General features: G+C 45.2%; 1 pseudogene; it reads left to right on the plus strand.

Moving 5' to 3' along the window:
• The first annotated feature begins 22906 nt into the window (after positions 1 to 22906).
• Positions 22907 to 50149, plus strand: LOC105525379 (annotated as a pseudogene).
• Positions 50150 to 72089: the final 21940 nt, after the last annotated feature.

The raw sequence follows: 72089 nt of genomic DNA on the forward strand, positions 1-72089 counted from the left end.
AACCAGCATTGTTAACAAGTCCATCTACGGGTATGTTCTGGTTTCATTTGTAGTAAGATGATGCATGAGGCTTTTCTTGTGCAACTAAGACGCATAGTTGACAACAATATGTGTTAAGTGTTCTCATATTCTTAAAGAGAGTGTTAGAAATTAATGTTGGACACCTTCCATAGGCCTTATAAACACCAGCCACCATCCTGCCACTGCCATCCCCACAAAGTCGGGTGGCTGGCGTTCTTGGGTGCATGGAGTCTGTGGTGGTGAGGGAGTCCAACAGTAGAGGGTGCTGTCTCTTTCTGTAAAGTCAAGGGCAGGGCTCCAGGGGAATTATTAGGGTCCGTGAAAGTGTCTGCAGCACGAGGATCCTGGCAGCTTTCTCCCTCTGGACACTTGCTGAGCTCCGGAAGTCCCGGGGCCCGTCTTGGTGCTGCTGTCAAAATGGAATCTGGGGGAGTCTTTAGGAGAGCTTCACACAGGTTCCCTGGAGTCAGAGGATGTGCTGTGCCATAGAGGCTGTTGTCTATTTTGGGTCCAGAGATTTCTGAAGGCAGGAGGCAAGCTGAGACCACAGTGTTATATGCCTGGGAGAAAGATGCGGGTCACCCTCACCCCATTTCAGTTTTCTGAGTCCATTAGAAGGTGTAGAAGAAGCCTCAGGTTCTTGTGGCTCCATGTGGGAGAGGATGGAGGTTGCTGGAGGCATGGGATCCTTGAGACTATGGTTACAGGGTGCCCAGAGGAAGCATGGCTTTCCTTGCTCAGGAGGCCAAGGTGTAGCTGAACGCCATATGCAGGAGACCACACAAACCAACCACTGGGAGGGCACCTCTTTTTTTTTTTCTTTTTTGTGAGACAGAGTTTTTCTCTTTTTGCTCAGCCTGGAGTACAATGGTGCGTTCTCGGTTCACTGAAACCTCCGCCTCCCGGGTTCAAGTGATTCTCCTGCCTCAGCCTCCCAAGTAGCTGGGATTACAGGCGCCTGCCACCATGCCTGGCTAATTTTTTTGTGTTTTTAACAGAGACAGGGTTTCACCATGTTGCCCAGGATGGTCTCAATCTCTTGACCTCATGATCCACCCGCCTCAGCCTCCCAAAGTGCTGGGATTACAGGTGTGGGCCACCGCGGGGAGGGCACCTCTTTAGCAGAGGCGCAGGCACCAGATGGTTCCCTTGGAGATGATTCCCTTGATGGCCCCTTTCCCATGGCCAGACCCTCCTCCTCATCCCCTTTCAGACCTAGGTAGCAGCATCCTGCTGCTAGTTCCTGGGTCTTTAAGTCACCCTGTTGGTTCCCTTAACCTGCTCGCCCCTCTGGAAACAGTCTATTCAATAAGTGCTTCAATAGCCCTTGGATGTGCCATCTTGGTCCGCCAGGACCCTGACAGATGCACCAGCCTCCTCACTCAGCCTTCCTCCCCCTGACCCAGCCTTCCAGACCTGGCCATGGGCTAGCAGCATCAGCACTACCTGAGTTTGTTGGCAGTGCAAAACCTCTGGCCTACCCTGTTCCAAGGGAGTCAGAATCTGCATTTTCAGAAGACCCACGTGACATGTGTGCAAATTTGAAAAGTGCCTATGGGAGATGGGGAGGAGGGGTATGAAGATGAAATCACCCCCCACCCTACATTCCACAATCTGTTCAGATACTGGCCAGGCAGACTCCCCAGACACCTGCTGCCCACGTTCTTCTTTCCTGTCTCCCATGGGCAGACACGCAGCACATCTGATCTGGACTTACGCTGCCTGGGTTTGAATCTTACCTCTCCTGCTTGCTAGCTGTGCGATTCTGGGAGAGTTCTTTAACCCTGCCTGTGTCCTTGTTTGTCCCGTGGGGATACTAATTGTGGAGATGATTAAACAGCATGACACGGAAGAGGCGAGGGAACTAGCCATGTGGCTGTGTGTGGGAAGAACAATCCCAGCAAGGAAGGCCAGCAAGGGAGCCCCGTGAGTGGAGGGCAGTGCCTGCCACAGCATCCCTCAATGTCTGCTGAGGAATATTGGTAGTGATGGTGTCATTTTGGGTAGGAGGTAATATACAGGCTGGAAAATCCAATTTTCTGTTTCTATTCATAAATAGAAGACAATCACCTGAAATGATAATCACGGCAGCATTTGTATTTACTTTAGAGTCAGCGAGGCCCTTTCAGAGGCACAATACAGACACTTAGAGGATAAGAAGTAAAGCCATGGGAAGATCACTCCAGCCTGCCCTCAGTCAGATGGAGTGCTTCCAGAGTCAAGTTTACTGTAAATGAATCCCTGCTTCCAAATGTAATTCTGCGGATGCACTTTGATTTCACAGCCATTGATCAATAATTCATTTGGCTTGTGACTACCGATGACATGATTTAATATGTCCAGCTAAATTATGTTCCCATAGGAACACTCATGCATACCAAAGGAAAAAATTACAGTTATCATCGTGCTGGCCTCTAATTGAAGCAAGCCTGCATGCAGGCCTAGACTTGTTGTTTGAAGGGAAAAAAAAGTCATGTGATCAAATCAATAGGGGACCTAAGTGCAGAGAACTCTTTATGAATCCAGGACTATGGAGGGGCCTTCTATTAATGTCACTCCCTAATCAGGAGCATCTGGATTGGCCACTGATATGGTTAGGCTTTCTGTCCCCACCCAGACCTCATCTTGAATTTTAAGTCCCATCATCTCCAAGTGTCAAGGGAGAGACCAGGTGGAGGTAATTGAATCAGGGGGCTGGAATTTCCCCCGTGCTGTTCTCGTGATAGTGAATGAGTTCTCACGAGATCTGATGGTTTTATAAAGGGCTCTTCCCTACTTTGCCAGGCACTTCTTCCTGCTGCCGTGTGAAGGTGCTTTGCTTTCCTTTCCGCCACGACTGTAATTTTCCTGAGGCCTCCCCAGCCATGCAGAACTGTGAGTCAATTAAACCTGTTTCCTTTATAAATTACCCAGTCTCAGGCAGTTCTTTATAGCAGTATGAAAATGAACTAATACAGGCACCGTTTATAAATACCTACCACCGAGATTAGGACTGGAAGGGCAAAGGTGACAAGCATCCAGGAGAATTACAATTGTTTGGAGTAATCCCAAGTACTCACTCCAACTTCCTAAGAAGCACCATCCTCATTTTTACCTTTGATTGTGATCTCTGTTTAGTTCCCTGCAATATTCTCTTGGCCTCTCCTTGTCTAGAGGTTGTGAGAGATGTGGAGTGAAAGGGCAGATGTAACCAGGCACGGGTTTGAGGACAACTTAATGGTGGGAATGTTACTTGATCTAAAGATATTCCAAGGCTTGGTTTCTATTAAAAAAGGGAGTCTGGTATCCAGGGGATTTTGTGTGAGACTAAATTAAACACTGGAAAGAGCCAGAATAACACACTTCCTCTGTTTTCACTGTGGTTAAACACTTTGTGTCATGTCTGACATTTTTTTCCTTACATTGGGATTTCTCTTTCTCTGCTGCCACTGTCCTTGAAAGTAACAGCAACCCCAGTATAAAGTAGTAGTTAAAAGCATTGGAATTGGCATCAGACTGTCTGGATTCAAATTGTCACTCCATTGCTCACTGGCTGTGTGATCTTGGGAAGTTACTTAACTTCTCTGTTTCAGTTTTAATATCTGTAAAACAGGCATAATTATATCATCTTGCCCCTATGGTTGTTGTGAAGAGTAAATGAGTTTTAATGGAATTCGATTCTTAGTGCAGTGCTTGGTATATATTATACTTATGAAATAATAAATATTAATAATATAAAAATATACATTTATTATTATTATTTTTACCAGTGGTTTCCTAACTGGTCCCTCCCTCTACCTCCAGTCTTTCTATCCCAATCCACCACTGTTCACATCACTGCCAAAGTGAAATTCATTCAGCCACATGGTGATGTGACTCTACCAACCTCCGAACCCCCATGTCCTGTGCATTCAGCTGTCAGAGGGAAGCAGGGGGTGGCAGGGTGAATTGCAGGGGCCTGGGTCAGCAGGGGTAGAGATCAGTCTTCTATCTGGTCTATGGACCAAAGAGTCACATGGTTCTAGTTAACTTCAAGGGAGACTCGAAGTGTAGCCTCTCTATGGCACCAGGAAGAAAACAGATGAGGTTTGTGACAGGTTCTGGTCTCTGTCCCAGGCCTTGAGGCAGGAAGAGCTGGACTGTTTGACGAACAGAAGGAAGGCCACTTTGCTTGGAGTTTGGCAAGCAAGGGGGTGAATGAAAACAAACGAGGACAGAGGTTAGGCTGGAATAAGCTCCTGCAGGCCACGTTAAGGAATTCTGACTTTATTCCAATATAAATTGGAAGTCTTTATAAAAAGTTTTATGCCAGGGGGTGATATGAACATATGTATGTCTTAAAGAGACCTGCTGGTGTGAAGAACTAATCAGGGAGTGGATTAGTTTCCCATTGCTGCTGTAATAAATTACCACCAGCTTGGTGGCTTCAAACAGCCCATATTTCTTCTGTTACTGTCTGGAGGTCAGAAGTAGAAATCGAAGTGTTGGCAGAGCTGTGTTTCTCCTAGAGGCTTCAGGAGACAGTCTGTCTCCTCGATTTTTCTGTTTCCTCGAGGCCTCCTGTGTTCCTTGGCTCATGGTCCCTTCCTCGGTCTTCAGAGCGCATCACTCCAGCCTCGCGTTCTGTTGTCCCACCACCCTCACTCCCTCTGACTGTAACCAACTGCCTCGCTCTTATATGAATCCTGTGATTACACGAGGCACACCCAGATTATTCAGAAAAATCCCCCTACCTCAGCAGCCTTTATTTAATCACAGTGGTGAAGTCCCTTTTGCCAGTAAGGTAAAAAATTCAAAGGGGTTCCCGGGGTCTGAAGGTGATGCCATTCAGCTGGCCCAGGAACAATGATGGTGGCAAGACAACTGGTTAAAATATCGTCATCATTGTCCTAAACCATGAGGGGGTAAAGAGAAGGGCATGGCCCTGAAAGCGATTTAGGAGGCAGGATCCACAGGTATTGGTCCTTGACTGGTCCTGGGAGATAATAAAGAAGGAGTAACAAAGAAAAAGCCCAGGCCTCTTGCTTGCATGTAATTCATGAAATAATGAATGGAATCATTCGAAGAGTCTATTCGGCAGCTAATGATGAGTAAAAATTCTGAAATTGTCTGTAATTTATAAGGTTTATGACAGGGAAGGAACTCATAATTATAAACTGGTTATCACTGGATATTATACACTGATTTTGCCTGAATCATTAATTAGCAAATGAATCAACAGCTGCTGATATCTCATAAACAAGCTATTCTAAATTATTCTTTAAAAAGTACCATGCAGTAAAAGGAAGACCTATCGAGGTGAAGATTGAGAAGTATTCCTTAGAGTTATTTTTATGTTTCAGGACATATTTTAAAAACCATGTTTCTGGATTATCAACTTTCACTCAAAAAGCCAAAGTAAAGGTTGAGTTACAACAAATTCAACACTTTAATTTAAAAATTGATGTGGATTAAAGTGTTGAATTTGTTGTAACTCAAATTGATGTGGAGGCCGGGCGCGGTGGCTCAAGCCTGTAATCCCAGCACTTTGGGAGGCCGAGACGGGCGGATCACGAGGTCAGGAGATCGAGACCATCCTGGCTAACACTGTGAAACCCCGTCTCTACTAAAAAATACAAAAATCTAGCCGGGCGAGGTGGCGGGCGCCTGTAGTCCCAGCTACTGGGGAGGATGAGGCAGGAGAATGGCGTAAACCCGGGAGGCGGAGCTTGCAGTGAGCTGAGATCCGGCCACTGCACTCCAGCCTGGGAGACAGAGGGAGACTCCGTCTCAAAAAAAAAAAAAAAAAAAAAAAAAAGAAATTGATGTGGAATAAACAGTTGTCTGTTTTCCAATGTCTCAAGGCCATTTTGTGATTTTTGTTACCCTCCAGTGGTTATGGGCCTTAGCTTTGATTTCACTTTTCCTCCTCTTCTTTTTTCAGTTCTGTTCCAGTGATCTATTGCTGCATAGTAAACTACCCCGCATGGATTAGTCTGTTCTCATTCTGCTATGAAGACATACTCTAGACTGGGTAATTTATAAGGGAAAGAGATTTAACGGGCTCACAGTTCCACATGGCTGGGGAGGCCTCACAATCATGGCAGAAGGTGAAGGAGGAGCAAAGGCACATCTTACATGGTGGCAGGCAAGACAGCATGTGCAGGAGAACTGCCCTTTATAAAACCACCAGATCTCAGAGACTTGTTCACTCTCACAAGAGCAGCATGGGAACATCCTGCCCCCATGATTCAATTAACTCCCACGGGTTCTTCCGACGACACGCAGGGATTATGGGAACTGCAGTTCCAGATGAGATTTGGGTGGGGACACAGCCAAACCATATCACCACAATGTAGTGACTAAATACAATAACCATTCTTTAATTTTTTTGAGACGGAGTCTCACTCTGTTGCCAGGCTGGAGTGCAGTGGCATGATCTCAGCTGACCAAACCTCCACCTCCAGGTTTCAAACCATTCTCCTGCCTCAGTCTCTTCAGTAGCCGGGACTACAGGCACATCCCACCACACCCAGCTACAATTTATATTTTTAGTAGAGACAAGGTTTCACCGTGTTGGCCAGGATGGTCTCGATCTCTTGACCTCATGATCCACCCGTTTCAGCCTCCCAAAGTGCTGGGATTAGTCCTGAGCCACCGCGCCTGACCAATAACCATTTTATCACGCTTTATGATGTTGTGGATAGGGGTTTCAGGAAGGGACTAACTGATGATCCTTCTGTTTCACTTGGTGTGGACCAGGACTGCTCAGTGGAGTTCACTGGGGGCTGGTCTGAATCATCCCAGATAGCTTCATTCCAATACTTAGAGTCTTGGCAGAGTGGGCTGCAGGGTTGGGCTCAATGGGACCCTCCCTACCTCCATGTCCCCTCAAGTCTTCTTCACACAGTCTCTCCAGCAGGGCAATAGAGACTCCTTACATGAGAGCTCAGGGCTCCAAGGGGCCAAGGTGAAAGCTTCACGTTCTCCTAAAGGCAAGTTTTGGAACTGGCCTAGAGTAGGGTTGCCAGCTTTAGCAAATATAAGACAATGCCCAGTTCAGTTTGAATTCCAGATAAATAACACTGATTATTAGTATAAGAGTGTCTCAAATATTGCATGGAACATACTCATGCAGAAATGGTAATTTATCTGAAATTCAAATGGGGCTGGGTGTTCTGTATTTTTTCTGACAGCCGTAGCCTGGAGTCACTTTCACGATCCTCTGTTTGTCAAAGCGGCCCCTGGTCAGCCCAGATCCAAGTGGAGGGAAAATAGAACTCATCTCTCCATGAGAGAAGTGTCAAAGAATGTGTGGCTTTCTTTAATTTGCCACCCCCACGGAAGTTCTCCTGAGATTTACTCACTGTTTGGGACTTAGAAACCGTAAGTGCTGATGCTTTCTGTGCCTTCATATGTGGTCTTGGGTGCTTCGTGACTCAAGGTCACTATTTGTCTCAAGTCACAATAACCTTAACACAGCAGGCAGCATGGCACCCGTGGAAAGTTCCAGATAGATCTGCATGGGACTCCTGCATTACCTGAGGCAAGTACCTTAATCTCTTGAAGCCTCAGTTTTCCCCACTTGTTTCATGGTTATCAAAATGACCACACAGGTTACAGCAAGGATTTGTATCTTTAAAAAGGATCTTTACTTTTAAAAAGAGGTTAAAAAAAGGAATAAAAAACAAAGTACCCAATAACAAAATATTTTTTCCATCAAAGGGGCTCCTATTCCTATTACTTCTTAGCAAGTAGAAGAGATATGAAATAGGGAGAGGTGGATACTAATAAATAGCATCATTAGAATACTAGTGATAATAACATTTATGAGTTGAGCAAACTATTTGAACCCCACAGACTTCTGGCTCCCTTGTAGTGTTGAAAATGCCAAATTGTTGAGTGGGTTTAGCATAAAAGTGAATGCAACTCTTCCAGCCTCTCACCACGGAGTCTCTTCAGGAACAATATTTTAAATGTTTGAATATTTTTAAACCAGTGTCGATGACTGTGGAAAGGAAGGATTAGATGGGGCAGTCACCTCTCAGAGGACATTGATTTTCTGTAACCCCAACACAAGCCTTTCTATAAATATCCTAACTTGCTATAAATATTAAATTATTTATCTTTTTAACATTTTAGATGATTTTATCTTGTCCATCATACTGCTGTTTATAGCCTGCAAATTAAAAATGGTAAAAGGCCATTTGTGTGCACAAAAGTGCATTTCCACACGGTTGCTTTGGTTGTGATTGCAAAGCTCATGGATGTACCGTGGACCTGACTGACACCTGCCTGTTCTGTTCTTACATGGTCGAGCTCTGTATACAGTGAGTGCTCTTCAGATCCTTGGGAGGAGAACTGGGGAAGGACAGCCGGATTTATTTGGAGTCTAAACTTTCATTCATTAGAGGCCAAATATTTGACAAAATGCATTTTGAAAAATAAAAATGAGTTTTAGGACCTGTCATAGCCAATAAAATTCACTTAGATGAAAGACCCGATGTGTAATAAAAATGTCTCATTTAAGAAATTAAATGATCCTGTCATTTGTAAAAAGGATTAATAGAATTTTAAAATGGAATGAGCTCAAATGAAGCTCGGTGAGTCACAATGGCCTTTCACATTTGCAATATTCCTAAGATAATTATTAATTAACACACCAGAAACGATTTTAGTATAACATTATGGTGCAGATTTAAACACCCAAATGGAAAATGCTTCTTATTAAGGTTTCTCATCCTTTCTTAGAATTAAAATGCTAAACTAATTAAAACCAAAGGTACTTTAAAAACAGTTTGCTTCCAAACAGATTTTTAATATATGCCAAGCCGAGTATCAGCCTAGAGCTATTTTTTTTTGCTAGAATCAGAAATCTATTAAAAATGAAATTTCTAATAGATATCCTAATAACCTCTACTCTATCTCCATGTAATCTGTGTGGCATTTACGCCATTAAAGAAGAACTTGGGGCTAGAATTTGGAGTGTTGTATTTAAGAGTATTAGTCAAAACTTTCTGAAGGATAAATCACACTTTCTGACTACTTTGCTTGAAATATCTCCATGAACTTCTATTGCCCCAGCATCAATTTCAATATCTTCAATATGACCTAGAAATCTCTATAGGATCTGGCTTCTATCTGTTTTTTCTCCTTCATCTCATTTTGGATGTTTTTATTATTGTATTTCAGACATTTTAGACTTACAGTTTTGTTTTGTTTTTCCATGTGCCTAGCTTATTCCTGTCCCAAAGCATTCTTGCATTTTCAATTCCTCCTGGAATATTCTTCCAAAACTTGTCATGCAGCCTGTTACCTTCTCCCCATTCTGGTTCTAGGCTGTACTATGTAGTATAATTCCAGTCTAACTCATTACCTCTGTTGTTTTCTGCCCCTTAAAACTAGAATGCAAGTTCCATGCAGGCAAGGCGCTTTTCCAGCTGCTCAAACTCAGGTCCTAGGTACCTACAAAAAAGTTCGATAAACATTTGTTGAATGAACAAAGGCACCTATGCCCTCCGGAAATTGTCACAAGAAATGATTACACAAGAGCTGGCTAAGAAAAAGACATCAGTTCTTATAGAAGTTGCTGGTGTCTCATTGTGAGACCTTGAAGAAATTTAGATAAAAGTGTGTGGTCAGGAAGTGGGAAACATACATATAATATGCTGGGCTAATCTCTGAATCAGAGAAAGAACAAAAAAAAAGGATGACATTGAAATGCACAGCTCAGAGCAACGCCAGGCTTGAGTGATTGGCGATAGGAACTGTTTGGTTGACTCGTCTCTTTCTGCTGCTTCTTTTTTTTAAAGGCCCAATTTATTTTATTTCTAGGTTTGAAAGTGTTGAAAAAATGTTTGTTAAATGGTTATTTGGGAGTCCTAATTTTCTGTTTTTTTTTTTTTTTAATTGCTCATGGTTAATGTTGGTTCACATTAGCTCACGGTTGTGAATAAAGGACTTATTTATAAGTTGACAAGATTGCTGTATTTCACCCTGTCCCCCTCTCTTTCATGAAAGAGTCACTCTAGCCTCACCCCATCACCTCTCCTCAATCCAGCTTTCTGATCGGCAGCGTCTGGCACCCAGTGTGTCGATGAACCTTGTGCTTCTGTGGAAGCTGGCTGGAGTTCTGGAGGAACATTCTACAGAAAAACATGTCTTAGAAATTTTGGTGAAATTATAATTTTCTATATTCTAGGATGATGGTTGCCCTTTTTCATCCTCTGTCTGAATTGTTCATTCATATATATCCTTAAATTATGCTTCTTTACTAATTTATAAGAAAGGTCTAAACCAGTAACATGTAGTACATGTCATCATAAATAAGTTAAAATGGGACTGACATGTTTAAAAAAGGGCTCCATACCTCCATATAAAGTACCTGTTAATAATAATAAATGCAAATAAAATGCCTAAAGGAAAAAGAAAATTTCATTATGGCTCTATAATTTTTCCATTGGCCTTACCAGAAAACAGCAATTATTATAGTTTTCCTTTAGTGTTATTCCAATATAATATGAAAAAAATAAATTTTAATCAAAGAGAATCTATTTATCTATATATGTATATATTCTGCATATAATACGTATACTTAATAGGCAATTCAACAAATGTATATTGAGCATCTCTGTGAGCCAGGACCATACCAGATGGGGACACACGAATGAGTAACAATTCCAGCCCCTGGGAAGGTCAACCCTGTCCAAGAATATACATTAATAGAAATTAGCTCTACCACTTCTGAAATCTTAGAAATGTAATTTCTGATTCTCAAAACATTGAGTGACCACTCTCTGTTCACCCTTAATCAAATTTTTTGTCAAGAAGGCAAACCACCAAAGAAAGAATTTATAAGAGTAGCCTGCTGTGAACATTCTCATATTATTCATTTCTGAACAACAGGGGCAGGGATCTGGGGACCTGAAATAAAGAAATGATCTATTCTAGGAAAACAGCTTGGTCTGTGGAGACAGCAAGGATTTTGGAAATATGAATGACCCCACTGGAGTCCCTCTCCAGCCCTAGGAGCTGTTTGATGCTAGTTAAGTGAATCTCATCGACTCTCCTTTACAGTTTCTGATAAACAGAAGTAGTATGGATCCTTGCGGTGTTAGGAGAATCATTCAAGGTGATGCATGTAAAATGCCAAGCACAGTGCCACTCCCTGTGCTGGAACTGCTCAGCTCTCAGAAGTGATCACCATTACTTTTGACAGGGTACTGATTTATTCGCAGGCGTGTGTCTAGACCCTTCACCTGGCGCCTGTGGCTGGTCTGTACTCTATGGCTTGTTCCGGGTTTCCTCTGCACCTCCTGGTGACTGCCATACAGCTTCATTCTGTACACATTTTACCTGCGGGAAGCTTGGTTGAACATTGAACATTTTGCTCTCAATTCCTAGTGACTTAATGGGTAGGCTGTTTTAATTATTTATGCAATGAACATTGATAGCCCTCATAAACAAAAGCTCTTTGGAATTCTCAATTGTTAGGAGTGCAAAGGAATCCGGAGACCAAAAAGTTTGAGAACTGCTCATCTGTTGGATCAGGTTTAAGCTGAACTGGATCTGTAGAATGAGGATTCTTTCCTCTCATTCATTTATTAAGTTATTTCACCAACTCTGAGTGTCTACTTCATGCAAATTATTTGACTATGTTTCGGGGAGGGATAACATCGAGCAATGGATAACCCATTCTTCCTGCCTTTGAGAAACTGACTACGTGTCGATCTGGATGGTTGGACATGTATGTTGTGCTCTGTATGTTAGAAAAATGGTTGCTGGACCACTTTGCAGGACAGCGTGCTGTGCACAGCGCTGGTGGACAAGCTCTTGGTGTTTCTGGGCAGGTGTGTCTGCACAGCAGTTGAGGTGGTGATGCTGGCGACACGCAGGACAGCAGCTGCTGTTTCTGCTTTTCTCATCATGGGCAGGCCAGGTGTTCCTGGGGCTCCTTCCTGGCGGTGGCCTTAGGGTTAGCAGTCCCGTGTGCAGAGCCGTGAGCGTGCAGCCCTGGACGCTGACAGCTGACCACACTCCCAGCAGATAACTGCCTCAAGCCTGGCTGCCGGCAGCTCTGCTGTGGCCAGGGCTCTGGACAGAGTTTGGGTTTGGCAGCCTTAGACAGTTAACTGCTTTTCTAAGTTCTGCTCCTCTTTGAAACAGTGTTCCCATTCTTGACTCTAAAATATAATTGTCCCTTAGACTGAGTTTTGTGCACTTCTTACCACTTAGTGTCGGAGGCCACATACGCTGCCAGAAAACTTCCCTTTTCACCCTCGGCTTGTTTTGCAGCCTGGTTCATTCTTCTGTTGAATGCATGACCCACTTTTCTTTCCTTTAAATTGGTAGCAAAGGAGAATAGGAACAAAAGAGCATTTTAAATAATTTTATGAGGAAATTCAGGACCAAGTGAAACTTCCCATTGGATTAGCCCATGGGAAATCTCATCTTTTGTTAGTTTACACTGGATTTTCCAAATAATTTTCGGGGCTTTAACTTTTGTTTGACCATTCGATGAATGAAAACATTTTCTCCGAAGTCGTTATGTAAAAGAAATGAGCGCAGAGACAGATATGTTCTTTGGGTTCGTTTTTACTTTTCTTAATCTCCTTTCTCAGGTAGGAGTCTTGTCTGATAAACGTATCATTTATATTGTTATAATTTACCCTCCTCTCCAATCCCCATGAAAATAATGATAATAATACTAATAGTTGCATTTAGGGTTTCTGCAGTTTGCACTTATGGTCTTAGAAACATTTTATTTTATTTTATTTTAAAACTGGTATTGAAAAGATAGCAAACCACAGAGCACTCTGCTGTGGCAGTCCTGCTAAGGCACTTTTTAAAAAATACATTTAAATTTTTAAGTGCATTTTTAAAGTGTATCCTAAATTTAAGTGTATCTTAAATTTTTAAGTGTATCCTACGCATGTGCAGGATGTGCCGGTTTGTTACACAGGTAAATGTGTGCCGTGGTGGTTTGCTGCACCTGTCAACCCATCACCTAGGTATTAAGCCCAGCATGCATTAGCTATTTTTTCTAATGCTCTCCCTCCCACCACCCCACCTGCCGACAGGCCCCCAGCGTGTGACGTTCCCCTCCCTGTGTCCATGTGTTCTCATTGTTCAACTTCCACTTATGAGTGAGAACATGCGGTGTTTGGTTTTCTGCTCCTGTGTTAGTCTGCTGAAGGTAATGGCTTCCAGCTCCATCCATGTCCCTGTAAAGGACATGATCTCATTCCTTTTTATGGCTGCAAAGTATTCCATGGTGTAGATGTACCACATTTTGTTTATCCAGCCTATCGTTGATGGGCACTTTACCAACAATAATTCATTTAATGCTCACGGCAACCCTGTGAGATAGAGATCAGTCTCCCCCATTTTACAAATGAGAAGACCCAGGCCTCAGGGGTTAAAGGACTTGGGTAGGGTCGGGCGGCTGCTGCAGTGGCAGAGCAAGATTCCATTCTACTGTGTTCCTCTGAAGCTGACAGTTGTAACTAGAAAGTGCCCTGGAGGATCACCTGACAGATCAGAGCACCTGGAGGACCACCTGGCGGATCAGAGCACCTGGAGGACCACAGATCACCCAGTGAACCAAGATCACCAGCAGATCCCGGTCACCTGCTGGGTCACCAAGTGCCAGTGTAGCCGTCCTGCAGGGTTAAACATTCACTGGGTGTCCAAGGCCAGGATATTTACTTGTTTTCAGGATCGTTCTCTCTCACATATAGTGGAGTCCTTCCCTGCTCATTTCTGAGATTAAAATTGCTGAAAAAATTAGAGTTCCATCAAGACAGACTGGGTGGAGACAAGAAGATGGAAGGTTCCCAAGGAACAAGAATTTTGGACAGGGTGATTCCCAACTTCTCCCACCAGTCCCTCTGCACACGGTCACAGGCTCCACAGTCACTGGCTCTGTAAGAACACTTGCTCCAGAGCCTCGCCTGGGGCCCTGTGTGCCAGGCCTGAGTTGGGTACCGGGGACTTGCTAGGGTCACTAGATGGGGGCCGTTCCTACAGGGCTCCGTGTTGGGAGTCAGAGGTAAGATTTTCCTTTCCATCCGCCCACCTAATAGTAGAGAAAAGAGCATGTACTGCCATTGGGAACCCTTGTGCCTATTTTCTTTAAAACATTTTATATAATCTAAAGGTTGCAATAAATGTCATTTGCTGTGTAAACCAGAGCTGGGGACCATGGGGTGGACTTGCTAGAGGGTGCACCATAGGACAGTTAGGGTGAGTGGTCACCTGCAGGCGTGGGGTGGGGTGTGTGGGGGTGTAGGGGTGAGGGTGTGTAGGGGCGAGGAGTCTGAGGGTGCAGGGGCAGGCCTGCACAGCTGGGGCTGCCTTTGCTCGGAGCCTCTCTGTCTGCACAGATGTTCCTGTGGCCTACATCGCCGTGGTTTGTGGCCAGCTCTGCTCTTGATGCATCATTTATGGGCTACCCAGATTCCAGGGCCACATGGCAGCCCGCCTGTCTCCCAGCCAGAGCCCCAGCTGTCTGGGGGCATTTCTGACAACCGTATTGCCACAAGCAAGCCAGCTTTGCACTGTTGCTTAGAGTGCTTGTGACGGCTCCTCTAGCACCCACCCCACACTTTTTGTTTATTTCAGCACTCACTCACTTATTTCTTTTGAATCTGTGAACCTTGGTCAAGTGGCATCTAGCAATGTCTGAATGTTCTCTACCCCGATGCTGGGGCCAGGATGCCATCCAACTCATAGTATTTATTGAATACCTGTTACCTGCCAGGTGTGGTGTTATGTGCTTGACATAATTATTTCATTCCATCCTCACAACAACCCTCTGAGGAATGCAGAACTCTCCTCACTTTTAGAGATGAGGAAATCAAGGTCAGCAGAGGCTGTACCTTAGGTCTGGCCACACAACTGGTAGTATAGTGGCAGAGTGAGGCTTCTCAGAAGCCCAGAGCAGCTGGCTCTATAGGAATCAGATAAACAGATGAACAAATAAACATGTTCACAGTCTCATGGCTGCTGGTGGTGGCACTGGTCACTGCCTGGAGATGGTCCCTGCCTGGGTCCTTTGGTGGGTGCTCCCAAGGCCACCCCATGGTTGGGGAGAAAGCAAGGTGCATTATAGAACTGAAGTCAAACTCTAACATGTGCATAAGTTCATTTGTCCAACTAGTAGCTCTTTTTTTTTTTTTTTTCCTCAGCCGTGTAAACATCACCTAGTTTGATTCAAGCCACTGGGAACCAGGTGCTCAAAGGCCTCCTGGGAGAGCTTGAAAAATCCTGGGCCTGGCCTTGCTCAGTGGAGTGGAGGCCTCAGAGCCTCCCAGTTGTTGAATCTCCCATGTCACAGGGCCCCCACGGCCTGCAGGAAGTGACCAGGAGAACTCAATGATCACGTTCATGAAAAGCAAAACTGGCCTTTCTCCTGGTCCCAGTGAAAGTGCTCTTACAGCACAGAGGTGGCTGGGCGGAGGGGGGCCCTTGGAGAGCAGGGCTTGGAGGTGGGGGCAGTGGGGAAGATGCTGCCCCACTGCTCCCTGACCCGTGGGCTCACTGTGCTGCTTCCCGGCACCACACTCCCCTGCCTCCTTGCACTATGCTATGTCCAAGTGTTTATTTTCAGAAAAAGGATCCCTGTAAGATGCACCTGAGTCTGTGAAGTAGGCAGACAGGGGAAGCGAAGGGAGAACTGGAAACTGGAGTACAGGAACATGCCTGGAGCTCACTGGTGGTTCCCAAAAGGGAGAACTGATGATGTCTGGTTGGTCTTCAACAAACAGGTGTCTAATTCCCGTTTGGTGCTGGAGAGGGTGACCCCCATGGGTAGCTTCGAGCGTTTTTGAGATGCCAATAAGAGCTATGGACACTCTTGTAGAAAAAGGAGTACACATACCCAGTTTCAGGGGTGCTAAAGACCCCCTGGCTCCATCTGGCTTTAGAAACTTTGCATTTGAAAGAAGAAAAGGGGTTGTCACCTGTCATACAAAATGAACCACATCAAGGGCATCCAACACTGTCAACTTGTTGTCTTTTAAATATTTGTCTCGTTTAATGAAATTATGACATTTACCATTAAAAATAACTCCAAGAATGCCAGTACTTTCTATGTGTCTATCAATTCTTTATCTGTTTGACAGAAGAAAAGGTGCTTGGAAAAATAATTCTATACCCCTCAAACGTAAAGAACGTGAAAAGCCAGGAAAAGGTCTCTTTTGTGTGTAGGTGGGATTACTGCGGAGTGAGACAAACTTCTTTTAACATCATGAAAGAGGTTTTCACCTTCATTAAATTTTTTAAAATTGTTCCAGAAACCTCCCCGGTATTGCTGGTAAAATTATCATAAAGAATTACTACTACTTACTGCTGTGCCGAGAATCATGCATGGTTGAGATTCTTCTAAGCTCCCATAAGTAACTTGAGGCTCAGGGGTTGACTCGCCCAAGCCAGGATTTGAACATGGAACTTCCTGAAATCCCCCATGAAGCCTGTCCTATCCTAGTCCTGCCTTTGGTATTTTTTTTAATCAACATGTAATAATTGTATGTATTTAAGGGGTACAGAGTGATATTTTGATACATGGATCCAATGGGTAATGGTCAATTCGGGGTCATTAACATATCCATCACCTCCAACATCTGTCATTTCCGCGTGCTGGGAACACTCAAAATCCTCTCTTCTAGCTGTTTGAAAATATACACTCAATTATTGTTAAGTTGCCTTTGGTATTTTTTAATCTAATGAAGTTGCTTGTGAGGCTTTCAGGCAGCAGGAGGCAGCCAGGAAGCAGAGCCTGTGGCCTGGCCTCAGGTCTAGGAGCTGGGTCTTGGATTGAAGGGGAGCCAGGGCTGCTGGGGGCGGGGGACCTTGCAGAGAGAGCAGGGACTGACTCTTGCAGGGGCGTTGGCTTGGCAGCAGCCTCCCTCCCACAACTGCCTCCTCTTTTGGGAGGCTCCTGCGGTCAGCCGTGGCCCGAGATCAGGGCAGTGGGCGGGCCTGTGGGAATGCCGGCTGTGTGAGTGCACCTGTGCCGTCCTCCCAGCTGTGTGCTTCACAACAGGGCTGCTGTCAGCAATGGCCAAGTGTTGCACACCACCCACCCACTCTCCATGGCTCTGTCACATCTGCTGGCACCCCCATCTGGGTTGAACTGCTTTATTTATTTTTATTTAAAAAGGGACACCAGAATTCTTTATGTCTGGGAATGAGCCAAACTGGCCCAGTGTTGAGTGCAGAAATATTCCATCTTCCTTCTGTGCCCAGAATTATTTTTGTTTTCTTCGATACCCAACCTAGATACGGCTACAGCAAGGAAATCGTTTGATTTTCAAAACCAAAACTCCTTTCCTGTTTATCTGTGTTGAAAAAAAAAAAAAATCCACCATCGTTGATCATGAGGCCAGTTTATCTCTGTGGGTGGTGTTCAATCCGTTTGCTTTTTCATCTGGTGCCTGCTCCTAATATTGTACCAGAGGAAGCGGCCATTGTATTTTGGAGCCAAGAGGGGCTAATTGATACTGTTCTTTTTTTTTTTTTTTTTTTGAGGTGGAGTCTCGCTCTGTCGCCCAGGCTGGAGTGCAGTGGCCAGATCTCAGCTCACTGCAAGCTCCGCCTCCTGGGTTTACGCCATTCTCCTGCCTCAGCCTCCCGAGTAGCTGGGACTACAGGCGCCCGCCACCTCGCCCGGCTAGTTTTTGTATTTTTAGTAGAGACGGGGTTTCACCGTGTTAGCCAGGATGGTCTCGATCTCCTGACCTCGTGATCCGCCCGTCTCGGCCTCCCAAAGTGCTGGGATTACAGGCTTGAGCCACCGCGCCCGGCCGATACTGTTCTTATAATTAATGCTAGTCCTGACTCAGGAGGGACCTGGTGGTGGAAAGCCTTTGAGACCTTTGGCCTCAGCACCATCTGAGTGGGAATCCCAGCCTGGTCACTTAGGAGTTAGGGGCCACAGGGAGCCTCACAGGGCTTCATTGTCCACCATGTGAAGTGCTGTGGGCCAGGCCCCCAGCTGTGGGCAGTCACAGTGGGTGCACAGGCACGGGGTGCTGGTGGCCCTTCCTGATGCTCTGTCCATCTCATGTGCTCACCGGCTTGCTGTGAGTCTTTGTCCACCAAGATAGAAGCTCATGAGGGCAGGGGCTCCTGCTGGTGTTGTTCATTGCACTATCTCCAGAGTGTGGCCTGGCACAGAAGGAGATACTCAAGCGTTTGTTGAATAAAGGAATGAATAAGTGAATGAATGGATAGCAGGGAATATTTTGGATGGCAGCCTTTCCAAAGGACGTTCCTTTCATGATCAAGGCAAGGTGATGCCTTAGAACAGATGCCTGTGGACCAGAAGGGAGTATCCAGGTTTTAGGAGAATACTGCACCCTGGGGCTATGAGGTTTGGGGCAGCAGAAGGTGGAAGGTGCTGGAAGGAGGCTGAGTAAAAGGACATAGCTCCTGAACATGTGCAGGTCCCCAGAGCAAGAGTTCAAATGGGACCCACGTGGTAAAGATCTTCATATTTAAAAAATGACGCATTTTGCTTATCCATTGTTGAGTAAAATGGTTTCTCTCCTACTACCTTGACCTCGATGGCTAGGTTTGAATTTGGAATTCAGACTCCTTGAGACTTCGGGCCAGCAGAAGGCCTTGGAGAAAGCTGCTTCCAGCCCCTGCTGCCCTCGGCCTTCCCTACCCCTCTCACATCTCCTCTCCTCCCTCACTGGGCTGCCCTCAGCCTCTCCTCCCCCTCTCACATCTCCTCTCTTCCCTCCCTGAACTTCATTCTTCCCTGCCAGGATGCTCCACCCACAGGGGTGGACCTTGGGCCTCCCCAGGTTCTGGGATGTCCAAGGGATCAGACTTGGGCACTGGAAGTAGATTTGGTGACATCTGGGCTAGGAATTCTGGGGGCTTGGGTACGAGGTGTGGGTGGGATCAGGTCTCCGTAGGAGGGCTCGTGCCCTGACCCATTGACTCTTCTGTCCCTCTCTTCGTGATAGGAGTGCTGGACCCAGGACAGGGGCCCCCGGTCCCATCAAAGGGCTGTGCTGGTTCAGGGAATACCCTTCTCCTTATGGGCTGTGACAAACAAAATCATCTTAAGGGGCAGCCCCTCGTCATGGGGCAGGAAGCAGGCTGCACAGGGCAATCTCTGCTTCCCTCTGATAGGAAGGGTTGGGCTGACACTGAGCTAGGGCGGCCATGCCTCGCTCTGACCTCAGGCTGATGGGCCCCGTGGACCAGCAGGGACTTGCAGGACAGTCCTGCAGGGCAGGGCAGTAGGGTTTCCATTGGCAAAACCCTGTGATCCTCACAGTAGCCCCAGGAGTTGGACCAGCCTGGACCCTTACCCCATTTTACAGGTGAGGAGACAGAGACTCCAGAGGCTGGCAGGCCTGGCTGGGATTGCTTTTGCAGAGAAGAGGTTCAAGGCCTCATCCAAGGGTGTGCAGCTAGCAGGAGGCCGGGTGCATCATGAATTGGCAACTTCTCATTCCGAGTCCAGGAGCCTCTTCCTGACACCAGCCCTCGGGAAGAGTGGCCTTTCCAGGCCGGTGGTCAAAATGGTTCCTGCTCGGCCCTGGGGGCGGCCTGAGCTCTGGTCCATCAGTCTTAAGAGTGGGGACAGCCATGTGAGCTGCCCTAGCTGGCCTGACTCTATGGCTCTGGGTGCCCAGGAAGGTCGTATTCTTGGATGAAACCCCTCCAAGCCCCTCGACTTGTGAGTTAGCCCAGGACTGCAGCTTGGCATGGCCTCCTGTGCCTGGCCCATAACTTCTCAGAGGGACTCCAGGTCCTGTTTAGGCACAATTTTAAGGCTCACTTGGGTTCATGAGTTCTCTGGGCCTCACTTGTCTCCAGGAGACTTGAGCTCTTACTTGTGAAGCACCCAGGTGGCTGCTACCCTCCTATGCCCCTGATCCCTGGGAGGCGAGGACGGACTCAGAATGGCCACTCTCACACTCTGGTGGTTGAGGCTGCACTAGGCCTGGGAGGGTCTCTGACCCCTGCCCCTCCCAGGCCAGGGTGAAATGCCTCAGAGGGGGATCTGTGTCCCCTCTAGCTACCTGGAGAAGCTAGATGACCCTGTGGGAAGTATGGGTGTCACTGCCTGTGGGGTGATTGTGACTAATAGGAGGCAGGAGAGGAGGGAGCTGGCAGACCACTTCCTCCCCTGGCCCCCTGGGCAGGCTGCTCTAGGGCGGGTCTCTGTGCAGCCTGTTTCTAGGAGCCCCACGTGGCCCAGGGACCCTTAAATCTCTTAGTGGCTTGGGAAGCAACTACCACATGTTTACACCCCGACCTTGTGCTTGCTTTCAATCCTTCCCTTTCCTCTCATTGTTTCTGCCTGGGGATTGGATCTTTCAATAAAACATTAGCATGTAAGTCAGCCTCAGTTTCTGTTTGGTGGGGAATCTGGGCTAAGTCAAGTCTGCAGGTGGCTGCTGCCACCTGGATTTTCTCATTCTGCAGACAATTCTCCACTCTGCTCTTGCTCTGGCACTTTTTAATTTTTCCCGGCATTCATAAACATTTGTCAGCTTTTCTTCTACTCTGACTTCCCTGGTGAAAAACAACAGCAGTGAGCCATGGAATGGTAGATCCTCAAATGGAAACCCTGAGCCTCACCAGCTTCCGTGGAGGGGTTGGAGATGTCCTGGTGCTTAAGAGAATGGCTTCTGTTGGAGGACTGTCTGTGTTTGCATCACAGTATTGACTGTGTGACTTTGGGGAAGCTACTTAATCCTTCTGGGTTTTACAGTCATCTTCTGGAAAATGCAGATGTTGACAATATTTGCATCATAGGATTATTGAGCGGAGTAAATGAAATAAGAGTAAATGAGATAAGATCAAAGCCAAATACACAGTAAGTGTGTGATAAATGTCAGCTGTCACTCGGAGCTACTCAGTGGAAGTCTACCCTCCTCGACTTAATTTCTCTTGAAATATTTAATAATTGTTAACATGTATTATCTTCCCTGTGCCCATAACTTTGCCCAAGCTCTTTCAAACTTGACTCTTTGGCATTTAACAGTGAAGAAACTGAGAGTTAAGGTCCCCTGGATGGCGAATGACTTGAGTTGGAAGCTGTACCCAGGTTTGCCTGATGCAGAAGCCTATATTCTTTCCACTCCATGACATTGAAACAGGTCTTCATTCTTCCCTTTCTCCCAGGAACACCAGCCCCGTGTTTTCACCACGGAGTTTCCAGAACCGACCTTTGAAGTATAAAGAAAAAGATCAGATGTTGGGCCACAGTAGAGGGCTTCCACCAAAGGAGGGGTTTGGGGGTGAAGCAGGCAAACAGGCAAGCTCCAGGCAGGGGCTGCCAGCAAGCAGGCTTCTCTCGATGGGGACAACAGTGCTGTAAAGCTGACAGAGTTTGGCTTCATTTGAAGGTGTGAAAAGAACAGCCTGACTCTGAGAGGCAAGTCCACCGAGCACAGGACCCCAGGGGAACTGGTTCTCACCATGCATGCAATGCCGCAGCCACTTCCCAAGTCAGGAGGGCAGCTGAAGTCCTGCACTGGGGAGAGTTGGATCAACTGTGTCTGTCAGACATCCCCCGATGACACAGAATGCCTCTCTCCTCTGAGAGCAGGACAGTGTGTTAGACAGTCCCTGGTAAATGTGAGCAGCTGCGAGAAAGGCAGCCTTAAGTGGGTCAGATTAACCTCTTCTATGGATGCAGAGTTGAGCTCCATCATTTGCTGCCCACGAGAGAAAGATTGCCATGGCCTTAAGAAGTGGAAACAGAACTGTTAATATTATTTTTAAGTTGATGCAAAAAAGGACTTCTATCTCCACTTTGAATATGTTGTCATCTTGGGTGAGGCATGAGGACCATGTAAGGTGGTGACCACCACTGTTGGCTTTTTTGGGAGAGCATTGGCTGGTTCCATCCACTACTCTGGGGTGACAGGATGGGAAAAACCAGGGTTTACCAGGCAGGTGTTGGGATTGAGATACACTTTCATTTTTGAAGCACTTTGCAGTCACTAAGTGCTCACCTCTACTTCTCTTCTAGACTGAGCTTGGCCATGGTCTCCCCATGCCTCCCCTGCCTCTTCTCTGAGTCTGAAGGAACATGCTCTCACTGGCAGATGTAAGAACATCTTGTGCTTTATATATATATTTAAACCTTACTGGGTTGCTTGTCTAACTCACCCCTCCAGTAGCTTAGTGAGATTAATGCCTCTTTCTAAACTGTGATAACCAAGACATACTTTCCAGGCAGATGCGAATGGGGCTTTAAGGGCTGTGAGGCAGGATGACGAGATCTTGGGTGAGTTTCAGGTTTTACAAAGAACCTTTTGATTTCCTTTTTAGAGGAAACGTAGAAGGGCTTTATCAGCGTAGGTAACACTATAGAGCTGAGTGAAATGTAAATGAAATTCCCGGTTTTCATTTTCCTTCTTCATTTGATATTTGTGGGTTTTAGAAGTAGGACCAGCTGGATTCATCTGCAGAAAACACCACGTGGCTGTGGAGCTCCTTCCGTTGTTAAGAAGTGTGCCTTTGTGCGAAGGGGAAATGTTCTGAAGGCAGATCTGGATGTGAATTTTGGTTCAGACATTTATTAACAGTGGGACCCTAGGCAAGCTACTTTCTGAGTTTTGATTTCCTCATCTGTAAAAGGAGGATAATAAAGGATACCTCAAAGAGTTGTAAAGATCAGAAGTAAAATACATGCAAAGAAGTAGAGAGGGCTGTTTCAAGTCACTTACTTTTACTTTAACATACTGCTGGTGGGCCAGGAAAGAGTGAAGACAAAGCCATTGGATAGTGAGAGGATAGAGGGTGCTCCACGGATGTGAGCTGCATCTGTATGTTTACATAGAAGGGAGAGCGAAGGAGCAAATGTGGGCAACAGCTGTCAGTGACACATTTCCCCAACAGCCACAAACAAGATAAGAGCCTTGCAGGGGCCCTTAACTGCTGGGTTCTGATGGTTCAAAGAGAAAAAGCACATGATGACTTTGAAGGAGGCTGCCTGGCTGAGCTGATCGGATCACCTAGAGACTGGAAATGCTTTCTGGAAAAGTATATACATCTCTACTACCCATCTCCCAATCCAGAACTGAGCATCGCAGATGAAAGATACCTGCCTGTTGATTTTTTTTTTTCTTAGCTGATTGTTTCGCCCTCTGTAGAGTTTAAGTAAGGTGAGGACATGGGACTGTGGTAGAGAGCTGCCAGTGTCATTCTTGGCTCTTCCAAAGTGTGGTACTGCAGCCACTGGGTTTGAGTTTCGCAACTGCAGGTGAGGGTTTGATTGGGTGATGCTCTGAGTGTCTTTCTGCTCTAGGAGTTGACTTGTCTGTGATCCCTGGGCTGTCTCTCACTTCACTGACACTCACTTACCTAAGTCCTGCCATTCAAATGCATCCATTTTAAACCTTGTTACTAAACAATTGCCAAAGTGAAGGAATTAGCATCAATTCACACACAAATTCAAAAATATAAATAAATCAGAAAACATTGGAAGGGAAGAATTCATTCATCTTTTTTCTCTAATAGCCTTAGAGATGAAGTAAGGGATTCCTAGTTATCTTATGCTGGGTTCAGAGCTTGGCTAATATCAAACACATACAATATTTGATGAAACAAATGAAGATTTCCATTTTTCTGCAAGCTGAAGATAAGAATAGCTGTTTCAGAGTTGGACATAGATTTATCATAAGCAGGATCATGGATCTTTGAAAATTTGGGCTATATTTCAAACAACAAAAATCCTAAAAATTCAAAGTAAAATTCCCTAAAATTTGCTCATGGCTTTCAGCTGTTTTAATACTGTCACAAAGATGATCTCACTGCATTCTCTCTTTTATAATCTCTTCCACTTACCTCATAAGGTTAACAGACCAGGAGTTATATGCATTTTATAGAATGTGGGTCCCTGTAGTTAAAAAACAAAACAAAACAAAAAACACATGTCTATTTTATTCCCTATTTTATCTACAGTGGTTAGCATAATAAACATGAACATGAACATGAAAAGAACTTAAAAAAATGTATGTGAGTGACTGATTTATCAAATGAATGAATAAGAAAACTGAAGTACACACAGCAAGTTAAGCAATACACCTGATATCATTTTGTATAAGTGCCAAGATTTTAATGAAAGAGACAAAAATGCTGTCTTCTGAAGTCAAAGCTCAAGATTCCATGATCCTATTGCAACAGCTGTCAGTTTAACAGAACAGTTAAAGAGTTCTGCCATTGTATGAGTCTACGATTTCCCTGAGAATGCTGTGTAACAAACAAGTTTGAATTCTCCGTGTCTTGTAATGAATGTTTATGTTTCTTAGCTAGCCGTGCATCTGTGGTTTGGCTGAGGTTCTGCTAATCTTATTGGGCTTGGTCAGGCTTGGTTCCAAGCTCAGTTCAGGTTCAGAGTTGCTCCAGGGGGCTTATTCTGGGGCCCACACTAAAAGGGAAGGGGCTCTCTGGGCCATATTCTTCTCACGCTGGATTACAGGAGTGCAAGAGGACACACCAGCCATGAGAGCACATTTAAAACCTTTGCTCCTATCAGGTTTGCTTACATTTCCTGGGCTAGAACAAGACACTGGCCAATCCCCTCAATAGTCAGTGGGGCAGCAAAGTGTGTTCTATTCCAATGAGAGAGGGAGGGACTGTTTGCTAGATAATAATTCGATTTATCACCACCAGCCTGAAGGGAAGAAATTTAATTGACAAATTCTCAAGCTCTCTGTCAGCTTTGTGATTCTTTAGTTCTTGTATAACACGTTAAAGGGAGCTTAGTCCTTTGTCAGTGGAAACTGTCTAGTCATACCCTGATCAGAATTCAAGGCCAAGCAGGGACCATTATTTGAGCTGTGGATTCTGCTGTTTGGTATTCACACATCCCTAATCATCTTGGAAAGTATAATGTTTTCTAACAGCTGTAAAGACAAGAGATTCTAACATTACAAACTATACATAATATCCATGAAATTACATTGAATAATATAATGATGTGTTATGCTGTCATTAACACATTATGAATACCTAATTTGAGAGGTTAATGAAATTGACAAACATATGAACACTGTGGGTATCATCAATACCACTTAATGACAAACCTCTTGTTTTCATTTACAGAATCATCTGAAATGAGAAGATTCCATCTTTCTAGCTACATTTTCTTGGTCATAAATTAAGAAGAGTCTGCACGACATGTTTTGTTTTAACGTGGAGTGCGAGGTTAGAAAGTATTTGACATTGCAGGTTTATGTAGTAATAATATTTAGAATAAATAAATTCGTGATTATTTGACATGACCATTTGTAGTTTTTTTCTGAAAAGGATTGAACTTGCTAAGGGTAAATATATTTTAGTTGGACAGATTGAAGAGGAAAGTATCAGGACCAAGGAAAACTGCCCAGGGGAAAATAAATCTCAACAGTATGTTGTATTCTAGTGAAGGAGCCCCCATCCAGTCTGGACTCAACGGTCTATAGTTTTTCATCTTAAAACTGGGAAGACTGATATGAGGAGGCTGTTTTCTTACTCTCCACATCACTGGTTAAGCTTTTTGTTTAACCAATTGTATTTTAAAGCAGTTCAACCTGTATCCATAGATAAATGAATATCAGTAAAACTCAACCATATTAGAAGGGGCCCGTGTTATTTTCATCTCCAATGTAATATTCCTAAAATAATGGATATAATGGATGTCAACATTTTCATATAAAGTAAAAAATGTGAATATGTTTTTTCTTGAGTGTTAATGTTTTCTGTCCATAAATGATAATAATAATACAGAAATAATAATGGGGAGGCCTTTTATATTGCAGAAAGCACGTTATATACATGATCAGATTTGACCTTTTTAGAAATGCAATGGAGTTATAGAGAAGACATCGTGATTCCATTTTGCCAATGATGAAATGAGGTCTGGAGAGGCAAATGGACTTGGCCAAGGTATAATGGCCCTGAAGTGGCAAGGTCATGATGTGGTTAATTCTGTGGTTTTCTCGTTACACTCCACAGCTTCTCCACCATCAGCCTTCCAGAAGTCATGGCTTTCTGTTAGCCATTTGTAGTGACACATCATTCTCATTAGAAATGATTATCTTTTCTGATTATTAAAATAACAAGTATTCATTGCAGAAAATTTGAAAATATAGAAGAGTGTAAGGAAGAAAATAATAACCGCTCTACTTCTGGAATTTAACTGTGCAAAAATAACACACTTTTAACTCATTTTTTTTCTCTCTCTCTCTCTCACTCTTGCTCTTGCTCTTGCTCTGCCTCTGTCTCTCTTGCTCTGTGTGTGTGTGTGTGTGTGTGTGTGCCCATGTGCCATATACATACTTATCATATGTTCTTGGCGTTTTGCACATATTCAATCAGTGCTGTGAAGTCGATACTACTATTATTTCTATTTTATGGATGAAAAAAATTGAGGCTCAGAAAGTCTATGTAACTTGCCCAGGGTCATGTGAGTAGGTCTTTCTTCATGTAAAATATGATTAAACCTCTTCATGGACTCCGAATCTAAGTGCACATGTGCTGCATTTGAGACTTTTAAGGTAAACATCAAGCAAGATATAATTCCCTCTGGGTTTTATTATAAAAGAAGTTTCTCGTCTTTGACAGCTTCAGACCTGCAAAGATGACTTCACTTCCCCACTCAAGGATTAAAAGAAAGTCATATGCTTCTGTGTGAGGCTACCATAATTGGCCTCTGCTCCACTCCCAGGGGCAAGCGCTGTACCAGGATAAGTCTGTGGTGAACTATGCGATGTTATTGAGGACAAATAGACCAATGCTGAGGGATTTCTGAAGGCATAGCCTTCATCAAATGGATAATGAAGAAGAGAGATCCCAAGTCAGTGCTGGAAATCACTTGGAAGTTTTGGAATCTTGTCCCTTTTTCAAATCGCCTTACTTGGTGGTCTTTTACAGCCATATGTTGCGAATTTTCATCTCCATGCAAATCTCATGGAGATCTCATTAAATATAGGTTCTGACTCATTGGTTTGAGTGGAACCTACTGGGTTGTGAGTTTCTAACTAACTGGCAGGTGGGGCTGACACTGCCGGTCCGTGGGCTATCTCTTTGAGAAGCAAGTGTCTGAAGCACCCCCTGTTGGAATAGTAGAAATACCATTGCTTGCCTGCCACTGCAGCCATTTGGAAACTTTAATTAAGCAAATTATTTATGCTTGCCACAGAACTCTTTCATTAAATTAAATCTCAAGTGGTACCTGGGCGTGAAGACGAGTCCTTTGGTTGGGGCTTGCCTTGCACCTGTGTTTGCATAGCAAGCATCCTGTTTCTCATTAGTGGATGTGTTCATTTGTGGTGGTTGGGTAAGAAATTGTGTAAGTCCTGAGAAGGTAGAGCTAAAGGCCACCTCGAAGCCCTTCTGTGACCCTCTGCTCTGTCACTGCCTTCATGGAATCCCAAGACAGAAAGAAGAGCTGCTCTGTTTGAAGAACAATTGGGAGCCCCAGGACCTGCCGCTGTGCCCACCTCTCGTTTTCCCACCCACAGAAATGGTCCCTGAAGTATCCCATGGAAGGAGAGGTGCTGGTGGGTCAACCTGATGCCTCCTGGGTTTCAGCTCAGCTTCACTCCATGTTATCTGTGTGACCTTAGTCAAGTGATGGAATCATTCATGGAATTCCAGAGAACGTTAAAAAGATAAAGTGTCTAAAATGCTCAACAGAGTGGCTGGTCCGTATTCAGTACTCAACACATGTGAGCTATTACCATGGCTGTTAGGATCATTATTATTACTGTTGTTGTTAGTTCGGGGTCTCTGTGGACCACTGTTTGAAAGCCTTCAGTGTAGAAGCAAGAATGTAAGATGCTTAATCAGAGGACCTGGGCTCAAGTACAGGGAGCTTGGGCAAGTAGCTCATGTGAGGTTGCAGAGCTCTAGTTCTTGCATCTATAAAATGGGGATAATAGCAGCTACCCTGAGAGCTGTTGAAGGATTAACTGAGATAATATAGGTAAAAAGCACATAAAAAAAAAATAACGTATCCTCCTTCAGTTGGTTTCTAAATAGATGAATTCCTAAAGATTCACCGTTTACTCTGAAATATTAAACTTTGTATTGGTGCCCATTTATGCATCATGTTGATGAGCTCATTTTGAATGATACATAGATCTATTTCCCAGAATGATTGCAACATCCTTCAGGAAACTTTAAAGGCAGGTCTTAGCAACTTGGAATGATTTAGTCTCTCCTACATAAGCCTGGAGACAGGTGTATGCTTGGGTGGGTTCATGGAGGGGTTCGGCTTTTTGTGTGATGAACGTGGCTATCTCCACCACTGTATGTCCCTCTGGCTGGCTACTTTCTCAGTAACTAAATTTCTCAGTAACTAAAGCAGGAGGCTTTCTTCTACTCTCTGGTCTTGAATTTTTTCTGCCCACAGGCTTTGTGCTTTTAATATTGTCTCCTTCTTTCTAATGTTTTCAAAAACTCTTCCAGCTCATTAGGGAGAGAAAGTTTCTACCACAGAAAACCTGGGACGAAGAGTCAGGTGTGGACTGTCACTCTTTGATTGGCAGTAGGAAATCAGAATGTCAGAAAACGCAGAATTTTAGAATCTAAGAATTCCAGGAAAATCAGGACACTCTTATGCCAAAATCTTCATTGTCACCTCCAAAAATATTTCAGCACAGTGCATAGAATTAGGTGTTTTACAGAGCAGGTTACAAACAAACAGTCTTTAATGTTTTTGGAGAGCGTTTTTAGTCTACGAAAGCAGGCAAACCCTTTTATTCAACACAGTCTCAAAGATAAACCAAATGTGATAAATTAATCAGAGACTCTTGCTCTGGCTGAGGTTGGGGGGAAGGGGAATGCTTGAAAAGGATGCTTGATGCCCCAAGTCTGCCCCTGAGAGGGAACCCCCGGGGCCCTGGATGCTTCATTGAGTAGCGGAACTGAAGACTCTGCAGATTTCCAAGCAAACAGCAGTGAGTGATAAGATATGAGGCCGCTGATGACTAGTGGTTTCTAGAGTCCTCCTCAAATTGACACTATTCTTGTCCTAAATCAGCACCCACTCTGCAGGTCTGAGCAGGTCCAGCAGGCAGCCCTGAGGCTTTTTTTTTTTTTTTTTTTTTTGAGACAGGGTCTTGCTCTGTTGAAGTGCAGTGGCAGATCATGGCTCACGATAACCTCTACCTCCTGGGCTTAAGCAATCCTCCCTCCTTAGCCTCCCGAGTAGCTGGGACTAAAGGTATGCACCACCATGCCTGGCTAATTACTGTATTTTTGCCATGTTGCCCAGGCTGGTCTTGAACTCCTGGGCTCTAGTGATCCACCCAATTCAGCCTCCCAAAGTGCTGGGATTACAGGCATGAGCTACCATGCCCGGCCTGCCCTGAGTCTTTGGAGACAGTCTTATCTGCATTCATTCCTTCTGGTCAAGGTCTCTCTTCCTGACTTGCATTTCTGTAGCTTCTTTTCATTCCTGACCTTGTCCCAGCTGCATATCATCATGGATTGAACAGTCTCATCTCTGATCTGGGAAGATATTCCTTTTAATTTATTCCCATTTTTGGTATGAATAAACTCCACTCTTCTTTGCCCTAGGTTCTGTTAGGTGACTGGGTGTGCACAATGAGGACTCTGAAGAACACTGGGTCAGAAGACTGATCCCACTTCTGGGCCTTACAGAATCTGGAGGTAGAAGAGGTAAGGTGTCAGAATTGCTTTACAACATCCCAGGAAAATGTTCTTCTAACTCCTGCCTGAAAGCTTCAGTGATGGGAGGCTCACGGCTTGTGCAGTCACCTGCCCTTCTGATGATTGTCTCTTGTTGTTCGAGGCCACACATTTCCTCTTGTCCTTCAGGCTCTCAAAGTCCACTTCATAACCAATGTCCAGTGACGTCACTCCTCTTGGGCTCACTGTCTTCATTGATCATGTGGTGAGAGGAGCACTGGGTTAATTAGCATGTGTGAAAAACCCTGAACGCCATCAGACCCCCAGCTCATTCTGGTTAGTGTCAATCAGGTTGCTGCTATGGTTGTTGCTATTAGGATAATTGTCACGGCCACTCTTTCACCTTCTGCCTGGCTCCTTTGGCACCGCTTGGCTTCATTAGACCACTTGCTGGTTCTTAGACACACCATGCACCCACACAGCACCCCGGTCCTACAGTGGCTCCTCTACAGGATGCCCAGGGCACCCTCCTTCCCAGCATTCCTGCCCTCACCATGCTCCCTCTCTCCTGAAAACCTTGACTCACCCACTGGAGCTCAGCTACAACCCAAGTTGCCCAGGACACCCCTCACCTCATGTGGGAACCTGATGCTTGGGGTTCAGGGGCAGCCTCTGCTACTAGCAACTCTCTGATATTGAAAAATGTACTCACCTTCCCTAAGCCTCCATGTCCTTATTCTTAAAACAGAGATAATGTGTTTATTGCAGGTTGTTGTAAATATTAAATGAAATGAGATATTTAAGTTGTGTGTTGGATAACACATCAGCCATTCCCTCTTTCAAACACATTTTTCTACCTGATTCTCACAGCAGCCTGGGAGGCAGGGATCTTTGCAGGTGAAAACACTCAGCTTTGGGAGTGGCTGATGCAGGGCTACCCAGTTCCTAAGTGCTTCGTTCAAACTTGAACCTAGGACTTTGGAATTCACATCTTTTGTGTTAGCCACTGAAAATTTGCAAAATTATTGCTGATGGATCTAGTAGGGTCTCAAAAAATTCTCAAATCAGTTAGATCAAACAGAACTCTGTGGTATTCTGATTTTTCATTCTTATTTACTTGCATTTATGTTGGGTTTTGATTGCAAGATTCTCTGGAGAAATCAACCAAAATTTTATTATGAAGTGATATGGTTTGGCTCTGTGTCCCCACCCAAATCTCATCCGGAATTGTAATCCCCACATGTCCAGGGAGGGGCCTGGTGGGAGGTGATTGAATCATGTGGGCAGTTGGCTCCATGCTGTTCTCGCAGTGAGGAAGTTCCCACGTGATCTGATGGTTTTCGTGAGTCCTCACGAGATCCGATGGTTTTAAAGTGGCAGTTTCCCCTGCTCACTCCCTCTCTCTCCTGCTGCCATGTAAGACAAACCTTGCTCCCTCTTCTGCCAGGATGGTAAGTTTCCTGAGGTCTCCCCAGCCACATGGAACTGTGAATCAATGAAACCTCTTTAGTTTAGAAATTACCCAGTCTCAGGCATTTCTTTATAGCAGTGTGAAAATGGACTAATGCATGAAGGAATAGATGGATATAGAATAGAAGTTGCTTTCTTGTTGCTGGGCACCAAAATGGGTTTTCTAGGTTGTTTGGCTTTGGGGGGGCCTGAGAGTCCCCCAAAACAAAGAATTTAAAAGCCTAAAAGCCAAGTAGCCTCTTCTGACATAGTTATGATGGTTTCTGTCACCCAGCATCTGCGTATGGGAATAACAATACATAGCTCACGTTGAAAAAGTGCTTGAGGGTACACAGAATGTTTTTTTCAGCCCCATGCTTTGGCTGATGCAAGCCAGCCAGCAGCCCTGTGAGGCTGTGTGAGTGTGAGACTTACTACCTCCAGCCCAGCCTGCCGATGTTGGCTGTCCTGCTAAGCCCAGTGGGGGTGGCCTATGCCTGGGTCTGCTGCTGTTCCTCACCCCTCACTTCCAAAGCCACATCAGGCTTGCTTCTATCTTGAAGACTGCAGATCCACCTTGAACAGGAGCCAGCTCTCATCGCGTCATTCCTGACAGATTTCTTAATTAATCTGCTCAGATTGTCAATAATGTAATTCACTGTTGATTTAGAAACTAGTTATATGAGGACTGCTAGGGCCATTGTGGGAAAACATCTGAATAATTCAGCTAATAGATGGGAAACTCACCCAGATTGCCAGGGCACAGGGAGGGAGCAGCTAATTCGAACGGGATGAGCTCAAGTAGGGTGATTCCGGCAAATTCCAGGGAGCAGGGAGAGGTTGTCATATTGCTAGGGGCAGCAGCTGCCTGGTTTAATTATTGTCATTTTGGTTTTTGGAAGAAAGCACATGGGCCCACACTTGCAGGCAGAGGCCATTAACACACTCTTGAAAAAGAGTGGAGTTTCAGTGTAAAGTACACGATGTGGCTGATTCTACCTCCGAGCTGTGCTCACATGTTAGTGGGGCTTATTCTAGACATATTGTATTTATAATTTCAAATAATGTGACTATAATTTGAAATTTGTGAATTTAGTAATAAGTAACATAAGAGAACTATCAACATGACCTTTCCCCCACTGGGAGATTCATAGTTGTTTGGGTTTGTCCCAGGATTGTGTAGATGTCTTGAGATTACAGTAATTATCCTTGGGGCCATGGCAGAAAATGCAGTTTATAGATGGGTGAGTCTAATGATGTGAAGAGTCTTACATAAACATAAAAACCCAATTCTATTTAGTTATATACATAACATTTTGTTTTTATTGGAAATAATAAAATTATATGGAGTTGAGCTATACTAAATTTTTTGCTATGGTGGCTAGAGTTTTCACAACCCTTAAGTGCAGTTAAGTTAGTGTTTAGATGTAAATGTTAAGAATTATGGGACTTTGGGAGGAAATATTAATTTGGTTGCATTTATCTGCGGCGTCATATGCTTTTCTTCTGTTTCTCTATCTTGCCTTCTCTATCTTCCAACATCCTCACATGCACAAGAGCACATGTATGCGCACACACACACACACACGCACGCACACGCATTGCCCTGTTGGTCACCTCTCTCCCAAATTTCTATCCTGAAGACCTTCAAAGAGAAAGAAAGACTAGCCATATCCAATTCCAATATTTTGACACTAGTACAATTCTCATACAGGAGAGTCGTCCTGCTTGAGATATCTTGCTTTATTCTTAACAACATAATGGTTGATTTTATGTCTGAACAGATTGGGAACCTTAGGGGAGAGAACTGGCTTTTGAAAGCTTAGCAAACAGAGCTTCAGCAAATAATTTGTCTGTGAATCAATGAAAGAATCACAAGTACGCTGTCTGTAAATGAGCTCTGGGTTTCAGATGAATGCACCTGCTACCGACCCTAGCGTGACATGTGCATGGCAGCCCTGAGGATCAGGTGCGGGTGCACATGACAGAACACCCCATGAACAGACGTTCCGGTGACACAAAGGCTAGTTCACTCTCTCTGTGAACTCAAGCTGTGGATGGCTGGGTGACCGTGGCATGGTCACCCCCACGCAGGCCCCTCCTGTCTTACTCTTCCACTATGCTAGCTCATGGCTTGCTTAAATCTCAAGGTTATCTCATGGTCAAGATATTTGTGGGTGTTCTAGATATCACATCCATATTTCAGAGAGCAGAAAAGAGGAAGAGGGAAAAGAGTGCCACTCCCTTCCCTTCTGCTTTTGTGAGGCAGCCTTTCTGAAAGCCTCCCCGCCTTGCCATTTCACCCCCACATACACCCCCACATACACATTTCATCTTGCACAGCCTCTGCCAGAGCTCAGATGGCCACACCCAGCCAGAGAGAGGGTGGTAAATGTAGTCTTTCTAGTGGAATATCCATAACATTGAGTAACATATGCCGTGTTCTAGGGAGGCGGAGGGACCGGCTATTTGAAGATATTTTGCAGGATATGTCAGAATACCTAACCTGTTCCTAGCAATAGTACATGCTTTAACACAAGCAATTATAACTTTAATGAAACCACAAATAAATAGTTCCCATATTTTATAGAGTGCCCGAGTATTTTGAATTGAGAAAATAATTTGGAAAAAAGTATTGTGTAATGATACCCTAGGACTAGAGAGTATCTGTCTGTCACTGTCCCTGTAGACATTCTCAGCTGCACTCAGGAAGACTAAGTGGTGATAAACACTCTCAGTTGTGGACTGGTGCTGTGGCAGGTCCCTGAGTTTTCTAACATTGGCTACTGGAAATGGTTTGTCTTTTACTGAACAATAGTTTGTTGTGATTTAAGGGTGTCATGCTTACATTTTCTGATCATGTATTCCCTGGGAATCTAATTTGTAAATAATTACTTGACAGAAACTGGACTGGCTGGAAAATTCTGAGTATGCAGAGGCAGAGGCAGGCCCCGGGGAGGGGACTTCAGCTGAAAGGCTGAGCACCTGAATGGTCTGACCATAATTTCTCATCTCAGCAGTTAACAGCTAATAAGGTCCCTTGTTTAAAAAAAAAACAAATTCTCAGGCTCCAGAAGCAATGGACACCCTTAGCTGGTCATTAGCAGCCGTGGCTGGAGCAGCTGGCTTAGGTGGAGTGCTGAGGAGATGATTTTCCCCTTTCACCTCTCCACACCAGAGAATGCGGGGAGGACACTGTTGTTCTTTCTGTGTACAGAGCCAGGGGGGTCTAGGGCAAGAGGTTGCTATGGACTGAATGTTTGTGTCTCTGCAATTCCTATGCTAAAGCCCTAACCTCCTCTGTGGCTGTATTTGGAGATGGGGCCTCTAAGGAAGTAATTAAGGTTAAATGAGTCATAAGGGTGGGGCCTTGACTTAATCATATGTGTGTCTTTACAAGAAGAGACAGCAGAGAGCTCCCTGCCTCTCAGTTTATGTGCACACTTCTGGCCATGTGGAGACATAGCCAGCAGGTGGCCGTCACCAGAAACCAACCCTGCTGGACTTTGACCTTGGACTTCCAACCTCCAAAACTGTGAGGAATGTTTCTGGCCTCCTCACCTGCTCTCTCTCAGCAGGCGGGCCCATGTCTTCTGCCTTCCGTGGGCCACTCATTCTCTGGATTTTCCATTTCAGCAGTGCCTGAGCCTCTACTGGCTGTTCAACACTGGCTGCACTTATGGAAACCACAGACAAAAGATGGAAACAGCCTCCACCAGCATGGGATCAGGTGTGGGGCAAACACAGGAGACAAAGCCGGTATTAGTTAACTCGTATTTAGCACTGACCATACACCCATGTTCAAGGCACTCAATCCACGTGAAATCATTCAGGGCTCAAAATAACCCTCCGAGGGAGGGGGGAGAGGCTGCTGTTATCCTCATTCTACAGGGAAAGAAAGAGGCTTAGGAGTGTGGCGTGGCTTTTCCAAGGACACAAAGCCAGTGAGTGGCAGAGCCAGGGATCACACCCGGACCGTCTGCATCAGGCCTCGTGCTCAGCCAGGTGCCACAAAACCATCTCACCAACATCCAGCTGACAGGTGCTTCTGTGGCTAGAGCCCAGGACCCCACCAGCACACAGAGGAGGCACCGCCTCTGATCTCAGGGACCAGCGAAAATCTCCCAGGGGAAGTCAAATCTAAGTGAAGATCTGAAAGGACAGGCAGGAGCTTTCTGTCATAAAGAACGAGAGAAGGGGCTTCCAGACATCTGGGGCAGGGGAGTCCTGGGGTCCTGTGAATGTAGAGAGCAGGAGGTGGGCTGGGAGGACTCAGGGCATGGGCAGGGGTCCACACCACAGGGAGAATGAAAAAACACCGAGAACCATCAGAGGGTTCAATAAGGGGGATGGCAGGGTCACACTTGCCTTTTAGAAAGATTTCTGCAGCTACCCTGTGGAGAATGGGTTGGAAGCGGGATACAATGGGAGGAGTAGCCACTGCTTTTGAGGCAGGGAGACTGAGCAGAAGGATAGAGCCACATTCCTGCAGATGCGATGGTAGCTCAAACCACAGCTATAGAGGTGAGTGAAGAAGTAGCCCGGAGTGTGCGAGCTGGCTTGTGTCAGTTCGTGAGAGCTAACTGTTACACTTTGAGGAATTTGGGGAGCTGGTGATTAAACACAGCCATTATTAAACATTAAATTAAACAAATTCACAACCAAACAAATGGTAGCAAAAGCAAAGGTGATAAATACTCAGATTCATCACTTCCTAATTATTTTGCTATGATCTGTTTTCCTGAAGGTATCTATGCCCTTCCTGTCTGTAGGGTGGCATACTATATCACGGTGGCCACTGCCTGTCTCTTCCCAACTCTGCGTTCAATGAAGTCATGTTGGTCTCCACTGGTAACTTAAAATTTGCTATTCTTAAGTGGGAGTGTTTACAATAAGGAAATTGGCAAACATTGAACATCTCCAAGTTTTATTTTTTTCAACTGAGCACACCTCTGGATAAGCCACTGCATTCTAGAGATACAACACATGGAGGAACCCCATTTATCCTTCCAGATCCATCCCAGAAGCCTCCTCTAGCCACAGCCAGCAGCCTCTCTGCCCTCCGGAGTCACTTAACCTGTCCTGCGCTTCCCTCTCATCACTATGGCTGGTGTCAGCCTTTCCTTTCATTCTGCAGGGTTCTTCTTGATGGCAGGATCTGTGCCTCATTCATTTCTAGAATAGAGGTAGTATAGATCTGGGCTCCTTATGCCTCTTTGAAGGGAGTAGGCAAGTGAGCAGGGGAGTGAGATGGCTTTGCTTTTCGACCTTTGTCTCTCTTCTGTCTTTTTGGCAGCCCTCTCTCACTTACTGGGTAGGATACTTAGATCATGATAAACCTTGGGCAGCTTTTGGCCTCTGAAGCAGCCTGGTGGCTGATGTGATGTTTTACATAAACGTCTGTACAGCTTGATGCCAAAATGTCTACTGAGAAACTACTTCAAAGGGGCTACTTTTGAAAGAAACTACTTTGAAAACGACTTGATAGTTAGCTGGGCCAAGGAAAATGTACCCACTAGCAAGGACCAGTACTTCAAAGGCATTCTGAAGGACAATTTAAAAGGAGCATCACGTGTCCGGATCACCTTGGGGGAAGTTGTCTTTGAAACTGATCTAAATCAAGGGCAATAGGGCGCAAGGACATCAGATTTGTTTGAAGACAACAGCATCCTGTTAGTCTTGGAAAATAATTGCACAAAGCCACCAAAGTGCCACTTCCTCCCTTCCTCCCACACACCCTCCCGCCACACAAGCCTCTCTGCATCAGAGATCTTTCCAGGCCCGCTTCTGCCTTGGGTGTCACTTTGGTTAACCATTTGAGGGCAAATACTCGGAACGCTGATAAGAGGATTAGTTAGAAAGACACCCCACTTCTCCTGTTTACTTGTGGGGTGCCCCCTTCTCTGGGGCCCATTCCCCCAGGCTTGCCTTGGTAATTTTTCTAGACCCCAGAGGTCAACAGATCTGAGTTCAAGGACAGGTCACTCCCTCCCATGAGAGCCAAGCCTTTGCTGCCATCTGTAAAGTTAAGCTGCTCAGTCCACTTGCCTGTCTCTCGGAGCTGCCGAGAAGTCGGAGGAGTAAATCATGAGAAGCCACCAGGGTGCTGAGCTGGGGTGCTAGTCGTTCTCCACGCCACTTCTAGTTTAAGTACCCTTGTATTTTAAAGGAGGAACCCCAGGCCCAGCCACAGTGGGCGGCTTGACCAGGCTACACATAGGCGCTTTACTGCAGGACTCGGGAGTGGGATCCTGTGCCCTTCTGCTCTAAACTACATCTGCCTTTCTTAATTATTAGCCCTGTCAGGTAATGATTGCCACCCATTTCGTTATAAATTTCCATCCAGGGAACGCGCACATACCCAGCCACCCCCACCCCATCGCCACCACATGCCCTCTGCCACTTGGTTTCAGATGGAGTAAAAGTCCCCCTCTCCTAACATAGCCATGTTAACCAGGTGATTGTTCTCTCCCTGTCATCATTTAATATACAGCACTATAAAATCAGAGTGCATATGCATGCATAACTGTATGTTAATATATAAATAATATTCACAATCATGAAAACAACAACATACATAGCACTGACTATGTGCCAGGGCTTATTCAAAGTGACTTGCATATGTTACCTCTTGTAATCCTGACAATTCTGTTAGGTAGATACTATGAGTATCCCGTTTTCATGTGAGGAAACTGAGATACAGAGAGGTTAAGTAATTTGCCCAAGGTCTCATAGCTAGTAATTGACAGAGCCAGCATTTGAACCCAAGCAGTCCAGTTTCAAAATCTATGTATGTGTGGACACATATGCTTTACTGTGTGAAATACTCAAGACCACGTGTGTCCTGGATGTTAGGGTGAAAGAAAGGATTGTCAGGGCTCTGATGTGCTAACTTCAGACTCTATCCCATTGTACTGTCATACGCCTGACCTCAGACCCGGTAAGTTGTCCCAGGAGGCTGGAACAAGACAGAGCAGATCAGGCACCGACATCCTGCCCTGGCCCTGGCCAGGGCTTCAGTCCCCAGCTGGGCCTCCCCACCTCCGGGTTCCTGCTGCAGCTTCTTCCTTCATACTCTGGCCATCGCTGCAGCTGTGCCAATGTCCTGTTCCCTCTGCACACTGAGCATGCCGGATCCTGTTGGCTGTCCTAGAGGGTCTGGCCTGACACAGATCGCAGCTTTCCTTTTTAGAACACTGCTGCCTTCTCCCGGGTCGCCAGTCTTGGTCAGCTTCTCAGCTCTTTCCCAGGGGAAGCTGATTATTCACAGGACAGGACCTTCCAAAGCATGTCCTGGAGGACCAGAAGTGACCAGAAGTGACCCTCATCAGCACTTGCTGCCTTGTTTCCATGCTGGGTCAGTTAGCTCGGGGACCAAAGACAGGGACACAGAACTCAGAATTGTAATGCACTCCAGAAAGTACCTAGAAGTGTACCTGCCTCTTGAGAGGGGGCAAAGTTTGAGAACATCCCTGTCTTCCTGCCACCCTGTGAGTCCCACTGTCCCCTCAGTCTAGCAACAGAGTTGGCCCTCAGTAAGAGTTTATTGAATAAATGTGTTCCTGGGTTATCCCCACCTTCCCAGTTTTGCTCATTCAGTTAGTCTTTTGTTGAACTTGTATTGTGTGCCAACTGTGTGCTAACTACAGAAAGTACAGACACCAACTTTTAGCCTCAGAGAAACTTCATTTCAACAGGAGAGACGGAAATGTACACAGATCATCATCTTGCAATGAGGTGAATGCAGCAATGGAGACAAGACAGGCATTCAGGAAAGCCAGTCCTGGTGGCAGGGAAGGGCATGGTATGTGGGGGTAGAGGAGGGGTCAGGGAAGACCCTGCCAGGAGGAGAGAGAACTGAGAAGTCACCCTGAGGCAGAGGAGCCAGAGAGCAGGGCCCTGAGGTCGGCAGGAGATGCACCCTGAGTCTGCAGGCCGCCTTTCCATGACCGTAATGCCTCTAAAAGCACTGATTTTCCACCAAAGCTTCTTGCTTTGGCTTCTGGGAGATCATTTGGGATCACCTGGACGAGGGAGAATAGACCTCTGGAAGTTGACCACTCGCATCCTTTCCTTTCTACCTTCTCCCTTCTTTCTACCTTTCTTTTCACTTGTCGGCAACATTCAAGTGGGCTCAGGAAGGTGGAGCTGCTTCTCCCCCCAGAGCCCGTGTTCCATTACGTAATGGATTCTAAAGGCTTCCCCAGATAGAAGCGTTTCACTACCAGTGGGCTTTGATAAGCGCAGGTTCTTCCTAAGGCAACATGGGCCTTTAGTGCAAGTTTCAAATGCAATCCTCAGATAAGACCATTTTCAAAGGCCTTTAAAATGCAGATAGCCTCCGGAATAGGTTTCAGGCTCCATGTAAATCAGAAGCCACTCGGAAACAGGGAAGCCAGCCTCCATACATCCACCCACACACCGCCAAGATGCAGAGCCAGGATGTAAGCCTGAAGGGCGGCTTGTGTCTTTATACTTCGATTACTTGGATGGGCAGGAGCCCAGGTGAGTTGCTTCTGCAGCTAGGTTCTTGGGTAACAATCCCACACAGAAGATAAAACCAAATTGGACTTGGATTTCACACTTGATCCAAACTCTTGATTTTATTAAGGAAGCTGAGGCTGGGGGAAGTTAAAAGAAGTTCTGAAGTTAAAGCAACTAGTGAGTGGTAAAATGAGGATCAGTGCCTTGCCTCGCAGCCAGTGTTTTTGACACTACCTTACGTTCAGTGGCCTCAGAGAGAACCTTTTTTTTTTTTTTAATTTGAGACAGAGTCGCTATCTGTTACCAGGCTGCAGTACAGTGGCACGATCTCGACTCACTACAACCTCCGCCTCCCGGGTTCAAGCAATTTTCCTGCCTCAGCCTCCTGAGTAGCTGGGATTACAGGTGTCCGCCATCACACCCAGCTAATTTTTGTACTTTTAGTAGAGACAGGGTTTCGCCATGTTGGCCAGGCTGGTCTCGTACTCCTGACCTCAGGTGATTCGCCTCCCAAAGGGTTGGAATTACAGGCGTGAGCCACCACGCCTGGCCCAGAGCGAACTTTTAATGTAATTTACCAACACTTAGGATCACCTATGTGCCAAGCATCACACTAGGTGTTGTGGGGCTACACCAACAAGGAGTGTAGGGCCTTGTCAGGTAAGTGTATTACTACAGTTTAGTGGGGGATGAAGGTTCCCATGTATTAAATTGACAGGCAGTGCTGAGCGGCATCATCACTAAACAGAGAGGTATAGGTAGCTGCACATTCCAAAATGTTCCTTTGAAAAAGAGAATTGAAGCCAGGGCAAACATACCATGCTGAGTGATGGATGCAGAGGGAGTAGGGAGTTCCTGGTAAACACTGTCTCTGGAAATACACCAGAATGAATCACTCTTTTAATATCATGATTCCAGCGATATCTTTGACAATTAAATTTTGTTTCTAAATCAAACAAAAGTTTTGAGTTGCTTTTTCTTCTTCTTTCTCACTTTCTTAGAAGGAGCAGTGCTGCCTAAAATGGTGAGTGTGCACACATACACACACACGCATTTGGAGTTTTTCTTTTCAACAGAGAGAATTCTGCGCTATAAACTCTCCTTCAGTTAGATTATACACAAGTGTTGACTTTCAATTCATACCTCTGATATGAGTCATTGAGTGCTCTGATTCTTAGTTTATTTGTGCTGTTTTCAGTAAAATGGATTGAATGTGGGGTTATCCAACCATGATGTGGTGCCTTGCTGCCTCTGACACGGGACTGATGAGATCTGAGTGCTTGGCACTATCTTACAGGAATGTCAAAATCGGATTTGGTCGGTAGCCAGCTTTCTACCTTCTCTGGAACACGGACAGAACATCTGGGAAAATTCTCAACTTATTACCCAGAGCCCCAGACATTCCCATGCCACCTCATCTCTCAGAACCTGACTCCACACTGTTAACCGGCCTTATGTACCGCTTACATAGCTGATCATGGTTACGAACCTGCTTTAACATCTTATCTTTGTCTTAGAGGCATTATACAGAATCATGGCTCAATTTTTCAGAGCTCACAACAAAATCATGATATCTATTTCTAAATTAAAATTTCAGATTTCCAGACTTCCCTAGCTACTGTATCTTCTGCCTCTCTTTTGGAGAAATTGTCTTTCAACATCTCCTCCAGAGTTGAGAGTTTTAAACCAATCCTCCGGGACAGGCTTCAGGGGTTCTCTGAATCCTCTTTCACTCTGTGTAAACTTCTCCATGTTTATGAGCCTTTGTCTGTATTTCTAGAGATAAGGCCTATGTGTTTATCAGATACTCATAGTGACCCAAGGCCTCAGATGGGTTAAAAAATCTGTTACAGAGATTTCCTATGATTTTGAAAGTAGGAAGGATCTGAGATAGTGCTTAATTTAAACTCTCATTTCACATATGGGGAAACTGAGGCCCATAGAGATACAATTCTTTTTCTCAGGCCAATCATAGCATGGAAGTCCAGAAGCAAAAATCTGATTTTTTTAAACTTGTAAGTACCTTCCATTGTTCCTTATCTTGCCTAAGATTGACTTCTGGGAAGCCTGGTAATCTGTGCACAGGGAGTAAGGATGTTAGATGACTGTCTTTGGAAGAACTGTTTTTCTCCTTTGCTTTTTTGGTAATTTACTCTGGCAATGGGTAGCTATTTTATTCCCAGACTTGTTCAGAAAATCCTGTTCACGCTGTTAAAGTCTTTGCCCATGCAAATACCCAGTGCTGTTCTTGGCCATCAGGAACCGTCACACTGGGGCATTGCTCCATTGTGCGTGTGTGCACGTTTCCAGGCACGTGCGCAAGTGTGCACTTACTAATGGAATTGCAAAGCAAACTGCAAATGCCCATAATAGGGAATCAAGAGAAAAGTCTCAAGTTAGACTTTTGTTTAACACTTGGCTTCCTAGAGGTTTGTAAAGAAGGTGTCTGTTTAGGGAAAGCCTTATTAAGCCTGGATGGTTGCCCTTAGCAAATGAAAGTGTTGACTAAACCTTGCTCTCTGTTGTGAAATGTAAGTCTAGTGAAATTCAAACGCATTGTAAATTTACTAATCAGCTTTAATCAAAGCAGAGGGATATAAATACTCCCAGAGGGTGGCTCCCTGTGAGGACAACTGATGAGGTGACTTGAGAGGCCCTGGGTGGCTCTTAGGAGAGTTAAGGACGTCCATGGCCATCCCTGCTGCAGCATGAGCCCGTGTTTGTATGAAAGCACTGGCTCCAAAACAGCCTGGAAGATAGCTGAGAGAACACCTAGAGTGAAACTTGTATTTTACCAGCAAACTAAACCAAGGTCCCTAGAGAAATGGCTTTGCTCAGGCTTCACGCTGTGGCTTAATGGCAGGTCAGAGATGAGGGCCCCACACCTCGGTGTCTAGCCAGGGATCTGGCCCTGGCACAGTGTTGCTGAGTCATGTCCGGCTGCCTAGGGGATATCGCAGAAGGAGCCCCTGGAGGACACATGCGTTCGTCATCTGTTCAAAACTGCATAGCAGGTGAATGGCAACATTGACACTCTCACAAAAAACAAGACTGCATGGAGGGCAGCGTGCTCAGCACTTAACAGGAGTTATCTTAGTAAGTCTTTATGACGCTGTGATGAAGTAGGTAGCATTCTTATGACTGTCATTTTACAGACGAGGACACTGAGGTTCTGGGGGTTAAGAAACTTGCCCAAATGATGTAATTAGTAGGTGGCCAAGCTGGAATTCCAAAGCAAGGATTTGTAAAGATTATGCTTATCAAAACTCCCAACGCCCTTGTCTGTTTTTGCTTTTCCCCTAAAGCGTACCTACGTTTTCTTGTCTCAGAGAATAGGATGTGTGAAGGACTTTGGTTCTCACTGGCCAGAGACGCCGAGTCCATCTCAGTCCGAAGTCCTGGGGTCAGGTTCCCTGAGTGTGTGGAGTCCCTGCTGGGCAGGATGCAGTTTGACTGACAAGTTCCTTTTCCTTTATTTTCTCCTTTTTAGCCACCTGCTTCTCCTGATATCCTCTTTTAGGAGGTTGTTAGGCCCCTGGGCCTGAGGCCTTTTACAGCAACCCAAAAATTGCCTAGTAGCAATCTGACAATAATTTTTTTACAATAATTTGCATATTATTTCTAAATACAGTCACAATTTGGGGTCTTTCATGTTAGTTTTGTGTTTTGGCTCACCATCATTAGTTTGGATTTGTCGTGTGAAGTTCCCCAACTCCTGGCCTATTTCCACCCACCCTTTTATTCATGGGACAAACAGTAACTGTGTACCTACCCCCAGAACCTCCTACGACAAGGCACCCTGGGGCTCGGAGTAAGTTGTCCTTCCTTTTTTTTTTTTTTACTGTTAATAACACAAATAAATCTGCAATAACTATCTTGGTTGACACACAGCTTTCCAAATGCTTGTCGATAGCTCTCTGGTGTACGACCTTAGTCTTTACTGCGTCCCTGCCTTGCCCGCCCATCCTGCCCTCAAGGGGATACAGGGCTCCTCTCTGGGAAGATCGAGGGTTGGCAGAAAGGAAAGATTTCCTTCTGACTTGTGATATGGCCTCTGTGCCAGGCTCTGTGCTAGGCCCTGGGGATGGAGTGGGGAGCGAGGCTCAGCCCTGTCCTCTGGACAGCCTGGACCAGCTGTCTGCATCTTACAATTGACTTTTAACAACAGTAGGAGGGGACGAACGCTGGAGAGGAACAGAAACCAGAGATCTGGGCTTGCAGCCCTCCCTGTTAACCTCGACACGGCCCCCCGTGTCCTCTTGGTTTCCTGTCCCTCACCACAAGAAACAGTGTTCAAATCGGTTTCTAGATGGCTCCAATGTAGCCACGTTTGGGTGGGTCTGGTGCATGTTGGCTCAGCTGGGACGTGCCAGTGTTTGGGGGTTGTTGTGCTAAGCCTGAGGGCCTGCTCACTGCACAAGGTCAGGGTGTCCTGGTGGGCCTTGTTCTGCTTTGTGATGACAGTGGCCCTCTGAGATGGTCAAACCTGACCATATAAATAACCGTGATGGGTATGAATGACTCATTTAATAATTTCGTTTCTTTATTTCACACCTTTTGGTGCTACCATGCTATGCATTGAGGGTCCAGGATGTGGAAGGCACTAGTACAGCACCTGAGATATTTTTGAGTGGTGGGGCAGAGAATGTGGTACGAAAAGATGAATGAGGTTGGATGCAGTGGCTCATGCCTGTAATCACAGTGCTTTGGGAGGCTGAGGGGGGAGGATCACTTGAGGCCAGGAATTTGAGACCAGTCTGGTCAACATAGCAAGATTCCGTTTCTTACATTAAAAACAACAACAACATCAACAACAACAACCCGTGAATAAGAACTAAGGAGTGCAGGGAAGGGAGTGGGTGCCTCTCAGCACACTTTGATGCTGGTGCGCTGAGAGGTTTCCCCTCATTGGGATTTCTTTGTTCCCTTTGCTATTCCTCCCATTCAAGCAACCCTTTCTCTGCTCTTCCCTAGGTAAGGGGTGTGAGAGCAGAAAGACAAGCAGTCCTGTTTCGGCTGCAGTGACCACTGGGGTGCTCTGCCCAGGCCTCCCTGCTTGCTGCAGTGACAGTTGATGATGGCCATGGCAGAGCGTGAACTGGATGCCCCCTCCTGCTGCAGGGAATGGCCTCATTTCAGGTCATGTCCCCCAGGTTCTGAAACTGACTGAGGAAGGAATACAAAGGCTCAGCCCTCTTGCCTCAACTTGGGACAACTCTGATGGGCCATCCCAGCTCGAGAGCTCCACTTAGGATTGGTTGGGGGTGGCTCTGAGTGTAACCTCATTGCTGCCAGCTTCAGCTTCTGCAGCATCCTGCCTTTCTCACTTCCTTACAGGAGAATCTCCCAAGAACATCCCCTGATCAGTGCTCTGCATGCAATTTCCATCTCAGACTCTGTTTCTAGGAAGCCTTTCAGGCGGCTGACACTGGACGTGGTTGTGAGTCGCAGACCCTAATGAAAAATTGGAGAGGAAGCAGGTGGCTGGCTGATGAAATGATAACCAGAAGGCCTGTGGGCTTGGGTGGCTGAGGCTGAGGCTGAGGCTACTGAATGTTGAAGAGAGAGAGGCAGAGGCACAGATGACTCATCATGGGTTTCAGGCAAACTGTGAAACCAGAGCACTTCCTTGGCAGCATTTAAGAAAACCCTGATGATCTGCAGCTGGAAGGCAGGTTGGCTGGAGGACCAGTCTGAACCCTGAGTAGGTTAAGTTCTCAGTCCTTCAGGCACGGGGCTCTAATGGGAAAGAGGTGAGACCCTGACACTTAGGGAGCCCTGGACAGTTGGGAACCTTGAACACTTACATGTCCCTGAGTTCCCTGGGCCTGCAGAAACAGCCTACTTCTCATGTCATATAGAAGATTGTAGACTGCTTGAACCCAGGAGGCGGAGCTTGCAGTGAGCTGAGATTGCACCTTTGCACTCCAGCCTGGGCAACGAACGAGACTAGGTAAAAAAAATTAAAAAAAAATAAGGAGGACTTTCCTTTTTTGAAGATCATACAGAGGTCTCAAATGAGGTAGGTATCATGCAAGACATTGCTTGACCCATCAGGATCTACCCTCGTCTTTCCTGTTGGCAAAGTCAGCTGAAGAACAAGAACCAAATCTCAGCACAGCCCGACTGGGGATGAGCTGGGCTGGCTTGGCCAAAAGGGTATATCCGGTGAAGCAGTTGTGGGATCAAGCTAGTATGTCCCAGAGGACCTGGGAATCTATTCATGGGATTGGATCAGAGTGTAGATATAAAATAAAATAAGGTTGAATTTATTGAGAGGGAGCAGTCTAGGTGGCACAGGATTAAGCATCTTGGTCAGGATCCCTGGAGAGAATGCTAAGACTCAATTCAGATGATGCTTAAAAGCCTAGAGAAAGCAGTGACCCACACTCAGGCAGATGGTGGAGGGAGGGACCAAATGGCTCAGAGAAGTGGGCATGCTGGAGTGGATGTGCTAGTATCCGCAGCGCTGACTATCTTCCTGAGATGACCTGGAGGACTTCCCATGTACAAAGGAATGCACTGGTGAGAGTGGCCCCAAAGCCACTCAGCTCAGGAATAGCTGTGCTCTATGTGCCAGAGCTGATGACAGATGAAATCAGAGAACTGGCTCCTGGTAGCAACAGGGATGATGGGATCCTGGGATTACAAAGGCCAAGTGGTGTGCTCATCACTGGATGCAAGGCAGAGGCCGTGATCACAATGAGAGGCGAGATCAGTGGGGCACCCAGGGGGTTCCTGCCCTGCAGAGAGCCCTCAATAGGCTCATTGTTTTAGAAGGGAAATAGATGGGCATCCAACAAGGGCAATACTTAATTTCTATAAGAAAGCAAGTGTGGATTACCAGGAGGTACAATAGTCAGGATCTCTTGCCTAGTTTCTTGAATGGAGCTAATTCTCAGCCCCAGAATCTGTTGACTGAAGGAGAAGCAGAACTCCTCCCAGGAAGGACAGTACCACATTACAGCAGGTGCATTCAGCAATAATTCCCCCAGTTCTCTCCTAAAGGTATCTAGGACATTTATTCAAGCAAATGCACACTGGGGAAAGAGGAATGCCTTAGCTTTTCAAGGACTATTAAACTAACATTGATATTTGGAGACCCAAGATGCTACCATAACCCTCCTATTAGACTGGAGACCAGGAAGGCACATAATAAATTGAATCTTGGTTCAAGCCTAGCTCACATTCTTCATTTCCCTGGTTCTCTAGTATAATAGGAGTGAATGGCAGGTTCATTGGCAGAACCTGTGCATTGACTCCTTGGCCTAGAAGAAAAGATATTGTAGTGAGGTAGGCCTCTTCCCCTACGAGATTGTAAACCACAGACATGACCACATCTTGTGTTGATGGCAGGAATGTCAGAGATGAGTGTTACCCTCAAAGACTTAAAGGATTCAGGGGCTGTGGTCCTTGCCATAGCCTCATTTAATTCACCAGGCTGCCCCGCACACAGACGTGGTGGGCCATGATGGGGGACACTAAATATCCATATAGTGAGTCAAGTCATATCTCCACCTGCAGTGGCTGTGCCAAGTGTGGCACTTTTGCTAGAGAAGATTAAGCGGAGTCTTTGGCCTCTCTAAGGAAGCTATTGACTTGGCGAACTGTTATTTTTCATCCTTGAACAAAGGAGGATCGGAGGCAGTTTGCATCAACCCGGAACAGGAACAGACAAATAATACTTTTATGGTCCTACTCCAGATCCACGTGAACTCTCTCACTTTTGTTGCTTAAAAAAGTTCTTATTTATGGTTTATTTTTTGTTTCTAAAACAGACTCCTCATATAATAAATGAAATCATAATATTTTGATAATGGTAGAGATTAAATCATGTATTGTAGTTGTTGGTTTTATATTGTTAAGTGCATCTTTAGTTTTTAAATGAGGCAAATTTCAGTTGTCTCTGAGGAGCTTAGAATTACCCAGTTATGTTTTAAGCATGCTAACTTTTGTTGCTTTTTAGTCTGAAGTCACCTGCCCTGTCTGGACATTCCATAGACTACTGTTTTTACCCATGACTTCGATGTGGTACACTCATTGGACCAGATGAGCAAGCAGTGGCGAGTGGGTTGGAGGTCTTGGTAAGCCACATGCACAGCGAGGCTGGGAGGTCAGCCCTGTGAAGACTTAGGGGGCTTCCACATTGTTGGAGTTTTTAGGGACTTAACAGGGGAGTACCTCCAAAGTAAAGAGAGATTGCATTTCATACCTCCTCCCATTAAAGAAGCAGCACAGTGCTGAGGGGCCTCTTTAGCTTTTGGAGGAAGCATAGTTGGTCCTTGCGAACACAGCTTGAACCCATTTTCTGGGTGATGTGGAAGGCTGTCATCTTTGATTGGGACCCAGAAAGGAAAGCATTCTTAGTAGGTACAGGTGATGATGGTGCAAGTAACCTTGTCATTTGTGCCATACGGCCTGTACAACTGTTTGGTACTCTGTGGCATTTATGGTGTGGTATGGCAGAACTTGACGGCACTACATGCACGTATGATACATCACAGAGGTATGGAAAGGACATCGTGTGGAGCTCATGGCAAGCCCTGGGAAAATTACTGCACTCCTGACATTCTGGAGAAAGGCCATGCCATCAGCACCAGAGCATACATAATTTGAGATGTGGCTCCTGGTGTGCTTCTCAGCCTTGATAGAGATGAAACATGTCATCATGGGAGGTTGAGTAACCACATGGCTGGGCTGGTTTCTATCAGACTCAATTGCTTCTACACTTGAGTGGGCCCAACAGAAGGGGAAGTAGGATATCTAGGACTGCACATGAGCAGGGTCAGAGAGAACGAGGAAGTTGCACAAATGGTTTGCTTGGCCCTCAGGTCATCCCCTACTCTTGTTCTGGTTTTTCTCCATCTGCTTACACTGACTGCCTTCTCTCAGGCCAGGATGACTTGTTTCACTGGTGCATGTGCATTTAACATGAATTTCAGGCAACACCACTCAGGGATGGCCTTGGGAGACAGCAGTGAGGAGAAATCTTCTGATGCACTTCTATCTGGGAAGGTCCTCTGGTCATCCACTTTGTAGGGACAGTGAGGTGGCCTGAGGTAAGCGTATGTGCCCTGTGACATTTTTGGCAAAGCTCACAGGCCGTAGGATGTTAGAAAAAGAGAAAGATTGGAACACGAGAGACAGGAAAGTCTGGGGAAGGGGCCTGTGGATGGATCTATCGGGGTAAGTGCAGAGTGTGAAGATCTGGGTGTCACATGGTGATCACCAGCAAAGAGCACTCACTGTGGAAGGGGCAGAAACAACCAAATCGGCAGGGCGACTTGGCCAGTGGACATCAGTAAGCCTGTCATTGCCTCACCCAGTGCAGGAACAACGGATGCCCTAGTTGCAGAAATGAGGCCATGCAAGAGCCCATCAGCACAGGCTCCCACTCTCTGTGGCTCTTCTACATGCTGCTGCTGCTGAATGTCTAATCTGTTAGCAGAGACTAGAAACACTAAGCCTCCATGTTAGTCTTTTAAACAGACTAATCAACTATTTGGTAGTAAGTTCGCTCTGTGGACCTTTTCTGCCATGCAGGGGATACAGACTCCTCTAGACTTGGGTCATCAGATAGTCTTGGCATAAGTTTACCTTTCCTGCCTGTAGCGCCTACGCCAGTGTCACCGTCCACCAACATGGGATTCCACCTAACAGTGCTTTAGGTCAAGAAACCTGTTTTATCACAATGGAAATTCAGCAGTAGGTACATGACCATGGGTTCCATTCTCCCCATCACATATGACGTCACCCAGAAGCTCCCTGCCTGACAGAGAGGTGGACGAGCCTTCTATAAATAGTTAAGGGCCCAAATTAGAGATGATACCCTATGAGGATGGGCCACTGTCCTCCAGGACAGTGCACATACTACATCAATGCTGCTGTATCCCAGATAGGTTGGAACCAAAGAAAAGAATAGTAGTAGGAGCCGCCTAACTTACCATCACCCCCAGTGACCTACTTAGGGAATGTGTGCTTTCTTTCTCTAACGTATGAGGTTCTGTGGGTGTAGAGATCCTGGCTTGCAGAGCAAGAATGCCTCTGTAGGAGGACACAGCAAAAGTCCCAATGAACTTTAATTTACACCAGTCACTTGGTCACTTAGAGTCTCTCATGACAAGGATCAGCCATAAAGGAAGGGAGATATCATCCTGGTGGGCACAGTTGACCAGGGGAAGTGGGGCTGAAGATGCACAGGGGCCAGGGAAGAATGTGATTGTTGCTCAGAGGATGCACTGGGGTGTCTCTTGGTGCTCCCAGGCTCAGTTTTAACTACAAGTGTCCAGGTACAGATGTCATAGCTTGCAAAGGGGATGATAACTAGAGGTGCAGACCCGTGAGAGATGATGGTCTAAACTGCCCCACCAGGCAAGCTATGTAGACCAGCAGAGGTGCACATTGAGGATGGGGGGAATCTCCAACCAGGGATGGAGGAGGAGAATGATGAATATTGGTTATAGCCTTGAGATCAACTGAAGCAATGGGGGTTGAAATTTATTCTACTAATCTTCCCTTGTAAATTTCCCAGGTAACCAGTCTAACCAAAATCCTGGGAGAGCTGTTCCCCAATGCGGCACACTTCCTAGAAGAAGTAAGTGAATTTAAAGGGGGGTGAACTGTAGGGAAGTTCATCACCAAATCTGTGGTTCTTTCCCCAGATCTTTCTTCAGGGCCCACACGTCCATCGCTCAGCTGTGATAGACAGGAGTTGCGGGTGGCTCACCGCTCTCACTGGGAATTGCCCTCAGCGGTAGGAAACTCATTCAAGGTTAAGGCATCTCCTTGAGGATGGCTCATGTTCAATTACTGGCTGACACAGGAATATGAAGGCCTGGTCCTTGTCTCAGCTTGGAACAAATCTGAAGGCCCATCACAGCTTCAGAGATCCTTGGAGAAGGCTGAGGTCTCTACTACAACCTTATTGGAGAGTTGTCTTCTCTCTGCCCAGCTCCCCTTTCCTTCCTTAAGGTTTCTTTGAGAGCACTTCTTATATTAGTCTATTCTCATGCTGCTAATAAAGACATACCCTAGACTGGGTAATTTATAAAGCAAAGAGATTTAATGGACTCACAGTGCCACATGGCTGGGGAGGCCTCAGCATCATAGCAGAAGGTGAATGAGGAGCAAAGTCACGTCTTACTTACATTGCAGCAGGGAAGAGAGGGGGTGTGCAGGGAACTCCCCTTCATGCAATCATCAGATCTCTTGAGATGTATTCACTATCAGGAGAACAGCGTGAAAAAGAGCCGCTCCCACGATTCAGTTACCTCCCACTAAATTCCTCCTAAGACACGTGGGGATTATGCCAGCTACAATTCAAGATAAGATTTGGGTGGGGACACAGCTAAACCATATCACTCCTCGATAACCTTTTTCATGCAGTTTCAGGCTGTTTCCTGTAAGCTGGATTTTAGAACATCCTAGGCCTTTAGGATATTAGGCTTTATGGAATATGTCAGGTTCTAGAAAAAACGATCATGAGCAAGAGTAATAATGACGCCTCACTAAACAAAAACAAAATATAACAAAACAAAAAAATGAGACTTAGGACAAAAATTTCTCAGTGAATTTTCTTTTATTATGATGCTGTGACTGTGACTCTCTTTATCCCTATGGATGTTTTGCTTTGAAATTTATTTTTGTCTGATATTCATAGAGCTAATTTGATTTTGTTGGTAGTAATATTTGCTGGAAAGCCCAAAAATCTTCGAGCTATGAGTTTTGTTTTAGTTAATGCAAATTTGCATTGATTTGAGTAGAAAGCCTATCTTTCATTGTAAATTCTCAAAGCCTTCTCCTGTTCTCAGTCCAGTCTCTCAGCACCAAGGGTGGTCCCTATGTGTCTGTGCGTGTGGGGTTTACTTCCCCTATACCCTCACAATGAGGATATAATATTTTGGGATCCCAGATTTATGGAAGAAGCCTCTCCTATTAGACCGTCCACTTTTTCATGGGACCTGGGCTTTTTCATAAAGGCTGTGAAAATGAAAGTTCACCAGATTTGCTTTCAAGGCAAAAATTATTTCATTGCTCTTATTTCTCGTTACCAACTTTCCTTTAGATTTTGACCTGATAACTCCTTATTGTGTAACAAAAATGTTTTTAAGAATTTTAAAACATTTTAATCCAGAATTTTTAGTGTTTCATCAAAATACTCAGCCTTGCATGTTACTGGAAACAGAAGTCCTAGAGGCAATTTTTTAAACAAAGAAAATTTCGATAATGGTGAAATGTTATCATCTACTCACTCTGCACATGCAGGAAACTGGTTTAACTGGCATGATGCAAATACACACTTTGAAATTGGCATGATGCACTGTAGGATCCTGAGGCTGCATCATGTTCATTTTAGTTCACTTTATGAGAGACAGGAGAGAGAGAGAGAGACTGTTTCACATTTATTGGATGGTGTTTCCAAACAATTTCAACAATTGATTTGCATTATACAGTTGAGACAATAAAATTGAAAATAAATTAAAGCCACTTAAACAACTGTTTTGTGGAATAAATATGTAAAATTTGAATATTTATGATGATAAATCAGATTAAGTTCCTGAATACTTTTTTCTAATCTTTCATCAATGATGCAAAGCTCTCAGGAGTAAGTTTATCAAGTTTTTGTAGTGTGTTTTGATTAAATATAAATAAACTAATCACATTTTTATGGTTACAAAATAGTTCATTAAATGGGGAGGCAGTGATAGCAGACTTTTCCTCTGGAAACACATGGTTAGCAATGTAGATTTACATTCCACAAAGGCTAAGAAATAACAGGTTTTATATAGCTGATGAGAAAGCTTCATGTTGACTTTTAATAACCATTACACTGAACACTAAGTTTGAATATTTTGAACTTGTTCCAGAGAACCTCGAGTTGTTGTACTCATTAATTCTTTGGGACCAACTTACTGATGTTCAAGTTCATGAAACAGGCTTTGCATTTAAGATTTGTTTTCCTCAAAATACAAGGTATGACATTTGGGAGAATTTGTAAGTTTTTTACTAAAGAATATAAGAGAAAACCCATGATTTCTTTTAGTGTTCTTTCACCTTGGACTATTGATTCTTCAGTTTTGAAGTGGATTCTGACTCAAGAAACATACCATTGAAGAATGGGACTGGTGGGAAGGTGAGGAAATGGAAACTCTGCCGTTAAGTAACTTGTCCTTGGTCTTTTACCTGATAAATGGTGGGACACTTTTCTGCTCTGCCAAATGACACCTTCACTTCTTGGATCCCCTCCAACCTCCTAAACTCCTTCCCTTCCCTTCCTTTCTCCTCCATCTCACGTCCCTAAGCGGACAGAGGCAACCAGGTAATGACTTCATCTTTTCACCCATGTCTTCCTACACACATCCCATACTTGAGATCAATTGCAGCAGTGGTGTTTGAAATTTATTCCTCTAATCTTCTCTTGTAAATTTCCCAGGTAACCAGTCCAACCAAGATCCTGGCAGAGCTGTTCCCTGATGGGGCACACTTATTGGAAGAAGCAAGTGAATGTAAAGGAGGGTGGACTTAGAGGAGACTGTGGTGCTCTACCCAGATCTTTCTTCAGGGCCAACACATCCATTGTTGAGTTGTGACAGACAGGAGCTGGGGGTGGCTTGCCTCTCACTCTGGGAATTGCCCTCAGTCATAGGGAACTGCCTTACTCAAGGGTCAGTCACCTTCCGGAGGTTAGCTCATGTTCAATTCCTGGCTGATACAGGAATACGAAGGACCAGTCCTTGTCTCAGCTTGGGACAAATCTGAAGGCCCATCACAACTTCAGAGATGAAGGGTGGGAGCTGCCTCCACTGCCGCGTTTCCTCCTGTAGCTTCTTTTCATGGCCAGTGTCTTGGGGTGTGCCCTGCACTCCATCCCCCCAGCACTCCTTGGCCTTGCCTCTGTGTGAAGATCTGTTCCTCAGTTTCTGCTGCACTTTCCCATCAGCATTCAGACTCCTCTAAAGTAAACCCAGGACCCTTGTTTGACCTCCCGTGCCTCTCAACTTCCTTACACAAGACCTCTGCTGAGATGCCTCACTCTCTAATCCTCTCCAATCAACGCAGGTTGGGAGCCTATACTTGATGAAGCTGCTCCATCAAGGTTCCCTCTACCTTAACAAATCCTGTGCAAAGTTCTTTCTCTACATCAATGGAATCTTTCCGCAAAGTCTGGCACAGAGTTCTGCTCCTTTCATTTAGAAATATTTCCCCAACGGATTTGTGGGACACAAACAATCTCATGGCTGCTGTTCTCCCCGGGTTCCCTGGCCACTCTCTCTCTCATAGTGACTCCCTGCATTAATTTCCTGTTCTGCTGTGAAAAATCACCACAAACTTAGTGGCTTCAAACAATGTGGATTTGATATTTTACCCTTTTGTAGGTTAGAAGTTCAACAGGGATCTTTCTGGGCTAATACCAAGGGGGTGGCAGGGCTGTGTTCCTGCTGGTGGTTATAAGGGAGAAATTCTTTCTTTTCTTTCCAGATCCTAGAGGCCACCAGCAGTCCTTGGCTTGTGACCTCTTCCTCTATCTTCAAAGCTAAGAGCCTAGCGTCTTCTCTCCTCTTTGGCCTGTGCTTCCATCTTCCGTCTTCTTTCCCTGCTTTGAACTCTTCTGCCTCCTCTTCTAAGGGCCCTTGTCAAACAGGCGCCCACCCAGGTGATCCAGGATAATCCTCCCCATTGCAGCATCCTGAGCTCATCTGCAAGGTCCCTTTTCCCACATAATAGAATGACTCACAGGTGCTGGGAATGAGGACGTGGACATGCCTTGGAGGGGCCATTATTCAGCAGACCACAATCCGTCTCCCTAAATTCACCTCTTAATTTTGGGGCATCCTAAATTTGGTTCTCGGCTTACTTCTCGTCTCCATCCATACTCTCTGAGTAGAAGAGCTCACCAAGGACCATGGCTGTAAATGCGTTCTTTGAGCTGGCGTTTTTCAAATTGTATTTCCACTCCGGACCTCGTCCCTGAGTTCCAGGTTTGTATTCATATCCACCTGTGTGCATTGTCTACCCAACAATTCATGTGGATGTTTAATAATGATCTCAAACTCAAATATCTACAAAAGCCTCTGAATTTCTCCCCCAAACCCATTTTTCTGCACCCTTCCTCTCGCTGTTAATGGCTCCACCATCCACTTTGTTACCTGAAAAAAAAACTCAGGAATCTTCTGGATTATTCTAATTTACTTTATCTACCTCCCACATCTAATCTATGAGCAAAGTATCTCAGCTGCCATCACTGATTCCACGCTTCCTTCACCTCCTGCCTGGGCTTGGGAAGCAGCTACTCAACTGCTCTCTTTGCTTCTGCTCTTCCCGTCTGAGGTCTACCTTTCACCCAAGATTGAGGTTTTTGTTTTTGTTTTGTTGTTGTTGTTGTTGTTATTGTTGTTTTGAGATGGAATCTTGCTCTGTTGCCCGGGCTGGAGTGCAGTGGCGCAATCTCAGCTCACTGCAACTTCTGCCTCCCAGGTTCAAGCAATTCTCCTATCTCAGCCTTCTGAGTAGCTGGGATTACAGGTGCCCACCAGCACGCCCAACTAATTTTTGTGTTTTTAGTAGAGATGGGGGTTTCACCGTATTAGCCATGCTGGTCTCGAACTCCTGGCTTCAAGTGATCCACCCACACTGGCCTCCCAAAGTACTGGGATTACAGACATGGCTCATCCTACCTGACCCCAAGAGTGATTTTTTTAGTAACCACTTTTACTAGCAAGAATTTCAAACCTTCCAAACAATACAGAGGATGATGAAGTGAGCATCCAGGTATTTATCACCTAGATTTAATGTTGTTAACATTTTATTTTATATCACTATCTTTTTAAACAAAGAAATGATCACATGCTTGTGAAGTCTCTACTTATTCCTCCTTAATCCCATCCCCAGCTCTCAGCAAGGATAGATGGCATTGTGTGATATGTTTTTACACTTTACATAAGTGTTTTGTATTCGATGTTTCTGGCACTTAATTTTTTGAGAATTATATTTGAAGTGTATACATGTTAATATACATAGATTGGCTTCATTCATCTTAATAACTGTTTATCATTATATAAACATAGGACAGCATAGTTAATCATTTTCCTTTTGTTAGGCATTTAGTGATAAAATTCACTGCACACCACTGCAGTGAACATCTATGTGCCTAAATCTTTGTGCACAAGTGTGAGAAACAGTAGAACAATTTGAAATTTTAATGTAGCTAAGTTTATCAATCTTTTTCTAAAATGTTAGTGCTTTCGTAACTTGTTTAGGAAAGCTCTTCCCAACTCTATGAAGGCATTCAATTAAATCTTCTATAATTTTACTTTCTAAATTGAGGTCTAATCATTCTGGAATGTGTGTGTGTGTCTCTGTGTGAGTTAGATATGGTTAGCCAATTGTTCATCACAATTTAATGAATATTCTAGTTTTTACCCACTGAATTTTAAGGCTGCTTCTGTAGAGTACCATGTTTCTAAAAGACATGGTACAGCAGCGGTCATGGAGGCATACAGCCTGGCTCCAAAATCTGGCCCTGTGACTGATGAGGAGGTAGGTGTGCCATCTTTGACTGCTTACACACACTGTCTGCATCTCTGCCCCAGTTGCCCCCATTTGTAAAAGGAGAAACTATGAGTAACTACTTTTGAGTATTAAATGAGCAATACTGCACTTTGATTCCTTCATGCGGAACCTGGCACTAATACTCCGTGAATGTTAACTATCATATTTAAAGTATTATACTTTTTATTTTATGTAAGTCTGCTTTTGGGTTCTCTATTTTGTATCATTGGTTTAGTATACTATACCTATATCAATGATGAGCAATTCAATTACTGTAGCTTTATAGTAATCTTGATATCTGAGGGTAAACATAGCAAACATTGCTATTTTTCTGCTTGCTCTGAGAAAAACAATATTAAGATTTTGATTGCAATAGTATTGAATTTATAGATTATTTTGAGAGAATTGCATAGATTATTGAGTCTTTCTACATGTAAACATACACTTCTCAACTTACTTTGTCTTCATGCCTTTGAAAAATGCTCTCTATTGTTCTTCATAAATGTCTAACCCACTTTTTGTTAGATTATTTCCAGGCAACTTATAGTTTGTTGCTACTGAATAATTTTTATGTTGTCACTTAAACATTATTTTATTTTGTTTATTTTAACTTAAAAATCGCATTGTTTTTTACTGCTATTGATTTTTTGTTTTGTTTTGTTTTATTTTTGAGATGGAGTTTTGCTCTTATTGCCCAGGATGGAGTGCGATGGTGTGATCTCAGCTCACCACAACCTCTATCTCCTGGGTTCAAGTGATTCTCCTGCCTCAGTTTCCCGAGTAGCTGGGATTACAGGCATGCACCACCACACCTGGCTAATTTTGTATTTTTAGGAGAGATGGGGTTTCTCCATGTTGGTCAGGCTGGTCTTGAACTCCTGACCTCGGTGATCACCTGTCTCGGCCTCTTAAAGTGCTGGGATTACAGGTGTGAGCCACTGCACCCAGCCTATTACTGCTGTTGATTTTTAAAATTGGTTTTGTACTCCAACAACTTTATATTTAATAATTTATTTGTGGTTTTCTCATACTTTTTCTAACATTTTTCTCGATTGCTTTCTACTCGTTTATATTTTTAATGTATAACTGTACAATCATAATTATTAATGTTTATAGAGTTTTTTTAAGTGCTAGATACTCTTCTCAACACTTTTCATGCATTAACTCTTTTCATCCTTGTGATAACTCTATGAGGTATGTTATATCGTTATTCCTGTTTTATTCGTAGTGGTAAAGAAAAAATAATTCAGACATTTGTTAAGACAGTAAGGAAGACTTTATTTGGGATGATATGAATAGGTGTCAAGACTGTGGCAATCGGGAGAGAGATGGGGCTCAACCATGAATACAGCAAGACAATTGGGCCTTTATGGCCAAGGAGCAGAGTGGGAGTGGGGTGGGGTGTAGATGGAGAATGACTAAGAGGAGACATCAAGAGTAGGGCATTCTTGCTGAAGGTAGGTCAAAGACTCAGACATCACAGGTGGAAGATGAGGAACTAATCACATATGGAGGGCGATCAGATATCAAGGCAGGGATGTCCAATAAACTGACTTAGTGGAATTCTTGCTACGACTGGAAGACGTGGGCTAAAGGCAGGGCCCAAGGATGAGGCTCAATTGAAAAGAGGGCTCAGAGGAGCTTGACTGAAGTTTGGTGGAGGAGAGAGTCTGCCAGGAAGCAACTGAGGTGCATAGAATTTAAATCTTGCCTGAGATGACACAATAGTAAGAGCCCAGCCAGGTTTGAAATCCTGACAGTTTGGCTTTAGGGTCCATGTTTCCCACCTCTCTTATGTGAGTAGCAGTGGCATCTGTAGGGACTATTGCTATACGACATGGTTGGGCTGTGTCCCCACCCAAATGTCATCTTGAATTGTAGCTTCTGTAATTCCTACATGTTGTGGGAGGGAGGAGGGAGGCAATTGAATCATGGGGGCAGTTTCCCCCATATTGTTCTCGTGGTGGTGAGTAAGTCTCATGAGATCTTATGGTTTTACAAGGGGAAACCCCTTTTGCCTGGCTCTCATTCTCTCTTGCTTGCTGCCATGTAAGACGTGCCTTTTACCTTCTGCCATGACTGTGAGGCCTCCCCAGACATGTAGATCTGTGAGACCATGAAACCTCTTTTTCTGAGACAGAGTCTCGCTCTGTCGCCCAGGCTGGAGTGCAGTGCCACTATCATGGCTCACTGCAAGCTCTGCCTCCTGGGTTCACACCATTCTCCTGCCTCAGCCTCCCGAGTAGCTGAGACAACAGGTGCCTGCCACTATGCCTGGCTAATTTTTTTGTATTTTTAGTAGAGACAGGGTTTCACCATGTTAGCCAGGATGGTCTCGATCTCCTGACCTCGTGATCCACCTGCCTTGGCCTCCCAAAGTGCTAGGATTACAGGTGTGAGCCACCACACCTGACCCCATTAAACTACTACTTCTTCTTTTTTTTTTTTTTTAAAGAAAGTGCCCAGTCTTGGCTATGTCTTTATCAGCAGCCTGAGAATGGACTAATATACTTTGTTACTGATATTGATGGGAAGGAGGTCAGTTTGCACTATTTAGGATGATAGTGTGGAAAGTTTGGCTGAACACTATTTCCGTAGCTGAAGAAATTCTTATGTATTGCTCAGAAGCTTTTTTTTCTTAATCTTAAAGGAATTTTGAAATTTATTGAATGCTTTTTCTGCATCGATTGAGCTAATCTTATAACTTTTCCCCTTAAATTTGTTAATGTGGTGAATTCCGCTGATATATATTTTTATATTGAACCATCCCTGTATACCTAGGAAAAATCATAAGTCAAAGTAGAAATAAATTTGTTCTAAATCTTAAATATCGTACTTTAGCTTTAACGTTTGAAACATAGTTACAAGATTTTTGCTTGTTTTTTCCTTCAAAAGAATCCTTGAAAAGCTGTTGACCAAGTATCTTTGTGAATACAAAGCGCTCAATTCTCCTTAATAATAATAATGATAATTAGCATTATCCATTACTTAGAAACAAAGATAAGAACAGAAGTCAGTGATTATTTGCAATGTAAAGTTAACATAATGTTTAGTTAATCGATGTTGATTTTGCATTTTACCATCAAAACACTGAGCAAAGGGGAAAGAGCTTTCCTCTAATGTTTCATGATTTGTTGAATTTGTTCCCAATATCTACTGACCATAATGTGGAAACTATAAAGGGTGCTCTTGTTGTTTCTTTTCTTTCATGGAATCGTACAAGCTTTCTGGGTGTGTAGGTCTTGGTGATACAATAATCAGCTGACGGGACTGGTTGCTGTGTGCTTGGGGTTTAGAAGACCTGAATAGGAGGCATCTTTCTGCTGTAACTACTACTATTTGTAGTGTGTGCTTGGCTGTAAAGTAGGGGTGACCATGCCACCACCCAGCCCCACCTGCAGCTTGTGTGAAGATTGAATGAGATCAGGCATTAATATCCCTTAGAAACACTCTCCAAATGGGATACGTCCCCCTTGCCCTGGGGGTAATGAGGACTAGGGAGGAAAGCCAGCAGCTTCGTGGCTGAGGACAGTTAGACCGAGGGGTGCTTCCATCCACGCTCTGACCATGACTTCTCTCAGCAGCTCCCCCTCTGTACAGTCTCCGCTCCTGATCAGGCAGGGACTGAGCCATGCCATATCACTCATTTTGCAAAACAGGTTCTGAGACTCAAATCCTGGTCAGGCTATACTTGCTCCTTCAGTTGGGGTAAAATCCTGTGAGTTTTCCATGCTCTGTGATGATCTCTCTGCTCTCTCCCTGCTCTTCTTCTCCTCTCCCTCTAAAGTGCATTTGCCGGTGCAACTGTGGCAGGGTGTCCTTGTGTCAGGAGTGCCACCTTTGAGCTGCCCCCGCGCTTCGGACCCCAGCGCTTCCTGGGCCCGATTCCTGTCACTCTGACAATGTTCCATTCTCATTTGGCAGCTGGGATTCTTATAAAGGGGCTTAATTGCATTAATGCCCATGTTCTGGTTTTGTTTGTTCAAAGGGAAAAAAACTAAAAGGAAACACATTTTCTAGTTGCACATCATGATCAGGCACAGAGTCCAGATACACTTGGTGTAGCAAGCTTCCATCCTTGTGGAGATGCACATGAACCAGGACTCTCTGCACCCACCCCTCTCAAGTTTTATTTTCCGATGGCTGGAATGTTCCAGGACACCTGCCATGATGGAAGGTTATCCAGGACCTGGCGGATACCTGCTACCTGTGAGCTTCCTCCCAATTGTTTTATTATAATTTTTGTCATTACAGGATTAATTTGTTTTCATGGGGACATTTGTCTTCTCGCTGTTTGTGTGCGTCATAAATCTGAAGGGGAAAATACAGAAACAGAAGGGCGTGTGTCTTTACAAGTGTGTTTGGAGGCAAACCAAATGGTGCATTTCTTTTCAGATGCTTTCTGCTTTGCTTTCTGATTTTTGGTCCAGGACTTTTGGGATAAAAATAGGATGCCTTCTTGTTATAAGGACTGCTAGTGTGGCTCCTCCACAGGCTGACTGCGTGTGTACAAAAGCCAGCTCCTGGGCTTGGGTGTGTTGACTCATGAGCCACTAAGGGATTTATGCCTTGGCCCTAAAGAATAATGTAACACAGGTTTAATTACAGTGAAAGCTTAACGTTGATGTTAATTTAACAGTACAGTCAACTTTCAGTTATCCATGCTGCTGAAAGATGGGGTGGCATGGATCATTACAATTAATGAATGGCCTGGATTACTCTTTTCCCTTCAATTCATCAGACTTGCTGCTCTAATTTTGCTACAAGGGACTAACGTTGAAATGATCATGAAAGTCGATTTCTGGGAAAGCAGGTAGGAAGGTCATGGTGTGCCGTGGATTGTGTGAACCCCTGTAGCTGTCCGAGGCGAGTTGCTAAGACTCAGTGGAATAAGTGATTCTCCTGGTTCGGTCTAACCCAGGTGTTATGCAGAAGAAAATAAAAAGTTTTAATGCAGACTTCAACTGCAATGTGTTGTGGTTAAGAGAACAGTGTAAATTCTCTTTGGAGTATATGCTGTTTTCTTTTTAAGCAAAATTCCTGCTTGGGATGAAAGGCGTAGTTTGGAAGAAAACCATAAACAGAGATAAAAGTACCCTATTTTACATGAAGAAATGAGTAATTGAGGGTGGAGATGGGAAGGAGAGGCCTGTGGAGGTGAGCAAACATCTTTTCTTACAGAGTTGATGAGACTCTTGAGAACAAGGGCATCTAAAAGTCAAGGTACGTGTCCCTGGCAGTGAAGGCCTCTGATGTAACAAAACCCCTTTACTCCAAATCTTTGGCCAAGTGCGCTGTGAACAAAACCTTAGCATTCATTGGTGTGATGGTGTCTGGGGACAGGTCAGCTGGGAGCTGCCATGGGTTTGTTGTGAGACAGAGGAACAAGAGTCCCTGATGGGGTCAGATGAGGTGAGGTGTGGGCAAGAACCACCCCTGGCAATGTCAGTGACTCAAATTAACAGGCATCTGGGGAGGACTTGGAGCTGCTCCCTGGGCATGGAGGAGGGAGGTCAAAGCAATTTCATGCAAGTCATCAAGGACAGGGTGAAGTCTGTGAATTTATGCCTTACATAGTTTAGACAGCCAAACAATAGGACTGGTGGCCAGTTAGTTATTCACTGACTTTTAGGCTGACTTAGAGCTATGCAGATGTCTAATGAATCCTAGAACCTTTTATTCAAAGTGTGGTCCCTGGGCCAAGGCAGAGGCACCACCTGGGAGCTCAATAGAAGTGTGGAATCTCAACTGGGCGCGGTGGCTCATGCCTGTAATCCCAGCACTTTGGGAGGCCAAGGCGGGCTGATCACCTGAGGTCGGGAGTTTGAGACCAGCCTGACCAACATGGAGAATCCCCGTTTCTACTAAAAATACTAAGTTAGACAGGCATGTGGCACATGCCTGGAATCCCAGCTACTCAGGAGGCTGAGGCAGGAGAACTGCTTGAACCTGGGAGGTGGAGGTTGCAGTGAGCTGAGATTGCACCATTGCACTCCAGCCTGGGCAATAAGAGTGAAGCTCAGTCTCAAACAGAAAAAAAAAAAGTATGGAATCTCAAACCTTTGGAGCCCTGGCTTCATCTAAACAAGCCGCCAGCCCATCCCTGGGGACTCTAGCCACACGTGTGAGCCTGAGAAAGGTTGACCTGGAACATACCACACGTGGTGCTGGGGAGAGGTCGACGTGGAAGGGGGAAATGAGGGTCACCCTGGGGCAGTTAAATCAGGGTTTTCAAATGTTTTCCTGGTATTCTGAGTGGCTCCCCTCTCCCCATGTGCTGAGACCCTGGCCTCCAGACTAATGCCCCTCATGCGCGTCCAGCCCTGTCCTGGATTCCTCGGTTCCTCTAGCTCCTCTCTAGAGGTCCAGCCTGCAGGGGGAGATATTTGTTCTCTTTCCTCTTTCTTTTCCTCCCCCTTGAAATCCAAGTGTGTTTGTGTGGTTACCTTTACTGTTTAGCTCCCAGGACATTATCGTAAAGGGAAATCCAGGAGGGTCACCAGGGACCTTGCACTCTGACGAGCTCTGATGTTGGAGTGGCGGTGGCATGGCCTTGCCTTGGGAGCAACTTGACCTGTCTTCGTTGGGAAGGGGAATGTGTTTCCATCAGTGTATTGTGTTAGGCAGGGATATTTCTGAATGCATGGGATAATGTTATGGGTGTCTGTGTTGTGTTGTGTTTCCCGTGTAGCTAAATGATAGGAAGCAGTTGAATGACTTTTGGGGTGCCTGCTCAATTCATTGTTTCTTATTTTGGGGAGGCTTCGTGGTTCACTGGGCAGGCAACTGTGGATATGTCTGTACTCTATGGCCCTTTTCCCCTGACCAAGGCCGATTCAACCTGGCCTTATGTGGGATAATCTGACACTCCTCTTAGGGGACCTGAGACTTGGAACAAAGGGCCACTTTGATTGGGAATGACTGCAGCTGAGTCACAGTAATCCCGCGATCTGACTTCTGTCTGTGCATCACGTGGAGTAGGACTGTAGTTGAGAAAATAGCATCAGACTCTTTGTGTCCTTTAACTAGGCTGGGTGCCTGTATTTTTCATCTATGGAATATATGAGGAATGTTTATTACGTGCTGGTTACTTACTGTGCTAGATCCTAGGGCTGTCTAGCATTGGCTCTCATGGAACTTACTCTCCAGGGAAGAAGATAGACTCTAATCAAATAACCACTGAAATAAATGTGGAACCATAGCTGCAATAGGTGATGTGAGAGAAAGGGTGTGCAGTGCTGGGAAGCAGTGTAAGAAGGAGAGTTAATCTAGAAAGAGACCAGGAAGGATCCCTGGGAAAGGGACAGTTGGAGGGAAGTCTCAAGGAGGACTAGGGGCCCCTGAGACGTGCAGGCCGGGGTTAAAGTGCTCTAGGAGGGAGCAGTGTATGCAAAGATGTGTGTTAGAAGAGATGAGAGAGGACCAGCCTGGCTGAAGCCAGGGTAGCGAAGGGGAGGGACTCTGGGTGAAGTAGGTGGGGACCAGTTTAAGGACTTTAGCTGCTGCGGTTGATTCCCACTAGTAATGAGAAGTCTCAAAAGCAATGTAAGCAGAAGGTGGTGGCTGGTGGTGACTGATGGGATGTGTCCCAGAGCTGGGGAAGGTTGGTAAGAAACAAGCAACCTAATGATTTTTGCAACTTGGTGAGAAAGATGAATGCAGGACCGAATCATAAACTTTTAAAAAGGATCAAGGCAAACTGTGGGATAAACCTGAACCGCGCACCTGCATGTTGATGGCTATGAACACACTTTAGAAAGGGGACAGAAGGGGCCGGGCACGGTGGCTCACGCCTGTAATCTCAGTGCTTTGGGAGGCTGAGGTGGGTGGATTGGCTGAGGTCCAGGAGTTTGAGATCAGTCTGGCCAACATGGTGAAACTTCGTCTCTACTAAAAATACAAAAAAATTAGCCGGGCCTGGTGGTGTGTGCCTGTAATCCTGGCTACTTGGGAGGCTGAGGCAGGGGGATTGCTTGAACTAGGGAGGTGGAGGTTGTAGTGAGCTGGGATTGTGCCACTGCACTCCAGCCTGGATGACAGAGCGAAAGTCAAAAAAAAGAAAAGGAACAGAATGTTGAAATGCCACATGCTGCAACTACAGGCTGCGGAAAAGACACACGAATGGCGTGTTCAGTGAGAGAGAGCTTTCTCAGTGTTAGCAAAATCACAACTATATGGGCTGCGTTCTTCTTTCTTAAGTAAAATGGGAAGAAATTTTGTTTCGCCAGGATATCTGCAGCTTCATTTCTCAAAGCAAAAGTCAAGGTCTGATAATCGCCTCAAGATGATAGTTTGTGGCTCAGTAGAGTCTCGCGGTGCCCTTGGCCCTGGTGTTTCCTTTGTGTTCCCTCTTGCAGTCACCTCAATTTATTGATTTCATTAGGAGATAAGGGTGACAAAGATGGGTTATAATACTTGGGGGAAATGTAAAAATAGCAGGTCATTGTTGAAGTCAGGACATGCCCTGTTAAGCTTCTTAGGAAACCCGTGGCAGCCAATGATACAGGGATTATTAACCTGTTCGTTGTGTGTGCATGCATGTGAGTGTGCGGGCCTGTGTGTGTGCACAGGCCATGCGTCCGTCTGCCATGAGGAACTTACATGCGATAAGCTCTGTCAGTGAAGTGGTGAATACATGGGTTATTGACCAAAACACTGACTTTTTACTTGCCTTTCTGTTTTCTGTCCTTCTAGGTTTGAGGCTCCAGTTAAACATGCATCTCTTTGTCCTTAGGGCTGTATTTGGGTGGGCAGGCAGGAGGCTCTCTGAGCTTGGTTCTGCTAACCAGCTGGGTCAAAAGGTATAATTGGATATGACGGTTAATTTTAAGAGTCAACCCGACCGGGCTAAGGGATGCGGGGGCAGCTGGTAAGCATGACTTCTGGGTGTGTGTGGGAGGAGCTGAGACTGAGGAAAGAAGGCCTGCCCTCCCCAGTGTGGGTAGGCAGCAGCCAGCCTGCTGAGAGCCTGAACCCAACAAAAAGGGGGAAGACGCGGGGGTTCTCTTTTCTTGGATGGAGCGGGGACGTCTGTCTTTTCCGGCTGTCCTACCTTGTGCTCCTGGTTCTTGGGCCTTAGGACTGGGACTGAACCACACCCCCAGCTTTCCTGGTCTCCAGCTTGCAGACGGCAGATCGTAGAACTTCTCAGCCTCCACCGTGTGAGGCACTTCCCAGAATAAACCTCCTCTTCTCTATTTATAATCTATCCTATTCGTTCTGTTCCTCTGGAGCACCCTGGCTGATACATGGGATGGCCACCGCAGCTCCTGTGTGACCCGCCCGGTGGCCAGCAGGTGACACAAGTTGACACTGTGGGTTGTGATGTGGCATCTGAGAGGCTGTCTCAGTGACTGCTCCTCAAAGCTGGAGAAGCGACCAGAGGGTCGGTCTCTCCTGACCTTTGCCCCACGGAACGAGACAGGGGATGGGCCAGCTGGCTGGTGGAGGGTGTGTCCTCACTTGAAGTCTTGAGACTTAATAAACAAAACTGAAGACATGTTTTAACACTCAAGGTTGTTGGTGCTTGTGGGAGATTCAAGAGCAGGAAGGAAATTTTCCTCCATCTCTGTTGTCCTTGTTTATTTTTGGTGCAGGCAGTGTAACAATTTGCCAATACCTGATATGGACGTTTCAGAAGATCGTGGGTTGAGGGGTTTTCAATACTTGTTTGAAATTGAAGTTGTCTGAATTGTTGCGATAATTGTGTGAAAGTATTATGCTCCGAGGAAGGTGGGAAGCTGCTGTGTTTTCGAGAGCAGGGCAGGAAGAAACAGGCTGCAAGTATAGCAAGCAAAGGGTGAGGCGGATGGACAGTTGTGGAGTCTTGGGTGGCGGCTGAAAGCCAGGATCCCTCCTCACCTTTCTGAGTGGGGCTGGCTGAATATAGGGCCACGACCATGGACTTCCTGAAGGCCTGCCTTTCTTGAGGGTATGGTTTTACGAAATAAAATTATTTCAATTATTCAGCTAGCCATTCATTTACTGCTTTTAAATTTGTGAACTTTGGAGCTGAGATAATAAAATGTAAGAGTGAACCTTCACCCTTAGCAGCACTGTATCTTCTAAAAATCAACATTGATACTAAAATATGTGGCTTCTAGTTCTGCCCAGATCCATGTGGCTTTGAATAATTACCACTATCGCGCTTGTCCATCTGTAAACGGGGAATAATAGTACCAAATATGTTTCTCTTATATGTTGGTTGTGAGAACCAAAAGATAATATATATATATATATATACACACACACACACACACACAAAATGCGCTGAAAAATCTCCAGTGCAGTGCCAGCCTGGACTGAGAGATTTATTATTAGGCGCATAAAACAGTAGGCACACAGAGGTCTAGAAAACTCACCTGGGCTGGGTGCGGTGGCTCATGCCTCTTATCCTAGCACTTTGGGAGGCCGAGGTGGGCGGATCACTTGAGGTCAGGAGTTCAGAACCAACCTGCCTAACATGATGAAACCCAGTCTCTATTAAAAGTACAAAAATCACACGAGTGTCGTCATGGGCACCTGTAATCCCAGCTGCTTGGGAGGCTGAGGCATAAGAATCACCTGAACCCGAGAGGCAGAGGTTGCAGTGAGCTGAGATTGTGCCACTGCACTCCAGCCTGGGCAACAGAGTGAAACCCTGTCTCAAAAAAAAAAAAAAAAAGAAAGTTTACCTGTCTTTATTTTATTTTTTTGCAGTATGGACATTCTGTTTGTGAGTCTTAGTAAATATACGACTATGCAGGTAAAGTCAGGGCAAGAGTCAAATTTTACGTAACAACTTGAAAGCACTTTCTGGGGATTTGTCTCCTAATAATATAAGACTATTACAGTCTTCTGTTGATGTTGATTTATTGGAGTAGAGTTGCCAGATAAAATACAGGATGCTTTGTTACATTTAAATTTCAGATTAACAACAAATATTTTTTAGCATGAGTATGTCCAATATTTGAGACATACTTATACCACACAAAGTACTTGTAATTGATCTGAAATTCAAGTGTAACTGGGTGTCTTGCATTTTTACTTGCTAAATCTGGCCACCCTACGCTGAAGGTCCTTACAGCAGACACCTGAGAGAGAAATCCCATTCTCACATAAACTGCTGTTTTTAATCTATTTTTTTTTTTTTTTTGAGACAGAGTTTCACTCTTGTCACCAGGCTGGAGTGCAGTGGTTTGATCTCGGCTCACTGCAACCTCTGCCTCCCAGGTTCAAGCAATTCTCCTGTCTCAGCCTCCTGAGTAGCTGGGATTACAGGTGCCTGCCATCACACCTGGCTAATTTTTGTATTTTTTAGTAGAAATGGGGTTTCACCATGTTGGCCAGGCTGGTCCTGAACTCCTGACCTCAGGTAATCCACCTGTCTCAGCCTCCGAAAGTGCTGGGATTACAGGTGTGAGCCTCCGTGCCCGGCCTTTTTTATCTTTTTTTAACAGAAATGGGAATCAATGAATTTATGTTGACATGTGTGGTAATTTTTTTCACCTCTCTTCTTTATTTGCAAGATGAAGAAACTATTACCTTACTTAGCTGTCCTCAGTCTTGACTGCACATTGAAATCCCAAGGGGACCATTTACAGTTTCTAATGTCCAAGCGCCAGAGTCCAAATACATGAGGATCTTGGGTGGAACCTGGGGGTGTTATATTTTACAGCGCCTCCAGGTGACTCTCAGGCATGCAAGGCTGAGCTGGTGGTCTCCTCGGCGATGCTGTGGGGTTAGATGAGGTAGCATCTGTAAAGCACTTCACAGACTATCAGGCATGCAATTAGAATGCAGCAACTGACCCATGCCTTGCATTGGGAAGAGGGTCCGCAGAGCAGGAGAGAAAGAGGAAGAAGAAAGGCGCCCCAGGTGGGTGGCAGGCTGAGCAATGCCCCACACAGAAGTTCCAGGTGGATCTCATGGATCTGTGTGACTGCAGCACAACTGGGGGTGGGGCAAGAAATGTGGGAAAGGTGGGCAGAGCCAGTCATGGAGGCTTCGAACTTCGGCTTCATCTTGTAGGAGATCAGGAGCCACGGGACAGGATCCGCGTGCTTGAAGGAAAGCGTTTTCTTGGGGAAGCCGGGGTGGGGAAACCTCCTTACATCTGTGCAGGGGTCCCATGTCTGGTGGGCTGATGCGGGCCATGTGGGATGTGTGGAACATAAAATCCCCGGGGTCGGAATCTTACCTTGCTCCGTGTTGTATCCCTAGTGCTAGAACCATGCGGGGCACATAGTAGGCACTTGGTAGAGGGTATAGATTGGGAGAATACATGAAGGACAAAAAACCCAAACGAAGGAGAAGCTTGGCAGAGGTGGGGGGGAACTGCAGGACCAGCCCTGTGAAAGCAGAATCCAAGGAGAAGCTCAGCAGAGGCGGGGCGGGGGGTGGGGGGAACAGACTGCAGGACCAGCCCTGTGAAAGCAGAATCCCACTCCCAGCCCTGCACTGACCTGCTGGTGCCCCTGGACAAGCCTATCCCTTCTTGGCCTTTGTTTCGGCTGCTTAAATGGAGGGCAGGGCCCTTCTAGCTCTAATGTCCACCAATAATTCAATGCTTCTGGTCCTGAATGAGTTTATGACCTTCCTACTGATGTACCAGGTCCTAGGTGGAAACTCCATCAGAAGCCTTTGTGTTTCCCTGAGTTCTGGAAGCCGGGCCCCAGGAGGCAGAGTTGCGGCAACTCATCCTGGCTGTTAGGAAACCCAGGCTTGGAGGGAAGGCAGCTTGCCCCTGTGGCTGGTGACCTTATTAGCAGTGATTGGACCAGATCCTCCAAAGTCCTTTTCGGGGTTGTAGGTCCAAGTGCTGTGATGGTGGGAGGGAGGTCTTCCCAGACAGGGAAGGGGCACTGGCCGGGGTGGAGAAGTCTGGCTCCTAGTCTCGGCTGCTGTGCCTCCCCTCTGGGAAAGTCATCTCATCTGTTTGCATGTTAGTTTCCTTAGTTGTAAAACGAGCAATTTATATTAAGTTAACTCTAACAGACCATTTTCGGTGTTCAACTCCTATGATTTCGTAGCGTGCTCTCGGGTTTCTTTTATCTCCATGTATCTTTGTTTCTAAAAGGTCCAGGCCTCGATGACACCTTTTCCTCCCTAGTACTTTCAGCCCACGAGAGAATCTAAAAGCTGACTCTGCACCTCCGGGTGCTGCCGAGCCTTTTGCACAGAAAGAGGAGAAAGCTGGATAGTTTTTTTTTTTTTCTTTTGCTTCTTCGTTAACAGATATTTTTAGCTTTTCTAAAAGCTTCTCATTCTGAGCCTTAAAAAGAAATAAGAACCTGTTCCAAAAATGCAAATTCTCTGGCAAGAAGCAAGAGGGGTGTTTTCAATCTTCCCTGAACGATTGTTTTCTCTCCCACAGACCCTCGTGGTGCAGCGAGGGGCAGCTGGGGTGCGGGAGGAGGTGGGAGGGTGAGGCTGTGGCCAGCAGGAGCCCAGCCCCAGGGTGCCAGCCTGTACTGCGACCTTGCACTGGGGGCTTGCTTTCTGCAAGCAGGCACTTTTTCAAGTTGGTTCGGAACAGTTCTGGACTGGATGGCGGGCTGCTGTATGTGATTGAGAATGTTGCCTGTCTGAGCCCTGAGATGAGCTGAGGTCCTCCCCAGCCAGTGCCAGCCTCACATAGCCCTTGTAAATCTGTCAGTGCTGTTGGTAGCGACCAGGGATGGGCAGAGGCAGGCCCGTCCTGAGGGTGACATGAAAGTGAGGGCAAGCTGAAGCTCCAGTTGCCTTAGTCTTCAAAAGTGTCACTTTCAGATTGTATCCTTCAACTTGAAAATGTCCTTCTTTGGAGTCCATCTTGCTCTGCCCATTACTGGCCCCCGGTGGTCACTTCCTCCTCTGTGCTCCTGTGGCCTGGGATTCACACCAGGAAAGAACGCCACGAAGAAGGAACGGTGAGTTGCATCCGTGTCTGCTTCCTGTGGGGATGGGAAATGGAGGGAGAACTGCCCAATGGGATTGTTGCTTTGCCCGACACCTTGCAGCAACCTTGCAATCACTTCTCATTTACATTTTTTATTCCCTAGCCTCTAGCTCAAGTAGATACTCACTAATGCACTAATGCTGGATTGTCATATCTAAGATTTTTCATATGTATCTTTCAGAGCTAATTCAAAGGTTGCTTATATTCTGAAATAATAATCTGTCCTAAAATCTCTTTGAATAACAACACAATTTAGTTCCCTTTAGGTTACATTCAGGGAATACTGTGAATGCAGCCTTCGAAAGGAAACCTTTGATATACCCAGGCTAGCAACTATTTTGCAGAAAGTGATTATATTGGCATCTTGATTTAAAAATGATGGATACCAGCCTCTGTCCCTTACACACTCAGTTCCGTTTCTCAAAGGTTAGCGATGGAGATGGAGACAGTCTGGGTGTGTGCTGGGGAAGCAGGGTGGGCAGTGAGGCAATGTGACCACTTTTAGATCCCTCAGTCTCTTCTTTTTATAAGCATAGCTCAGCTTTCCTGTAACTGAAAGCAGAGAATGATTCTGGTTCTTTAATTGAGGCTTTAGGAGACAGTTTTATCTATGCACAGTTGTTTCTAAACATTAGGAATAAAGCCAATTACACTCACTATAGGAAAATGCTGAGGTGTAGACATAGGATCTGAATTCACAATGGCCTTTAGGACTGAGGAGAAATAGCAGAAGTTCTTACATTATTAACAGCAATGCCCGTGTTTCCTGATTCTGCATCTTGTTTCAGTACGCTGGTCAGAACATTAGCATGGCTATCCTTATTTGCAATCTGACTGCTTCCCAGAAACTATGTTAGTTGCTTTAAATACATCTTTGTAACAATATTCCAGAGTAGACATTATTATTCCCACTTTCTAGATTAAGAATCTGAGACTCAGAGAAACTGAGGAACATCCTGGGCCTTGTCCTCAGGTCCTCCTGAACACGTGGCTCCGGTGCCTTGCTCGGTTACTTTGATGATCCTAACAGACTCCAGTGTCACAGACGGGAAAGCTGGCAGGAAGGGAAAGGCGATGTTTGCCCAGGAATGGGGAGTGGAAGACAGAGGAATAGATGTATAGATCTCAGTGTATTGTGCTTAGAACAAATCCTATTGTCCATTAAACTTTATCTTAATCATGCATTAAACTTTATCTTACCTGTAAATGGAACTTTATCTTCCGTTTACAGGTAAGAGCTTTGGCAAACACCCCCAGACATTTATATGAAACCCCAGAAAGCCATGCCCAGGAATAAAAAGTAAACCGGGTGTATAAGCCTACTCTCATGCTGCTAATAAAGACATACCTGAGATTGGGTAATTTATAAAGGAAAAGGGCTTGATGGACTTACACTTCCACACAGCTGGGGAGGCCTCACAATCATGGTGGAAGGTGAATGAGGAGCAAAGTCACGTCTTACATGGTGGCAGGAAAGACAGCGTGTGTAGGGGAACTCTCATTAATAAAACCATCAGATCTCATGAGACTTACTCACTATCAAGAGAACAGCATGGGAAAAACCTACCCTTCATGACTCTATTACCTCCCACCGGGTCCCTCCCATGACATCTGAGAATTATGAGAGCTACAATTTAAGATGAGATTTGAGTGGGGACACAACCAAACCATGTCCCCCAGGGACTAAGGACAAAACCAAAGCAGACTTCCCTAAGAAAACTGAAATCCAAGAATTGACAGGATCAAAATGACCCACTGGTATTTATCTGCCTGCCAGGAAAACACGCCACCTCATTACAAAGAAGGCATAATTCAGAGCCTCTGTATTGTATCATCCACAATGTACATCACACGAGAATAAATTACTAGAAGTGCGAAGAAGCAGGGAAAAGCAAACAAAAGTCAAAGTTTAAAAAACAGTCCATGAAAGCAAATGGACGAGGTTAGAAGACAGACTTCAAAATAACTGTGATCCATTTGTTAAAGGAAAGAGACGAAAAGACGGACAACATGGAGGAAGAGAGGGAGTATTTCAACAGAGAATTAAAATCTATATGAAAAAGAAGCAAACAGAAATTTTGCAACTGCCAAA

Source organism: Colobus angolensis, unplaced genomic scaffold (genome assembly GCF_000951035.1).
Source record: "Colobus angolensis palliatus isolate OR3802 unplaced genomic scaffold, Cang.pa_1.0 Scaffold53, whole genome shotgun sequence".
Classification (NCBI taxonomy): Eukaryota; Metazoa; Chordata; class Mammalia; order Primates; family Cercopithecidae; genus Colobus; species Colobus angolensis.